Source organism: Microcebus murinus, chromosome 20 (genome assembly GCF_040939455.1).
Source record: "Microcebus murinus isolate Inina chromosome 20, M.murinus_Inina_mat1.0, whole genome shotgun sequence".
Classification (NCBI taxonomy): domain Eukaryota; kingdom Metazoa; phylum Chordata; class Mammalia; order Primates; family Cheirogaleidae; genus Microcebus; species Microcebus murinus.
Genome location: NC_134123.1, coordinates 21,574,212 through 21,646,300, shown reverse-complemented (window position 1 = coordinate 21,646,300; position 72,089 = coordinate 21,574,212). Strand labels below are relative to the sequence as shown.

Here is a 72,089-nt window from a genome sequence, read left to right as displayed (position 1 = left end):
TAGAGGTAGGAGCTTAGTTAGATTGATTGGAGAGTTTTCCTCTTTTCTAATATAAGCATTTCATGCTCTGGTTTTCCCCCTCAGCACTGTGCTACAAGTTTTGATATGCTGTACTTTTAATTTAATTCAATTCCGTGTATTTTTATTTTCCTTGATAATTCCTCTTTGACCCATAGATTATTTAGAAATATGCTTATCAGTTTCCAAGTGTTTGGAGATTTTCCTGTTACCATTTTGTCACTGATTTCTAGTATGATTCCACTGTGGTCAGAGAATACACTCTTATTTCAATCCTTTTAAACTTGAGGTTTGTTTTATGACTCAAGATATAGCCTATCTTGACATATAGCTCATGAGTACTTTCAAAGAATAAGTATTCTGCTATTATTGGGTGGAGTGTTCTATAATGTCAATTAGATCCTGTTTGTTGATGGTATTATTATATTCTTCAATATCCTTGCTGATCTTCTAGTTGCTCTATAATTGTTGAGAGAGGGGTCTTTAGGTCTCCAACTATAATTGTGGACGTTTCCATTTCTCCTTTTAGTTCTAGTAGCTTTTGCTTCATAGTTGGCAGCTATGTTGTTTGGTACATACACTTTTAGGATCACCGTCTTCTTGGTAGATTGATCCTTTTATCATTATGTAATGTGCCTTTCTGTCATTTTGTTTGCCTTACAGTCTACTTTATCTGACATTAATTTAGCCACTGTTGCTATCTTTTGATTAATGTTTGCATGGTGTGACATTTTCCAACCTTATACCTTCACCCTACCTATACTATATCTGAGTTTCTTTTAGACAGCATATAGTTGGGTAATTTTTTTTTCAAATCAACTCTGCTCATTTCTGTTTATTGTATCATCACACTATTTACACATAATGTAATTATTGATATGTTAGGACTTAAATCTGCCATTTTATTTCTTATTTTCTGTTTGTTTTCCCTAGATTATTTTTCTTTTTTTGTTTCTGTTTCCTTTTACCTGACTTCCTGTGAGTTACCTGAACAATTTTTAGAATTTGTTTTTCATTTTAGTTTTTCTTGGTTTTTTTTTCTTGAGAGTGTCTCCTTGTATAGCTTTTCAGTGTATGCTCTAGGTATTAAATTACACATACATAATTTATCACAGTCTACTGATGTTGACATTTTACCAGCTCATGATATTTAGAAAACTTCTGTTGTTTTACATCCCTTTAGCCTCATTTGAAAAAAATACCTATATACATTGAGAAATACATCCAACAGTGTATAACTTTGGTTTTATTTCAATCATAAAACTTATTTTTAAAAAATCAAGAGGTTAAGGAAAGTCTATGCATACTCATATTTTTGTTCTGTATGATGTTTTTCCTTCCTGATGTTTCAAGTTTATTTATTTTCCATTTGCTTTCTGTTCAGAAAATTTCTTAGCCATTATTTTAGGATAGATCTGCTGGCAACAACTTTTCTTAGTTTTTTCTTTATCTGAGATTATTTTGATTTTCTTCATTTCCTGAAGGATATTGTCACCAGAAAGAGAATGTGGGTTGACTGTTTTTTTCTTTCGGGACTTGGAAAATCTCATGCCACTTCATCCTGGGCTCTGTATTGTTTCTGATGAAAAATACTTTACTTTGAATCGTTTCTTTCTAAAGATAATTCATTATTCCTTTCTGGCTGCCTTCAAGTTTTCTTCTTTGTCTTTAGTTTTCAAAAGTTAAAGTTCAACTATGATGTATCCTAATGTGGATGTACATGGGTTTCTACTGTCCAGGGTTCAGTAGCTTCTTGGGTGCATAGGTTCATGTCTTTTGGCAAATCTGGGGAATTTTCAGCTATTATTGCTTTGAATACATTTTGATCCCCATACCGTCCCCTCTCCTTCTGAAATTTCAGTGACCTGAGTATTTGATCTTTTGCTATAATACCATACATCCTTGGGGCTTTATTTTCTTCATCTCTTCTTTCTCTGTTGTTCAGATTCAGTAATTTCTATTGTTCTATTCTCAAATGTACTGATTTTTTCCCTCTCTCCTCTCCATTCTGCTATTGGGCCTTCTCATTGAGTTTTTTATTTCAATTATTATATTTTTTAGTTTAAAAATTTTTATTTTTCTTTATACCTTTTATTTCTTGGCTGAGACTTTCTATTTCTTCGCTGAGACTTTCTCCATTTTTAGCATGTTCCTAATTGCTTGTTGAAGCATTTTTAGGATGGGTACTATAAAATCCTCATCAGATACTTCTAACTTCTGTGTCATCTCAGTGGTGGTGTCTGTTTGAGTATCTTTTCTCATTTGAGTTGATATATTCCTGGCTCTTAGTGTAAGTAATTTTTTGTAGATACATGAACATTTTGGATATTATTATACTCTGGATCTTATTTAAACCTTCTGTCTTAGCAGATCTCTTCTGACACCACTCCAGCAAGGGAAGGGAGGATATAATCTCATTAATGCCACATGAGGGTAGAAGACCAGGTTCTCATTCAGCCTCCATTAACATCCAGAGAGTTTCTTTTTACTTCTGGATATGGGAGTTAAGGTTTCCCATGAGGCTTTCACTCACACCATCCTGCCTGGGAAGGGGAGGGGAGCCTCATTCCTTCCCACATGGCTTCCACTGACACCTTGTTACCATTGAGCACTGGTGTAAATCCTGACTCTCTCTGCTATGCCTTCTCTGACACTGCCACAGTTGAGGGGGAGGGTTCAGGCTCTGCACATGGCCTTCAATGCTGGGAACGGAGGAGAAGGAAAGACTGGGGATACCTCGCTAGAGCCTGGCAGGGATGGAAGTATAAGCTTTCTACTTGCCCTTTGCTGGTGGGATATGGAGTAAGACTAGGGTTTTTTCTGTGATGTTTGACCACAGTAGAGAAGTTACTATCTGTAATAGGTTAAATCATGTCATTCCAAAACTCTTATGTTAAAGTCCTAACCCGCAGTACCCTACAACGTGGTCTTATTTCTAGATAGGGTGTTTACAGTTAAAATGCGGTCATGAAGACAGGCTCTATTCCGAAATGACTGGTGTCCTTATAAAAACAGGAAATTTGGACAGAGACATGTATAAAGGAAAGACAGTGTTAAAGAGATATAAATAGAAGATGAACATCTACAAGCCAAGAAGAGACCCAGAACAGATATTTTCCTCACAGCACTGATAAGGAACCAACCCTGTCAACACATCTATTTTAAACTTGTGGCCTCTAAAACCAGCCCACAGTTCTCACATGATAAATCCCTGGTATGTAAGTTACCCAGTGTATAGTACTTTGTTATAGCAGCTCTCGGAAACTAATACACTGTCTTTCATTTTTCTGTCTTGCGAGGCTGCCCTTTTCCTGGCCCTTTGGCCCAAGAGATTAGGATTTTTCTTGGGTCCTTTTTTTGTCTGTGCCCACTGGCACTTCCAGGTTGCCAGCTTCTCTAGTACCCAGTCTGGAATACATGAAGAGAAGAAAGATCCAGGAAATTTATCGTTCTGTGCTTCCTTCGATCTCAAAGGCCCTAACCCAGTCTACCTTCTTCTCTCCACCTTTCAGAGTCTTCTCATGTTTGTTTTATATATAACACGCAGGGATTTGAGCTGTACTTAGTGGGATGAATAAATTAAAATATGTCTATTTCATCTTTCCAGAAGTGGAAGTTCACAATGTTTTTTTAATGCCTGGTTAGTGTGAAAAAATATTCTAAAAATGTAAAGATTTGGAGAAACAAGAATCTCCTGATCAATAAAAGAGCCCTTCATGGATACTAAAGCTATGTGAGCTTTTACCTTGGTGAAAATAGCAAGAAATACATGCATCCCATATCACCAGATGAGAACAGGTGTGATTTAGGGTAAGTTATTAATTGGATCAACTATATATTTTCTTTATTCCTTCAATCCTATTACTGAAAAATGTCTCATATTTATATAAGTGCTATTTTACAGGTTGCACAGCTACCTCTCTGTCTCAGCTGAGCTCACAGGTCTGTAGAGTAGAGGGGATGATTATTCCCAATTTACAGTCAAGACTCAGCGAGGTTGCAGCGTTGTCTGAAGTCACACGGCCAGTGTGAAAAGGAAACAGGTCGCAAACCCGTGTCTTTAGACAAAGCCAGAACATTTTCCATTCTACCTCATTAAAACCACGCCAGCTTGTAATAGTGGTCCAAAGTCCCCTCACCATCAATCACAACAGGCTTTGACAACAATCTCCTAAAGCTTTCTAAAACCTTCATAATCACTGTGGGAAGGGTTACGGCATCTTTCTCCTCTGGTTTCACGTTTTTTTCTATTTCAGTAAAAACCCATGATAGCTATTGGTTGCCCAAATGATTCTAGATAATCCAAAGTAATGGTTTTCAAAGTGTTTTTTACAGAGTGCTAAGGTGCCTCAGCATCTGCCGTAAGGATCAGATATTGGGCTCGAGTTCTCTCTCTCCTGCTCAGCCACCAAGTCTCTGCTTTTATCTGTTGCATATATTGGATTTCCTCCTAGGATTTGAAAAACTATGACTAAAACAATATAGAGAGTTCAGGAGCTGATCAAAGGGGCAGAACTACTCACGTAAGGGTGGTCCTTTCTGGAATGGAAGGCATCCTAGTCTGTGCTTGGCAAGTTTTATGAAGATAGCAACATTGTAAATAATCAGCAAAGTCATCTACTATTGGCTCTTCTGGTTTTCCCTATAAGAGATGCCCAAAGTATTTATCTCATCCAATACATATTTATTGAACTCAAACTCCTGGAAGGCTTTTAGGATAGGGTATAGAGCATCACAGGTTAGAATTCATCTTGTCAGGAGGCTTAAAATCTAATGGGCAGATAGGGAGGAGACATCCAAACAGCAACACAAGGCAGAATAGGACATGTCTTAAGAAATGCAAAGCATGCACTGTCAGATATCATATCAAACTGGGAAAATAATTTCAAAAGTAATAAATATTATTTATCGAAAATCTACTCTGACCCAGTTGTTTTACACCCATTGGCTCAAATCTTCATTAGAACTTGGCAAAGTATAAGTCACTGTCCCCATTTTATAGGTGCAGAAACTGAGGTTTAGAGGGGGATTAAGTAACTTGCTTGGGGTCACATAGCTAACATGCAGTTCAATAAGCATTTAAGTACAGGTAAATTAGGAAAGGCCTTATAAGGCCTAGAGAATGAAGGAAATAAACATCATAAAAACATGGGGGTATCTCATGGAACCCAAAGATTATAGGGCAGCTAGGTTCAGAAAAGAACCAGAATGAGAAAGAAGAATGCTGTCAATAACTCTGGCAGCTCTTTGTTCCCATCACTCACCTCAACCTCTCTCTCTCTGAATTCTTCTCTCTCCTCTACATAATCATCTTCTCCCATAGTGGGTACACATGGCCTGGCTACAGCTACCGAATTGACATGGCTCAAGTTCATGTGCTTAAAGACAAAATTTCTGGCTTTATCTGGATTCCACTTCCTAATTTACAGGAAAAGAAATATTTAGGCCAGTGCCAATCCTCATCCAATCAGCAAGTGGTGGGGAGAAGGGGGTTGACAGCATGAAGAAGCACATGGTAGCTTGTCACAGGAGGGAAGTATGTTCTAGAACAAAGATAGTTGAGAGCTAAGCAAATAACACAGATTTCCTAGAGAGTATCTCTCGGGCTCACAGAATGCAAGAGCTAATGAGATTCTAAATTGTGCCAAAGGCTAGAACGTCTCCCTTCCTGATCAGGATAACTCAGAAAAAAGAAGAAACATTGCTAAAAGAAAATACAATTTAATAAACCATGTCCCATCACTACTTCTCTCTGAAAGACCCTAACTTCATGAATGTTTAAATTCTACTACACTACTAATTTTGCCTGAGATTAAAAGTACACACACAGAAAGGTTATGCATATATCACTTACAAAGGAAGCTAGAAAACAAAAATTACAGGTTGAGCTTTGTAATGCTTTGGTATACACATGCACGAAGGATATGCAAATACAAGACCAAAAATGTTATCAACCCTTCTAATCTTTTTTTCATTAACTAATACAATCTAGTAGTATGAGTCACATGGCTATGACATATCTCAACCTACTCAATTTTCAGGATCAAATTTAAATCTTACAAAGCTCTCTCCGACTTCTCCAGTAGGAATTGTTTTACACACACACACACACACATACACTCTGCAGCAGGCATTATATGTAGTGGTGAAACAGTGAAAGCATTCCTTTGAATTTCAAGAATAAGACAAATATGCCTACTATCACATATTCCATTCATCAATATATTGTACAGTAAGAAAATAAAATGAATTAGAAGCTATAAGGACTTTGTCATTATTAGGAAGATACATGACTGTGTACAGAGAAATTCCAAAAGAATTTAGAGATGTAATAGTTGAATTCAAAGAAATTGTATGCATTTCTTTACACTAGCAACAATTAGTTTTTGAAAGTAATGTTTAAAAAGAAACTTTATAACTTCTCCTTCTAGCATTATGGCTATCGAAAAGCCCCGAATGGGCACATAATCCAAAACAACTATATTCTGAATGGGACACATTCTTTAGGCTTCACTAATCTAACAAGTCATAGGGAAGGTCTCAAAGGATCCAGGACTTCACACTTTCTACCAAAAATTAGCTGAGACCAGAGAAATAGATAGCAGGGAGGGAAAATGGTACCCTGGAAGCAATGCTAGCTGAGGGACTCCAAATAAGAAAGATAGTGAGACTTGGGCCAGCAAGGAAAGAAACTGAGCTTGAGATTTCTGCACTAAACTAAGAACTCCCAGATTGGTCCCAGATTAGGGGCATGTCTTGCCTATAGAAATAAGAATACCTTTTATTTAAGTATATCCACAAATTAGGTCTGAAGGCCTCCCACTTACTAAGATCAAGAATTGGAGCTCAAAATAACAGATGAATAACCACACTGGAAGGCAAGAACTATGAATAAGAGCCACACAAACAAAAAATGTGAGTTAGATTCTCAAAGAATGTACACTGGTTCTTTCAAACACAGAATAGAGAGCACTTATGGACAAAAATGTTTAAAAAATATTTAAGAGCACAGTTATAATGAAAAAAAGCAACAAGAGAGTATCAGGAATTAGCAGATACATTTGAAAAAAAAAACAAATGGAACTCTTGACCTTAAAATATAGCTGCTGAAATAAAATAATTAATTGGGTTGGATAGAAGATTCAGTATCGCTGAAGACAGAATTCATGAAAAAGAAAATGAATATGAAGAAATTACCAAGAATTTAAAGACACAGAGATGAAAAATATAGAAGAGGTGTTAAGAGGTATGCAGGTGAAAATAATGGGGTCTAAAATATAAGTGGAATACCAGCAAGAGAACAGAGAAAATGGAAGAGAGGAAATTTAAAGAGATAATGGTTGTGAATTTTTAAGAAGTGATGAAAAGCACGATTCCAATGATCCAAGAATTATAACACATTCCAAGCCAGATAAAAAAAAAAAGGGGGCGGGGGGGCCAACCTAGACACACTAAAGTAAAATTACATAATACCAAAAAGACAGTATCTTAAGAGAAGCTATCAAGAAAGGACTAGAAAATTTACAAAGGAACAATTAGAATTCACAGACTTTTCAATATTCATAATGGATACAAGAAAGACAACAGAATGTTTCAAAGTGATGCCAAAATTGTGTTCAATCTAGAATTGTATATTCAACAAAATTATCTTTCAAGAATAGTAGTGAGGCAAATATATTTTTGAATCTACAAGGTATACTAAGGAACTTCTAAGAGTATGTCAAGATGAAAGAAAATAATCCCCCAATGGAGGCCTGAGATGCAGAAGTAAATGGTAAGCAAATATACATGTGTGTAAATGCAAACAGATATTGTCTATGAAAATAATCATGCAAATACTATGATGATGATGATGTAGGATTTGTGGTACTAAAAACAAAAATACAGAGCTAAAAACTACCAAACACTGATAGTACTTGATTCTTGAGAGGCAAGATTTCTAAGAACCTTGACTTGCTGGAGAGTTCATAGCAATGTTATGTACAACAGTTAAAACATGGAAGCGCCCATGTGTCAAAAGTAGATGTATGAATGGATAAATAAAATATGGCATACACAGATAATGGAATATTATGCAGCCTTAAAAGGATGGAAATTCTGACACATGCTATAATATGAATTTTCCTTATAAATAGTCACAAAAAAGACAAATACTGCATGATTCCACTTAGATGAGATATCTAGCATAATCAAATTCATTGAAACAGAAAGTAGAATGATGGTTGCCAAATGTAAGGGGGGAGGAGAAAGGGAGAGTTATTGTTTTACAGGTATAGACTTTCATTTTTGCAAGATGAAAAACTTCTAGAGATTTGTTGTACAACAATGTGAATATACTTAACACTACTGAACTGGACTTTCATGTTATGTGTATTTCACCACAATTAAATTGAAAAAAAAAACAACAACAAAGAACATTATGGAACTGTCTTATACTGTTAGTATAAATGTTAATACAACCTCTTCAGAAAAATAAAAGTCTGGCATTACCTAGTAAAGTTGAAGGTGTTCATACTCTATGGCTTAGGAATTCATGTCTAGATACACCTTAGAAAAACTCTTTCATGGGTAACTGAAAGACAAGTAGAAGAATATTTTTGTATAAATAACAAACGATCCAAATACCTATTAACAATAGAAAGGATAAATTGTACTCTATTAACAAAATAACATGCAGCAATTAACTTGAATGAATTATTAGCTGCATGCAACATCAACAAATCTCAAAAATATACTGTTAAACCAAAAAAGTGAAGCATTTCACAGAAGAATACATGCTACATAATTCTATTTATATATAGTATAAAAACAATGCAAACAAAAATCATACATTATGGATAAATTATAAAAATGTATATAAAAGTAAAATGAATTAACAGACGATATTGGCTACCTCCAGGGAACAGGGCAGAACATACGTATATCAAAAATATATACATGGGTGTTCACTGTATTATTCATGTTTAAATTGCACATACATTTAATTTTATATTCTTTTAATGCATGGCATGTTTCATAACTGTAAGTTAGAATTAATTGCTCCAATAGTACTTTATAGCCCTGGTATAGAAAGTTGTATTCCCGATATTTCCCAAAGATCATGAACTTCTTGAGATTAGATGAATAATTATTTAATACATAATCCCTACCCTCAAGGAGTTCATGATGGGTAACAAATAGGTGCTCCAAAGTATCATACAGCATGAGAATTATAGCAAACAAAAGGAGTAGCATAGTGACTAGTAATTAACAGCAGATGCCGAACAAATATATAAGTGATTTATTGGGGAAAGCGACTTTGAGGAGGTGTATTTCGTATGGTTTTTAAATGTTGGTAAAATTTTCATGATGATTTTAATAAATGCATGCATAAGTGGCATGTTATAGGTTTGCTAGAGCCTTGCTATTCAAAATGTGATCTGAGGGGCAGTTACATTAGCATCATTTGGCAATTTGTTAGAAACACAGAATCTTAGGTTCTAACCCAGACTCACTGAATCAGATTCTGCATTTTAATAAGATCCCCAGGTGATCCATATGCACTTTAAGTTTGCAAAGCACTGCACTATGGTATATTTATATAGTACCTTTATATGGCATATTTATACTGTATTTATTTAAACAGAAATAGTCACCTAAAATTTTTCTTTAAAATGTCTAAAATCTTGATTTGGGCTGTCTTTGCATCTGTGACTGATTACATTTTGTATTTTATATATACACATACATATGCATTGTATAATGTATGTTATTATATATACACATATACATATATATTATGGAAATGTGCCATAGTTCAATTTTGGCCCCCAGATTCAAACCTGTCCTCCCTACCCTTTGTATAGCCTGGATAACTGTGGAATGCACTCCCTAATGTTCAAAAAGAATATGGCCTGTAAGTCTGTATAGTCATGCATCACTTCAAGATGAGAACACATTCTGAGAAATGTATCAGGCAATGTAATCATTGTGCAAACATCACAGAGTGTACTTACACAAACCTAGATAGTGTAGCCTACTACACACCTAGGCTATATGGCAGGCGTCCTCAAACTATGGCCCACGGGCCACAAGCCGCCCTCCGAGGACATTTATCCGGCCCACCGGGTGTTTTTGCCGCTGCTGCCTGTCCTGCTTAGCAGCCGACTCGTCACGGGCCCACAGCGCGCATGTGTGGAATGCGCGCCGCATTCTCCAATGGCCCTCCAAGGTCTGAGGGACAGTGAACTGGCCCCCTGTTTAAAAAGCTTGAGGACCCCTGCTATATGGTGTAGCCTATTGCTTCTAGGCTGCAAACCTGTACACCATGTTACTGTACTGAACACCATAGGCAATTATAACATCATGTTAATTATTTGTGTATCTAGACATATCCAAACACAGAAAAAGTAATGCGTAGGCTGCAATGTTAGGATAATTAGACATCACTAGCCAATAGGAGTTTTTCAGCTCCATTATAATCTTACGGAACCACGATCATTTACATACATGATTTATGTGGCATGTGACTATATACGAAGATGTTCTTGTCGGAGAATTTATACAGAAGAGACTTCCATATAAGATCCAATCATCCATCCATCCATTAATTGATTCACTTATTAGATGTGAATTCTATACTCTGGGGAAGCAATAATGAACAAGATAAACAATGTCCCTGCTCTCCTGGAGCTAGTATTTGAATGGTGATGAAATGCAAGATAGAGTATTACTATCATACTAATGCTTCATTCTGTGTGAAAGAACTATTTCGAAACTTAAATTGGCTGAGTTTTCAAAACTTCAAGTTACCAAGTTTGTAGATTTCTGTCTGGCATTAACTCATAGGATCACAGAATCCTGGAGCCAAAAGGTACCTTAGAGAGTATCAAATCCAACAGCTTACTTACGCCTGATGGGTAGAGATGTTCAAAAGCTAGACTGAGGTCCAAAAATGGTAAAATGACTATGAAGTCCATTTATTTATATTATTCACTGTATATATGAAAAGTCACATTTAGTGGAATTTCAAATCAGAGTGTTAGTAACATTCCAAGAGAATGCTTCTTTCTTCTTTTCTCTCAAGGAAATCGATTATACTAACTTTCAGTTACTTATATTCTCAGCTAGCACCAAACAAATTTAATGAATAAAATGTAGATTTGGAAACAAAACCAAAAGTCAAATTTTAAAGGAACAAATAACATAGAAGGGCTCCTTTGAATTCTCAAATCATAAAGAGAAAATGTTGTTTCTTAAGTAACAATTTGGCTCTTAAGTAAGCTGAACTGTTTTGCCCTGGTTGGAGCACCTCTGTGTTTTTATTAGGAAACTAATGACTCCTTGCTTTAGAGGATCACACCTTAATGGGGAGAAAAACAGCCTTGAAATACAAACTATGTAAGATTTCCTGGGTCACAGGTTAAATTTGTCAGATGAAAGTTCAAGTTCTGTGGGTAAGATTCATGTAAAATATTGGATGGCATTTTGACACCATAAAAATCTGAATTTCTACCCAATAACACAAGTTAGTCCCAGCACCTGTCTATTCATAACTTACTACATAATACATTCCATTCTTTTCCCTATGGTGAAATCACTTAGGAGGAACAAAGGAAGAAAATATAAGCCACTACTACAAGTTCTGCTCCAACATTACTTTTCTTCATTAAACCCCAAAATGTGAAGGTCACAATATGGTGATGCAAAGTTTTCTGTTAACCAGAATCTTACATTTTAGCTTGTGACTTATCATGTGAAACACAGAAAATATTGAAATAATATAAGCTTCCCATGTTCAAAATAACAGGTTTTTATATCAATTTGGAGACATTTTGGCAATTATTAGGTTTCCCAGGAATAGTGATCTATCCTATTTTTCTGTGGTTTCTGAAAATATTTATTGCCCTAGTTGGGTTGCACTCAACCCTTTCCATTTTTCTTGGGAAGAACCCATTATATAATAAGGTATTTCACTTTCCTTCGGAGCTGGCCTCCCAAGAAATAAAGTAAACATGCAGAACACTTTGAAATGATAGTGGAGCACATTTTTAAGAGGAGAAAAAAACAGATTCTGAGAACATTAGTCTGACCCCAAAAGAGAAAAACACTTGTAATCAATTTTCTTTTCATTAATGCAATAAATGCTGTCTGCACTTTGTGTGCCTAAAGAGAACCATTCTGAGATAAAGGATGTCTCCCCAACCTTTTATACTGAACCAGTGGTTTCCCAAATTTAATATGCAGGAAGAGTGCATGTGAGCCCTCTTAAATCCAAGAACCAAACCCTGTCTGTGTAATAAATCTCACCACTACTCCACTATTAGACAGGGGATTAAAACTAATCTAGCAATCCCCAAACCAAGCACCGAGTGGATTAAAATGCAAAACGCATGGGAGTAGGAAGATGCTTAACGCTAAATAACAAACATTTCAATCATAGAAATCATTTTTATCTTCTTGTTTATGCTAAGTAGATACTATTAGACTTAATATCTGCATTAACACAAGTGGAGGAAAGCAACAGTATGATGAAGGCCCAAGTACTTGAACGCCTTAGCCTAGCTGGCCAAAAAACAAAAGCAAACAAAAATGAGCCTCATAAAAGGACGACACTGTGATCTTTAGATTAATTGTTTACTCCTTTCAAGGTCAACTCAATGATACTTGACCTTTTTAATTTTCCTTTAAGCCCATGCAGTACACACTATAAAGATCCAATCAAGAGAGACAAAAGATTTTCCAGAGATCCAAGCCTAAAACAAGAGCAGGATCTCTGTGGGTAACAGGCATGTAATATTTAAATAAGCAAATGTTTTAAGCAACCACATCGTCTTTGCCAAAATTATCATCACAGCACACCACAGGGGAGCCCCTGGGGCAATGAACCTGGAAGATGCCCTTCTGAGGCCTGGGCCCCCAAAAGCTGTAGCTGATTGCAAATGTAGGGAAGTGAACACGTGCAGGCTCTCATTAGCACTGTCTCTCCAAAGAACACAATACATACACACATCTGGCATCTCCTAACGGCTGTGGAACACATTATACACAAAACCTACAGCTTGGCTCCAACTGCAACCCATATAGCGCTGGAAGGAATCCCTAAAGTTTTTATCTGAAATACTGTTGTACCTTTCAACTCTGTCATCTTCCTCAATTTTCCACTTCTGGGTTCTGTTAGACCCTTTCTCAGACATCTGCAATTCAACTTGAATTCCTCTGTGGACCCTTCCCCAGCCTTCCCTCCCTCCCTCTATAAAACACTCTCCAAGTCTCTCCTCCTGTACTATTCTGTGTAATCCCTACCTAGTTAGGCCTGGACCTTCTTATGGAAAACAATTGCTATGCTTATAATATTAACATAGAACTTGGTTCTGGGACACTTATCTCAAAAATCTAGGTGAAAAATTAGACTATTAGATGTAGGTGAGGTACAAAATAGAAGATATATATATGACTAGCCTAGGCACTCCCAACTGGTTTTCAATCCTCTGGTATTGGTGTTCATTTCATCTCAACCAAGGCGTCTTGGTTCAGAAAGCTTGACACATCATACAGTAGTAAGAGGAGTTAAGAGTTCTAAGAGTTATAATAATAGTAATAGGACAACCTCTGATTTCAAGCATTAAGATGCGTAAGTTTCTGCAGTGGAATTGCTAAGTCATCTCATGCTTCTAACGGTGGAAAACAGAGGAGAGTTTAGATTAGAAGGTATGTGACCTCCCCATAAAAGGTTTTGTAGCTTTCTATATTTTAAAGGGCCAAAGAATCCCTAAATCTTGGGGAAACAAAAAGCTGGGTACTGAGAAATTCTTCAAGCATGGCTCAGTAAAAATAACATGAGCTTTCATTGAGGAGAATGTTTTTATCAAAATATTGCAATGCTTCTAATTTCGATGGCCTGTCTCATCAGTGCAGGTTACCAATAGCCAGTGTCCAAGGGACCTTCAGAAGTGACCCCGGCCCCTCAAGCAGATGGACTTTTAAACAAACAGCTGTTTTTTTGCCAAAGTAGTTCTCAAATCCCAATCAGTTGGCCAGGGCTGGTCCATGATGACACTGTCACTGGTCCCCACCAAGTAACCATAATCCTTTTTTCTAAGATTACCTCCTTCTGATACTTGTAGCATTCAAATGTCTTCTCTTTCATGAAATGATTGTTAAAATAAATGATGATTAATTTGTTTTCTATTTGGACGATTTTGTTTTTTAATTTAGACACATCTTTCCTGGAAAAGTTTTGATTGGCAAAATTTTGGTATTAAATGATCCATGAAGTCCAAATTGCTGCGACTTTGTGGAATAAGAAAAATGTTCTAGGGACAAAATTTTCATCTCTTTTCTTTCCAAATACTTATCAATCTCACTGGCCTAGTAATCCGACAAGCTGATGAGAATAAATTGTCGTGTTGGCTTAGCTTTAGCTAACTTGGATTTAATAACTAAAAACAATCACCACCACAGAATACAGTTTTCTCATCCAGATCCTGCCTGATTGATTGGTCAGCTCATTGTGAGGTCGATTCTGCGATGGGAATAGAAACTATAGAGAAAAGTATGGAATCCAGGTACCATAAATCTCCCCATGCAACGATCTTGAAAACTTAGGCCTGTGGTTGCCAACTATCCATTTTCCCATCTTCTTTTTTCCACCTTCCTCATTCTTGCTTTCAAAGGCTAGGAGTTTGCTTACCTTCATGATACTGGAGTTATCTGGCTCCCAGAGGTCTGTAGAATTTCTTCACATTCCTATCTGCCTGCTGTGAATTTCATTGAACATACACTGCTGCTGATCCCATATGTAATAGACCTAGAAAATAGTCACCAGAAACTCAAATGTCCATTTCTCTTCTTTATGTGATTGTGTGTGTGTGTGTGTACGTGCGCGCGTGTGTGATCTTATGATGCTGTTTATAAGAAGATATCATTCATCACTTAGAAGGCACACAGTATTTTATTTTCAGGATCCTTCCAAAAGCTTGGCAAGTTTAATCTTCATTATTTTTAGGCACTGTCACGTTCTCTGAAGACATAGATTTTAATATAGTATAACGTCAAAAGTGATAGCAGTGTAGCAATTTTGGACCAACATATGGACATCCTTATCGTTGCTTCGTGCGCCAAACCATTCAAAGTGAGGTCAATTTCCCTAGGCATCCCTAGCTGAAATTCCAATTAGAAAGGAAAATAAAGGACAATTGTATAGACTATTAAAAGTTGGAAGATTACAAATAATACTGAAAGAAAGAATATCTGATGGCTCTTTAGATCCCTTGAGTATTCCAGATGATACTCCACTTACGATATGTTTAAACCCCTAGGAAAGACCGTTTCTATTATCATTGAAGGTGTAGGTGAAAATCATCCCCAAAAAAGAGACATTACATGAAACTGGTCTTAACAAATGCTTACTGGCCCCCCCACCATGCCAAAAATGACATCCCAGTATCAATCAGGATGATCAGAAAGGATCTCTGGAATATGTGGCTCTTTGACATGGTTTTTAATCAGATGTCCCCAGAATTCAGCTCTCATGAATCACAGCACTGAAAATGATCTCCAGCCATTGCAGAATTCATTCGCCTCCCTCTGAGAGGAGCTGTATAGAAAGCATTGAAATAAAACCACCTGCCCTTTTCTTTCAAATGCCCTGAGAATGTGCAACAACTCTGCTTTCATCCTGTGTCCCAATGTCTCCCTGCTCTTACTGGCAGAAGAGAATTTTCCCCGAATGTGGATGTCTAACCTCAATCCCTCATGCTGCAATTTACATCCATTCCCTTTATTCGAAATGACTGTGTTTCTTCTTACACCTGCTCCCCATTAGATGACTATTACACACTTCTGGGTAATCATATTCTGGGGGGGGAGGGGAGAAAGGCATGAACTACTGCAGCTGAGGGTAGTAGCGTGTGTTTCCACACAGATGTGTGTGAGTCATCACCAAATTGTGAAATCCGTGTGAGCAGCAGCACATGGGAAAGATTGGCTTTTGCCAGCTCTGCTTTGATTACATGTTATAAGGAAATAGACAACAGCAGTGCAGTGAGAAACAGGGCAACATTGGCTCTACAAACACAAACACACACGTGCACACACACAGGATTTATGGGCTTTAGTTGGAAGGAAACAAAACTTTATAAGCTGGCAATACCTTCTGTTCTAAGCACTACTGAGTTTCTGATGCTTGGATGCCATTGCTTCTGCCTCCGTTATCTAAGGCGGACTATGGTCATGGCTGCGTGAAACCAGTTTAACCAGCTAATTCTGCTGCAACCCAAATCTGTCTAGCTGGTTGTTTTGTGCCATATGGTCAGAACAACCAATAAATGATAATGCTTCCTATTTTAACCGTTTTGAAATAATTTAGATACAGCCTTGATTAGAAGACTGTTCCATCTCGCTTCCTGAGGAAGTAGGCAAGTAACATCACGATGCATTGCTCACTAACTCACCACGCCTAGGTAATTGACATCTTCCCAAGTCCACGTGTGGATCACAGATCAATAGCGTCAGTATCACCACGGCTGTGTTAGAAATACAGAGTCTCAGGTCTCCCCTCCAGACTACTCAATCAGTAGCTACATTTTGTAAAAGATCCCCTAGGCACTTCCCAAATACTTTTAAGTCTGAGAAGCGCTGACCTACTTCACTTCTCCAGCCTCTATTTCTTCATCTATAAAATGGATGTTAACCGACACTTGCTACTTACTTGCTTCAGTGCAAAGGAGGATTAATGTCATAGGGTTTTTGTTGTTTTTTTTTTTCTTTTTATTTCCTCCCCCAGAAATAGTCTCTACATAAACAGAACATGGGGGAGTAGTTTCACTTATTGGCACAGGCAATGACTGAACATTTTTTGGAAGAAGAACCAGGATTCCTTCCTGGATAAATACATCTGTCCTTCATCCAAACTTCACTTCATGGCTTGATGGTTCCAGAAAGCAGCAGAACGGTTCAACCAACTGCTTTTGGAGAAACAACTGAGGCTGATCCCAATGAAAACAGCTTTCCTGCTCCCTGTCTTGGCTGTCAAACACAAACACAAACACTTGGTGGGTTAAATCGGCCCAGCTGGATGTCTGCTGCAGAGCCATCTGCAGAACAACTTGCAGGCCGGTAGCTTGACACTGGCTGAGACAAAAGGCAGGAGGGAGCCTGGGGGGAAAAGGGGCCAGAGCCCAGCTCTAGGGACTCTCACTCTCACTCTTTCCTTGTCTGATTCCTTCCCTCAGAAGGGACAAGAATGCAAGAAACAGAGGAGACCTTCATGGTCTCCTGGCTCTCCGGAGTCCCCAGGGGCTCTGCAGAGATTCACATCATCCCCTTGAGCCATGGCAATGGACAGCCCCAACACCCTACAGTTTCAGAAATCAACAGAGCATCGAATCCCTCCATCGGTTGCTGCCCAACCAGGTTCACTTGCCCACTGCCCAAAAAGAAGCCTGAAGTCCTCAGGGTTTACAGCAGAGAACAAGTTTATTCCTCATAGTGCTAAATGGGGAGACAGGAGAAATTTCTCAAATCTGCCTCCCTGAGAATTTGGAAGACAGTTCCGCATAGGCAATTGAATCTGCTAATTGGCTGCGTTTGAAGAGGAACCACAGGGTTGTAGAAATTATCTTCCTTGCTGGGTGGCTCGGCCATTCCACTGAATGTGGGACCTGGAAGCTGTCTCAGAAACTACCCCTGGGTTTCAAATAGGTGACATTATCTATGGAGAAAGCTTATCTTTATGACCACCAGCTGGGTGGCTCTGGAGTGGCAATTACAGAGAAGTAAATAGGGAGACAGTGGCCAATTAGCATCATTATTTTTAGCAAGGCCTGTGCCTTATTTTGAGGCAGGCCCTTACTATGGTCCTCGCCTTGCACCCCTTTTTATTAATTTGTAAAGGCAGTTTCACTTCGACTCAGGAGCCTGACCCCCTCAAGGTTTGTCCAGGCACTAGACAAAAACCTTGGAGACTTATGAAAAGAACAAAATCAGATTCAGTCCTTGCCCTCCCAGTTACCTGTTCTCTTATCTCAAAAGCCCTGGGTGAGAGGGTCAGAGAGAGAGAGGAAGAGAGAGCGAGCACATTATTACTCTGCCAGAGAAGCAGTGGCGGACTAGTTTTCTTTGGGTTGAAATCACCTGAATAACAATGTCAAAAATGTAAGATTAGTCCCATTGACTTTGGAACCAGGTAGACGAGATACTGTGAATGTGTCATTTTATTCCACCAGTCAGTAACAAAGGCAACCCTAAATACAGGCAAGGTAGGAAATGGCTCACGTTGGAGTGTGCGCATGTAACACACACGAAACTTAACACGCAGAGGGATCAGGCTCACGGAGGTCCCACAGCCACCTGCCTCCAACATCTCCATTCAAGCCACTAAAGAGCCCTCAGCCTGCTGACCTGCAGAACCTTCCAGGTCCCTTCCCCAGGCTGATCCCACTTCACTGACCCTCTTGGCCTCCTTATCTCTGTTTCCTTTTCCCTCCTTCATCTTATCCTGTCAGATTTCAAGACTCAAAGAGAGACCAACTTGGAGACAATGATTTCAACAATCAACAACAAAAACAAAAGGCTGACGATCAAATGAAAACATTCTCAGACATAATGACCTGAAGAATCTGAAAGGAACCATTTCCGATGCAATGGTTTTTTGCAATTGACGTGTAAAAAAAAAACTGTATATATTTATTATGTGCATGTTGTCTTGAAGTATGTATTCACTGTGGAATGGTTTGATCAAGCTAATTAACATATGCATTAACTCCCGTATCATTTTTTGTTGTGAGAACACTTAAAATCGACTGTCCACAATTTTCAAAATACACTAGCTATAGTCACCACGTTGTACAACGGATCTCTTGAACTTATTACTTCAATGTAACTGAAATTTTGTGTCCTTTGACCGACATCTTCCCAGCCCTGGGTAACTCCCATGTCTTGGCTGTTAGGAATGGTGCTGCAATGCGCGTGGGCATGCACGTCTTCCTCACACATACTGATTTCATTCCCTTTGGATACCCACCCAATAGTCGGATCGCTGGATCATATAATAATTCTGTTTTTAAATTTTTGAGGAACCTCTATATTGTTTTCCATAATGGCCGTACTCATTGAAATTTCAGAACAATGTTTGCTCTCTCCCCATCTCTCTGTTTTCCCCACAACAGGACAGAAATTTAAAAAAGCAAGGAAGAGCAACCTGGATGGAAGAGATGCTTGTCTGCCACCTCCCCAGTGAAACCACAGCTGTCTCCATAAATGGGAGGCAGTAGGACTGGTTTTGAGAGTTCGTTGCTATTTCAGACACTCACGAGAAAGGACACAGCTAAAATGAATATCAGAGTTGACGTCACCATCTTTGCCTAAAGATTACCCAGAAAGTAGCTCTGGGCAAAGGGTTATCTATTTAGGGTTCAGAGGTAGGTTTGATGTCCTACTATTTGTTACCCTTAAGTCAGGAATTTCCATGTGGGTTAGAAGCCTTAAGGTTCTTCTAACAGGCCGGGTGCAGTGGCTCTCGCCTGTAATCCTAGCACTCTGGGAGGCCGACGTGGGCGGATTGCTCCAGATCAGGAGTTCGAAACCAGCCTGAGCAAGAGCAAAACCCCATGTCTACTATAAATAGAAAGAAATTAATTGGCCAACTAAAAATATATGTAGAAATTTTAGCCAAGCATGGTGGCGCATGCCTGCAGTCCCAACTACTCGGGAGGCTGCAGCACAAGGATCACTTGAGCCCAGGAGTTTGAGGTTGCTGTGAGCTAGGCTGATGCCACGGCACTCTAGCCTGGGCAACACAGTGAGACTGTGTCTCAAAAAAAAAAAAAAAAAAAACAAGAATACTCTTCTAATATAAGACTCGAGAAGCTTCTTCTCAGGACTTCCTCTGCCTTCTTCCTGGTGCCAAATACCATCCTAATCCCAACCTCCCACCCATCTCGGGACAGACCTCCATGCCTGTATCTGTCATCCAACAGTCACCGGGCCATCTTCCCTCGGGACCCCAACAACCTGGAGGCTTTATTAAGGAGACAGATACAGAGGCTCATAGAGATTAATAATGTGCTCACGGTCACAAAAACAACACAGGGAAGAGTCAGGATGCATGCACACAGGTCTGGCCAGCTGCAAGGCCTGTGGTCTTCCAAGTTGTCCATGCTGCCTCCTAAAAGGTACAGAGGTTCTCCCCTCAACCTCAGTTCATTCATTTTTTCCAAGTGCTTCCCAGGGCCAGCCTGATGCTGGACATGCCACCTAATCTCACTTGGATCGCCTGGAGGCAACGTTTCCCCCTTGCCTTCTGCCACGAGGCAGAGGACCATGGTGTTTACAAGCAAGCGCTTTGGAGAGGGGGATAGAAGCTTGGATTTGAATCTTAAGTTATCTACCTATCAGTTGTAGGACCTTGCACTTCACCTTGTACCTATTTCCACAACCATAAAATTCTACTTCCTGAGGCTAAGATATGAAAACATATATAATCTAAACATGCTTTGCAAAGCATAAACTTTTTTCTGAGACAGAGTCTTGCTCTGTTGTCCCAGCTAGAGTGCAGTGGCATCATCACAGCGCCCTGTAACCTCAAACTCCTGGGCTCAAGTAATTCTCCTGCCTCAGCCTCCCGAGTAGCTAGGAATACAGGCGTGCACCACTACATCCAGCTAATTTTTTCTATTTTTGTGTATAGATAGGGTCTTGTTCTTGCTCAGGCTGGTCTCGAACTCCTGGCCTCACGCTATCCTCCAGCCTTGGCCTCCCAGAGTGCTAGGATTACAGGCATGAGCCACCGCACCCAGCCCAAAGAACGTATCTGATAAATAACAACTATCTTCCGCCTCTCCTCCTCCTCCAAGATGTGGTATTAGGAATTTACAGTCAGGAAGCAAAAGCCCCCAATAGAGTTGAAGATGCCACTCAAAGCACAACACACAGGCCACCATCTATTCGGTTCATACATTGGATCAATCCCCAGCCGCCACCACGTTTAGCTTGTGCTGCACTAAAGACAAAGGGGGTCTAATGCATTCCTGGCGCTTTTTCAAAGCATGGCAGAAGTGAGTCGGGTTTATAAGATTAATTCTTTTCTCTCCAGGCAGTGGGTCAAATCAGAACCTTCACTCAACCAACCCAGTGGATAATCTCCTTTTATTACTTTCAATCAAACTAAGTGTCTGCAATCTGTACAATGGCCACTAATTTAGTGGGAAAAAAAAATAATTTGGAGAGCATGATTATAAAAAGATGAGACAGAACACAAGGTCCAGACTGGATAAGCAACCCCTAAGTTTGCTCCTGTCTCATTGCACAGAAAGCTTCTATGGCCTGAACCACTTTGGGGACATACAGCTGTTCTGCTAAGCTTAAAAAAATAAAAAAATAAAAAATCAAAGAAAGAAATGGACATTGTTCACAGATCAGTTTCCTATTTAAATAAGGGAAATAGCCTATCAGTTAAATTCATATCCTTTGTCACACTCACATGGAGCGATCCATTGCTCATACAAGTTTAACATGAAAAGGTTTCATTGTGTAAAAAGCAGAACCTTTTTTAAAAAAAAAAAAAAGATAATAAAATTCTAGTTACACAACTGGACAACATCACAAAGCTGTCTGAATTGTGGAAGCCACTCTCTTCCTGTGATAGATAATAAGGCATGGGGTTTTGCTTGCTTTGATTAATTTCAGAATATTGCAGAGAACCTGCATAATCCCTGAGATAGCAGAGGAGAGAAGGAGAGGTGAGAAGCAATGATAAAAGCGCAGTAATGGAGCAGAGGCTGTGTTCTCTCTGCTGTAGAAAAGCCTCCCCCCCCCACCAAAACCAATTTCACTTTGGCAAGTACTAACCACAAAAAGGGTCAACATACAAAAATGTCCTTTGGCTCTGGGGCTTAAATTATATGCACAGAGGCTGAGCAACGCACAACAAAAACTATGAGATGTCGCCATGACTGTGATCAGATATATAACATAGCTGCAAAATGCACGCTTCCCTTTTTTCAAATCACAGCAGCCATTATTTATACAAGTACTGAATATGGAAAAGGCTCTGACAAATTTACAGTGGTGTTTGGATGGATGAGGATGGCGGATGATGGATGAGGGAGACAGAGGATTCCCTTATTAAAGCATCAAATTCTTCCCTAAATATCAAATAGACATCTTAGCCACAACCGTGCTGCTTCAGACTCAAAATCACATACACCAAACATGTTAAATGTTTTTCTTTAATAGGAAAAGGCAGGGTTTTCTCCTAATAAATATTGTTAATTTGGACTATGGCATTAAGTACCTTTCCTTTTCTGCATAATGTGGACTTCAAAGTGTATGCCTGTCAAACAAGAATAAATGTGACAATTCACAAATATAAATGAATGCCAGCCAAACCTGGGTAGCAATCCCAGGCATACTATTCGGTTCTAAAATTTTAGTAAATAATTTCAGTAGATATAATCTTCCAAATGTATTTTTTGGTGTCTTTTTTGACAAGTGAGTAGCTCTAAATGGAAGGAAACTTACCATTCACTATATGATTTTTTTTTTATAATGTAATGTGCCCAGATATAAAATATACAGAATGTTGAAAGCCCTGCAGTGCCCACTAGTGGACACATTAGAATCACAGCTGCATCCTGTCTTCAATGAAAACCAGTCCAAGGGCATTCGACATAGTAGGGTGAAAAACAGGAAGAAAGAGTATAAAATAAAAAGCATCTGCTTTAAAACCCATTTACGTGACCATTCACTTCTCATTTTATCTCTGCAATGATAACAGAGGCCTGCACAAAGAGAAAAACTTTCTTCTGTGAGGCTCAACTTCTTCATTTGATTCTATTGTAAAGTTGTCTGTACGCAGGGAAATGAATTTGGCAGCATTCGAGATACTTTTGGAATTAATAAAATGTTCTGTGTCTAATGAATCTTGCCACAGAGTAAAAACATAGCATTTGAAAGCCTTTCTCAATAAAAAGAAATGCCTCTTCACCAATTCTAGCCAATCCTACTCTAGTGCTTTGGTCTGTTGCAAATTGTTAGCAAAGCACCCTTTAGTAGTAATAGATCCTGTCTACTCATAGCCTGTAATGACATCACTGGAAAAAGGTCTTTTAGCATTAGCACAGTGTAATATGTAATCCAATAGCAATCTCCCTGTAATTTACCAGGCAACAATGTTTACATACTGCAAGTATTACTGGTTCCTTTCTCTATTTTTTTTTTTAAATGAAAAACAAGCTTCCTGTGTATTTTAATGTTTCTGTTTAAATACAATGGTGATTAAGTTCCATAAAAAAAATATTTGACAAATAAGCCAAAAGTTACTAATTTAACTCAATTTCTAAGTAATTCATAGGTTTGTAAGTAGGGATATGAAGTTTGTTTTAAAAGAAATAGGAGCTACAACATTCACAAAACTTCATCCCTAAAAACCGTAAAACAACAAAAAACGTTCCCAAGACATCTTATTTAGCATGAGTGCGTTACAAGAACACGTAAGCCACGGAAACCAAGGCTATAAAGTAACTATTTTTAAGATTCTGGAAGTGCACAGAACTAAAATGGGAAATTTTATTCTAACACATGTAAACTGGAGATATTACAGTTTAACCTGGGTTTTATTGCTTACTTTATCTGATAAAACACTTTAATGGGCATCATCTGCTTTCTGGAGAAATGAGGAGTCCTTGTAATGACAAATGTCCTTCCCCACAGAGTTTATCCCCCGCTCTGTGACACCCTTGCACCAGGTCCCTGCCCCAGCAACTCTCAAATTCATCAGGGACCCACAGTGAGGTCCCATCTTACTGCAATAAACAGTGTCATGGGGGACAAAAATAAAGGGGTAAAAAAGGGATTGGAGAAGCAATCCCAAGATAAGACCTTTCGAGAAATGAAAAGAAAGAAAAGGAGATGTTGTTTACAATTGGTTTTGCTTACTTTTCTCTATACAGAGCTAATGATCATGGTAAAAACCAGGATCACCCATTTCTCCCCTTGGCTCAGTTAGAGTGGGGAGGGCAGTAATAGCTTCGGGAAAGTTCAAAGGCAACAGGTGGGCAGCATGTAGCCTTCTCTGCTTTGCTTTGCCTTTGCATTTGGTTCTGGGTTCGGAGCAATTAACTAGTCATGGATTTTTATGGGCTGTTTTTGGTAGGGAATATGGCTATGGAAATAACAAAATACATATGAGGGGTAAAGCTACAGGGAAAAGTCAGCACGCATCTCAACGGCATTCCCCAGATTCCCAAAATACCATTCCCAATTGGAGTTATTTGAAGAAACAAAAGCAGGCAGTAAATGAACTATGATAAATACCAAAAATCCAGCCTTCCTGCCTTCAGGAAAAAGTCCAACAGGGCTTCTATAAAGCGAATCCAATTCTACCTTGGCACCAGGCTGCAATATGGACACCGAAAATTTATGCAAACACTTTTACTTTAGAAAAAAACAAAAAATGGCATTTTTTCAAAGGCTTAAGTTCCCTGAATGTGTTTGCAGTTGGTAGCAGCTGTTTGACTAATGTGTGTGTGTGTGTATATATATATATATTTTTTTTTTTCCATATATACTTAAGGGAATTTTGACTGATCAGAGACTTCCCACCCATGTCAGTCTCTATGCCTTAGCTAACCTCTGTTTTCAAACTCTCCGGTAAGAATGTATTTTCTTGGGAAGTCTTTCTGTACTAAATATAATTCTTCCTGTACTGTAATTTTTACAATGATGATTCCTCAAATTGTCTTTTATGCAATACTAATTACACTGACTTTACTAGGTATGCTTTGGGAAAAGAGGGAGTAGTATGGACGGGTAACTTTGGAAATCATTGGCCTAAACAAGATTCAACAGTTTCTTTACTACAGGCGAGTTAATAGTCTTGAATACACTACTGGATGTTGTCTCAACCTCCAACAGGTTAGACAGAGTATGTCCCTGGAAGCTTATTTCAAGAGAAGGCACAGACAGAAAAATATCAAGTTGAATCCATATAGTTCGGCACAATAGTAATGATTACTAAACTAATGGAGCAGCAAGTAACCCCCGACGAGCACAGAGTTGTTCTTGGCACTTTAGGGATATTCCTTGTTTTAGAACACCACGTGAGGTTCCCCACAAATGAAGAAACTAAGGTACAAGTAAGTTAAGCAATTTTCCCTAGCTACTAAGAGGCGGAGATGGCACCTGAATGCTAGCAAGTCTGGGGACCATGTTCCAAAACGCAGATATAGAGAACACAGGGAGAAACTGGGCTGGGGAAACCACTGTGCACTCACAACAGCTGGATTTCCCGACTTCCAAAGTCTCTTCTGCAGACCTGCTGCCCAGGTCCTGATCTTCAGTTCCTAGCCCGCTACCCTGCTCCCATCCTAGCAGCCAGACTCCGGCAGAGAAGCCCAAAGCAATGGCTGACCCAGGCGGGTCACACAGTGCCTTCATCCACGGTGCCCCAAACAGACCGGAGACTAGGAGAATCTCTACTGGGCTCAGGAGACAGGTGGGTGTGGGAGGAGCCAGCGTGCAAGTCTAGAAAAGCGTATCTGACTGATCCCCACACAAAGTTGCAGAAGAGAGAATCTTCAAGACTCAACGAAAGACCAGAATGCATGGAGAACTACACTTTGTTCGTGGAAGGCAAGATGGAAATTCTTCTTTTGATAAGCTACGAATTAAATACAATACCAGTCAAAATCCAACAGGGCAATTCTTAGCAATTGACAAGGTAATCCTAACAAAGACTCAAGAATAGTCAAGAAAATTTTTAAGAAGAATAAGGGGAGGGTCTCATCTCACTAGGTATTAAGATTTATTAGAAAGCTATAGTAATCACAATCACCTAATATCAATATTAGCACAGAGATAGACACACAAAGCTTAGAACAGTTCCCTAGGCATATGGCAACCTGCTGTGTGACAGAGCAACACTGCAAGTCAATGGAGAAATGAATGACTGCACAACCAAACACCCCTTTAGAAAAGCAGAAAATTAGGCCACTTTCTCCCAAAATGCAAAAAAAATTAAATTGTACATAGATGAAAATTTAAACATGAGAAAGCAAAATCATCCAAGGTGAAGACTAGAACTCAAGAGAATAGCCTTAGGATATCCCACTAGGGAAGAATGTCTTAAACAAGACACCAAAATCACAAATCATAGGGAAAAGGCTAATTTTGGTTGTGCTAAAATATAACCTTCTGTATGAGAAAATATACCATAAACAAAGTGTAAAGATGAGCTACAGAGCAGAAGAAGATATATGCCACACACAGGGTTAGCACACTATTGGAATCCAGAATGCATAAAGAATGCCTACTCGTTTGTAAGGAAAAAAATATGTGATAGAAAAAAATGGGCAAAGCAAATGAACAGGCAATTAACAGAAGTCCACATGAGCAGCAAATTCATGAAAAGATGCAAATTCATTAGTAGTCACAGAAACAAGTCACTTTTTAAAATTTAAATATGTTTACTAAAATTAATCTTTACAAAAAGGTTTTAGGCTGGGTGTGGTAGCTCATTCCTATAACTACATTGCTTTAGTAGACCAAGACAGGAGAATCATTTGAGGCCAGGCGTTTCAGGTCAGCCTGGACAACACAGCAAGACCCCATGTCTATACAAAATTAAAAAAAAAAAAATTAGCCAGGCATGGCAGCACATGCCTATAGTCTTAGCTACTCGGGAAGCTGAGGCAGGAGGATCACTTGAGCCCAGTAGTTCAAGGTTATAGTGAGCTATGATGGGGCCACTCTAATCCAGCCTGGGTAACAGAGTGAGACCAAATCTCAAGAAAAAAAGAAAAAGAAAAGTTTTAATGTCAATTATAGCCTTCTAATATTTATTTTATTAAATACTATTAACTATTAAATTTTTTATTTCAATAGCTGTATTTTAATACATTAAAACTAATATGATGTATTAAACCAAATATGCAATGGTTAAAATTTAAAGTAATGTTTGGCTGTGCCCCCAAATCATCTTGAATCGCTGTGGTGTGCCAGACTAGATGACCATCAAAGTATGGGCTCATTCACCTTCAAAATTCTATAGACCATATCCTGATTGAATCCTCTTTTCTCTGTTATAACCTTCCCATGTGTAAATGTTTTATTTTTGAAAACTGCTTTTAATCTGGAAACATAACTTTCTGGGGGTGACAATGCAGTCGATGACAGTGAGGCTGTGAAGGAGGAGGATGATTTTGGAGGTGGCCTCAAGGTCAGAAGTGAGTTATAATTACTAATCACCTGGTACCTACGCCAGGAGCTAGCCCAGCAACTAGAGGGGGTGAAGTTTTCTCCCCAGGCATAATCAGGGGTTTTCAACAGCAGTACTACTCACATTTCGGACCAGCTAACTCTCTGCTGAGGAGTCGGTGGGTGCTGTCCAGTAGAATATAGGATGTTTAGCAGCATCCCTGGCCTCTACCTAATAGGTACAAGTTGCATTCTCCCCTCCTCCAGTTGTGAAAACCATAATCTTCCTGGTGGAAAAGCAAAAATCATTCCTCCTGAAGAATAACTGACTTAGAATACAGGTGGAAGGGTGATCCCAGACATCCACACCTTGCTCTGCCCTCAGTAGGCACAGGTAAAATTTAGGATGATGATTTTTTTCATTTATTCCCTCCTCCTTCAAGAACAAATTCAGCCTTTTATTCTAAATAAGTCAAAGATAGTGTCTAACCTGTATCTTGTGCTTTTAGTTTCCCCCTCCACTTAGCCTATGGCTAATAAACAGAGCGGCAAGAAAATAACCAATGGAGTATAGGCAGATCTTTTCACAACTGCACACAAAACATGCATGAGAATCATGTCCACCATCAGCGATTCACTGCAGATTGAAGAAAGCGCAACAAGGCACACAGGTTCCTTGCGGTCCTTATCTTAATTTCCCATACGTTGGCTCTGTTGTTTGATGGAACTTTTGATGGGGAATGGGGTTTCATGGCTACAATTAAGTAATATCTTTCAAAGGAGACTGGAATAATCACTTCCAAAGGTACAGGCACCTCCTTGAAATTGTGTATTCAAGGGGAAAATTGGAAATGACATTTAATAAGAGAGGATCATGGCTCCAAAAAAAAAAAAATGTCTGGTTCAGAATTGACAGACTCAGGGTCTGTGCTATCCAGAGTCCTGAATATTGTCATCCCAGGGGGCTGAAATAGGCCTGGTAGCAAAATCTACTGACCTCAACGTCCCACAGCTCAGTAGCAACAAAACGCTTGGAGGATGTCAACGGTCACTGGGTATTAACTTGTGCCAGGCACAATACCAAGCACCTCATTTGCACTGTCTTCTAGAATTACCACCACCCCATGAGTAGGTACCGCTCTCAAACCCTTTCAACAGATTAGGAGACTGAGGCTTACAGACCTTAAGAGCTTACAGAGCTTATATATATATATACACATGCACACATATACATACATATACACATACAGATATGTATACATGCACACATCATGTTGACCTACATCAACAAGTTAAAAAAAATCTCTTTTTCTAGACCGGGGATCAACAAATTTTCCTATAAAGTGCAAGATAGTAAATATTTTAACACATCGTGGGCCATGTGGTCCCCATTGTAACTATTCAACTCCACCATCTATGTACTTACCATGTAGGGTAAGAGTAGGCAAAGACGACACAAAAACAAAGGAGGATGTTTAAATAAAACTTTATTTACAAAAACAGGCAATGGGCAAGATTTGGCCCAGAGGCAGTGGTTTACACACCTTTTCTAGACCCCAAATGTGGCCACAGGTCAGGATCACTTGGGCTACAGGTATAAATTAGATTCCTGGGCTGCACTGCAGACCTACTGCATCACAATCCATTGCTTTTTTCTTTTTTTAACAAGTCCCTTGAGGGATTTATGGATGTACAAACCTTTGAGGACCTCTGTTCTAGACCCAGGTTTTTCCCCAGTCCCCATAAAAGTTATCATTCCAGCTATCTAAGCCAGGACACCTCTCCATGGAAAGGCAAGACAAGTGAAACAAACTGAGAAAGAAAAACTGGCTGCTCGCTGCAGCTCACCACCTTTATCAAGATGTCAAAATGGTGACCCGTGACCACCATTCTCCTGGCTGGAAGATGTCCTTTAGTTTTACTGATAGAAAAATCTCATAAACCAGAACAAAAAAGAAAAAAAAAAAAAAAAACTTTTGGTCTCAGTGGAGTCACACTGATCTTTTAATCAACTTTTTGCACACAAACACACACACACAATGGGCGTTTTTGAACTGCGGATACCTAGTTTTAAATCTGAAAAAAAAAAAAATCAGTTGTGCTAAAATGGCTTTTATGTGATTGAGGGGAAATGAGCGCAGGGTCTTCAGAAATAAGAGGGTTGGAACAATGCACGAATTTGTACAGAATTCACCGGTACACATGCAGCCTGCTTCATGAATACATGAATGCAACCTGTTTCATCTTTTCTTGTTTCAGAACTAAAGGTATTCACATACATCCGGACCTCCTTTTCTTTGGGGAATTAAGGCTGGCACCATCACTGTCTGCCTTTACCCGTAGCAGCATGGGAGAGAAAAGGCCGACCCGTCACTGTCTTTTGACAAAGCACTGAAAAAAGTGAACAGGAGTGGAGAGGCATGAATACTAAGGCACACACTGGAATAGAGCTGACCAGGTCGCCGTCCACCTGGGATAACACCCCTCTCCAGCTGGCAGGCACCAGTGATCTGGTTTCAGTCACCAGCACCCCAAACTTATTAGCTGACTCTGATCTTCTCTCTGTCTAATGCCAGGAGCCTCCCCCACCCCACCTTGCATCATAAGACTTTAGTTTATAGACCCCTTTGCTTCATCTCACTTTTTTATACCTTTCCTCTGATCCTACTCTACCAATGACCCAAATGCCTCCAAGGCACAACCCTGCCAGTGGTGATGGCAGTCCCCCTCTGAATGCTGTGCACAGCTGGGATGTCCAGGCTTGGTTGTATAAAGCCTGACTCAATCCCACCACCAGGGTCCCAGTGGACTCAAACGTGTCTACATATCAAACAGAAGTTGGCTTCTACTGCTTCCTTTTTTTCCTCCCAATACTTTGTATCCCATGGCCACCACGGTTATTTTGAAAGCATATTTTAGAGCTGGGTGATGACATTTAAATAAAGTAATCTCAATGAGGAGTTAGGGATTAATAAAAATGTAGCAGAGGGCCCACAAGGTAGCACAATTGTAACAATTGGGGTTAAACCAGCACGGAGCTCAGGATGCATTTTTATGTTAAGTGACTCACATCTTGCGTCTACACTGGCAAGTAAAGTGGGCCCTTCAGAGTGGAATTGGACCTGATCTTGGCTGTGTGTAATTGTGAGTCAGTTAATTAACCTCTGTAGTACCAGACCATTTGAGCTCGAAGGTTCCTTTCAACTCTAAAATTCTAAGTTCAGGTCAAATCTATTTGAGTAGGCACACTTGTCTTACAATGGGCTTTTCTGGTGAATTTCCAAAAACACTTTTTTTTAAGAAAAGAAGTGCTAAAATGGATATGGATCAAGATATTCGGCGGAATATTTTAAGAGGAGGAGCTAAATTATTCTCAGATCTTTTTTCAAAAGTGGATCTTTAAAGTTATCCAAAACTGCAGCCTCTCTTACATACTTAATTTTCATTGATAATGATTTTTTTTAAATAGGCACTAATTTTTACCAAATGTTCAGGATAAAATGGAATAGTTTCTCTAAGATTAAAAAGTATACCAGTAAAAGAAGTGACTATCTTTAAAGAGCTGTTACAGGCAATGCTGACGTCCTGAGTAATCTGATTTTTCTAAACTCAGGGTTCCACAGCTGTCAAAGTCCTTAGGATACAGCAGCAAAATCACCAGAGGTTTTGAGAGTGTAAATAAATGCAGAATCATTGTCACAGAGGGCCTTACGTGTATTCACAAGTATCACAACTGCATAATAAAATCTGGTGTTATTTTCAAAAAAAGGCAAGACAGAAAAATCCATAGTAAGTCAACAAGTATTTATAGAATACCTACCTACCAGCATTGTGTTGGCTGTGGGGTGAGGATACAACCCTGGGCTTTGTCTGCAAGAAGCTTATGATTTAATTGGAAAAGCAGAACAAACTCACACAAAACAACACAAGAGAGTGTACAGTCAAACGCGAAGTGGAATTTTAAAGAAGCTGCTCCAAACTAATTCTGCAAGTAACAACATCAAAAGCAGTTCTACTTATTTTGCAGATTTGGCAAAAACCCTTTATTTTAGCACCACAGAGACTCTCTTCCACCATCACACAGCTTCAAGGAGATGATTTAGAAAGAGAGGATTCTGTTTTTTCCCCCAAAACTTGTGGCTATAGACAAAAATAAGCAATAATACTCCCAGATTAAAGTATCGAATAACAGAAAGTAACTCAGCTAACCCAATGGCTATTTTTAAAACATCCAATTTGGCCTGGGTATTAATGTCAACACATAAAATTAAAGGGACAAAAGAAATAATCACCCTCTCACTAGTCTTCTGAACTAATACTTTTCACAGAATTCCAACTTACTGAAGCATTTAAACCAAAAAAATATTGTTCTATTTTGTCCCTTATGATTTCATAATGCCTTGTTGTTTCCTATTTATAACTTTTCTGTTTTTCCATAAGCCTTATATTTCCAAATAAATTTAATGCATAACAAAATATTAACTAATAATATTTAGTGGTTTTGTGAACATTCTCTCATATAAACCTCAAAACAACCCTGTGATGTTGCATCATTCACTTTTGGGGCAGAGCAGTGGAAGAGCCAATAAAAATAAAAGCTAATGTTTACTGAGCAACTGCTTTGCTCTGAACCTGTAACTGTCCAGGACAGCAGCCACCAGCTCCATGTGGGTATTTAAATTTTATTTTTATTTAAGTAAAAGTAAACAGAATTAGAACTTTAGTTTCTCAATTACATCAGACACATGTCAAGGGCTCAAAAGTCACATCCAGCCAATGACAATGATATTGGACAACGGAGATACAAAACACTTTCAACACTATGGAAACTTCTACTGGACAGCGGTATTGCATGCATTCTACTAAATGCTCTTCATTACCTCGTTTAATTAATGCAACAATCACCTTAAGAAGTAGATATTACTTTTATTATTTCCATTTCACAGATGAATAAAATTAAGGTGCAGTGCCTTGGCCAAGGTGAGAATAGAGCTGAGACTCCAGGTTTAACTAACTCAGGGCTACCTAATAGCATTTTCTGCAATGATGGAAATGTCCCAAACTTGCCACTAGCCCCATGTGGTTATTAATCACTTGCAACGTAGGAGGTATGACTGATGGATTTAAAGTTTAATATACTTTTAATTCATTTAAATATCAATAGCCACATGGGGCTAATGCCAACTATCTTGGACAGCTCAGATCTAGCCCTGTCCTCTAACCCTTAACCCCAAAGGTATCTAATGCACATGCCATCTTACCATTGCTACTAGCAACATCAGAGAAAAGATGATCCAACAGAGGAAGAACAAGGGTGGGCCCTATTCAAACAGTAGCTTGACAAAACGTTCCTTCTCTTTGGTTTCAGTCCCCAAAGTTATGCTTGCCGGGGGTTGGGGGGGAGTTGGATTCAGTCTAGCACGAAATCTATTTTCAACATTTCCTTGATATTCTGGAATTGCCTCTTTGCATGAGAGCCAATAAAAGTGTACGTGGCATATGTTTTCCACAGGATGCAATTGTTATAGAGCAACCAGATGAATTACAACCCGGGTCAGGCTGCCATTCTTTAGTGTGCTTGGAGGATCAGGTCGGGGGAGCCGCAGACCAAACACTTAACTCAATGGCGGTTCCAGCAAGGAAGGCAAGATGGACTGGCCTCCCCCTAGCTTGAAATCTTTGCCTTCTTATGTTTTAAGGTACCTAGAGCAGCCTGTTGGGCTTCCCCTTGGGTTGTATGTTTTGATACCAGCTTTTTATCTGCTTGGCTTTTCATGCGGTTCTACCATGAAGTGTTGCCATGGAGTATTTAACAAGAGGAGGCAAGCTCAGAAATTTCCATTTACACCAAAAAATTATTTCACATTTCCAGAGGCCCGAGAGGGTTTCTTCCTCCCAATTTTATGAAGGGGACTGTGAACTATCCCTCCAAACAGATATGCTGTCTGTGTTTATCAAATGCCGCTCTACAAACCTGTACGGAACTCTACTGATAGCTTATGCTCTTCAAGGCCAAGAAAGCAGGACAATGACCAGCAGAACCGAGCGACACAAGTAGTTCTGGAATGTCAAAGGGAATCTTCTGCATTCTTCCCAGTTTCCTCTTCATTCCCCTCCGCAGAAACAAGAGTGTCAGAAGTGAAAATCAGCCATCATTTCTACTTTCGAGCACGGTAAGGTTTAAACAATCCAAGAGCTCCTTCTGGACATCGGCAATATTACCTTGTTGCTACGATGGGCCCAATCTTTGGAGGAACAGGTAAGGCTTTTGCCTCATAACCTTGGCCATAAACTCCATTCTAATTCAGCCAATTCTAAAGAACAAACACAGCAACATCTCTTACAGACCTGCCCCACTTCTAAATCAAAGATACCTTCTGAAAGCCAAGATTAGAGCCGTTAAATACACTGACCTATCTTGTACAGCGTATGTCTAAGTTGACCAGATCAGGAGTGAAAAAAAAAATACATCGAACGGCTTCTTCTCCAATCCTACCAGCCTGTTAGTTTTCCATAGATGCACATATGCACAAAGGGTTTTCTGAATGTAGGAAAACAAGTTTATAATTACATAATTATGCAGACACACCACAATTTTTCTTTTATGTTACCTTTATCTTTAAAAGGCAACAGACAGGGCTGTGCTAAAAAGCAATAAAGCATGGGTAATTTAATACCAAATTACATCCATATTGAAAAGTTTACATGCAGTTGAGAGCAGACAGAGGTCAGGTTTTCAACAGGACTGCCTTTAATTGTGGCCATCAGTTTTAGCAATCCCGATCTCCGGATCAAAGACAGATATAATGGGCTTCCTTAACACTGAATAGTGAAAGCAGCCAGCAGGAACGGCGCTATCTGGCACCCAAAGGTCATAAAAAAAGAACTGCCAGAAAGGGAATGCGCCTCATTGTAAAATTATATATCTAAGATAAAATACATTTTTTTAAAAAAAAAATCATTCTCCCTTACCCAGTTTCCAATGAGCTACTTAAAGATACATTTTTTTTTTTTTTTGGTCACTTCATCACAGGTGCAATGGTTTCCCTGGTTTTCCTCTAATACATGTGCAACCTTTGCATAAATCTTTATTAATTTTTTTTTCAGTTGCTTTCCGTCATGATTTTCTCCAATCTGCACAGCAATCCCTCTTTCCTTGAGGGAGGACTATGCGAGCTGAGACAGGTTTTTTTGTTTTTCTTTCTTTCTTTCCCCACCTCTCTCTTTTCCCCCCCTCCCTCCTGAATCAAATGAGGAGTAAATTATCAGCAAATCAGATAGAAACAAGTTTCCTGGATCTGCAGATCCATTCTACAAATGAAACAATTTCATCTCTGCTGGCTCTGGGGTGGGGGGCTGGCATGGGAGCGGGGTGGGGGAGGGGACTTTAAGTAGCCATGGGGGAGCAGAACAGAGATGCGAGCTGGCGAAGCATCCCGGCGATTGCGTGCGCAGACCACTCCAATCTGCACCAGGAGACTACTTGCAAGAATCCATCTTTTTTCACTTAACAAGATACAAAATATAAAACACATTTGCCTCTTATTAAACCTCTCCCGTAAGTGGTTCCAGGTCCACCATTTTTAAGGGGAGGATTGGGGAGCCAGGACCCCCTTGGGAATTTCAGCAGAGTGACTGGAGATGAGGTACAGGCTGTGAGCCTTTATTACTTTAATTTTATTTTTTTTTCTAAAAGCACAGAAGGAATAACATTTTAAATCATTAGCATTTGCTTTAAGTAGTTATTTCTTCCAACTGTAAGAATCGCTGCTCCCAGCCCCCCCTTCCCCATTACCGCCACTCCCAGAGCCTGCACAGATCTGCCCAGATGGAATTTCCCCTCCGCCGCTCAAATCTGGAAGGTGCTTTTAAAGAATTTCAGGTTCTAAACCGAGACAGCCGTGGAAGAAACCATAATCACGGTTTTTCCTTACAGCACTTGGAGAATAAGGCTCTTGTATTTGTGGCACCTGAGACGGAAAGGTAACTATGTCATCTTGAAATTACTTTAGTGGCAGCAGTTACTGTTATGATAGGACACGATCTTCAACGTTCAAAAACAGAGTCCTTAGTAGCTCCCATTCAACTCAGAAGGCTTTGTGTGAGTGACACGCCGAGCACCTTTAAATGGTAGAGTGCAGAACCTAAATTTTTTTTTTTTTTTTTTAGAAATGGAAGGAAATCAGCCACCTTATTTAATTTAAGACGATTTATAGTTTCTATCAAGGGAGCAGCAAAAGGTGAGGAAATTTGCAAAACCAGGAAAAGAAACTCAATCCCGTGCTCCACGAGTTCAAAATGGCAGGAGCCATATTCAGGCACAGAAATGGTTTTTTGGTTTGTTTGGGTTTGTTTTTTTAATGGTTAAGTATCCTCTTTTATGGGTTGATCACTGGTTTGCTGTTCCTAGACCGCAAGATATAAAATTAATCTTTGAGTATTTCTGCATTTCAACTTTGTTGTGCCAGGAGAGAGGTCCTACTTGAGGCAAGTAGGACCTCTACGAAGAGCATGCACCCAAAGTGGCATGGGACCAGGAAGGCCTTCAGCTACGCTACATAGTGAACATGTCCCCCTAGCTAACCACCTTTTCTGTGATCTATAAAGCACCAACAGACCAAGCTGGAATTCTAGAACAGATCAGCAGCACAGTTGAGCTGTGTTCTTTTGGCCAGTAATAATAAGATGCAATAATCAAAGTGGGGTGCAGTGATACGTTACTCTCAGCAAGATTTCAGTAACACAGTGCATGCCTGCCGCACTGCCCAGACCTCCTCCATACCGATGGCACATGTTTGCCTCCTGTAGCACTGTCCCCCTGCTTCAACACTGTAGGACAGAGGGAGGCATTGGATGGCTCTTCCTTTGCCTCTCATTCCCATTAGCATTAGAGCTCCTTTGTTGGGCACCAAGAGATTACCCAGCATCATCCAACAGACCGCCACAGTCACCAGGCCCGAAGCGAGGCAAACCTTCCACCTACCTCCAAGAGAATTAAGGGCCTCCCTGTTGGAAGCACAGTAGGAGTGAGTAAAAAAGCACCAACGATGTGTACAAATCCAAGACCTCATGCTTGTGCAATGTGTTAAAATAAAGAATTGTAATGATCGAAAGGGCCCCAAAGGGAAAAGGGAAATAGTTTCTTACAATAGAAAGAAGAGTGACTTTGTTACAACTGAATGGAATTGAAGGGAAATGGAATTCGAGAACAAAGAGCCAAGAAAGCTGCCCTGGGACAAAGCAGCAGGTGCCACCAGTGTGGAGGACTGGGATCCACAGCCTGCCTCTGCCCCAGGGACCCCCCAGTTCCTGACTGGATAGGACAGACACGGGCGATGGCCAAAGCACATCCACTGAAATGAGTTACTTTTTTTTTTTTTTAAGCATTCATTTCATGTTTTAAATGACTTGGACAATTTTCAGGAGAAATTAACTCTTAAAAAGATTAAGCAATAACACAAAATACACACATAATGCCATGTGATTACTGACTCTGTGAACCCTTCCATTTCCTCACAGCCTGAACAGAAAGAGACCTCGGTGAACCACTGCACGGTGATGTAAATGGACAGGAGCTAACGGATGTGATGAGGACAGGGTTTAACTATAAAACACAAACAACATAATGAACCAAGAGCAGATGAGTTTCACAAGCCTGGGGTAGTTAGAGATGCATTTCAGTGAATTCAACACTGAGCCTTCGATTTCCAATTTGGCAGGAAGCCCTGCCAGGCCAACCATGGTCTTCAACAAAAATTTCCATTCTGGGACCTGCACTACATCTAATAATAATTATTATTATTATAGCTAACACTTACTATGCATGCCAAATGCTTTATACATATTATCTCATTTAATTATCAAAAAATCCTATCAGGCCAGCACTACGGTTATGCCCACATCATAGACAGATAGCTAAAGCTGTCATACCATGTGGAAATTTAAAAGACCCGTGCTAAACTTGAACTGACACACGTGAGGTCAACCCATCTTGGATATTTAGAGCAAAGGAAAAGCCAATCTAAACGCATCCCAAAACTTGGGAGTCGTTCATGACACTCTGACTCCTTCACTCCCCAAATCCCATCCACCACCAAATCTTTGTAATGCACCTCGAAAGCAAGGTCGCTCAGCTTCTTTAAAACACTGAAAGTAAATTAGATGAGCATCCAGTTCAAGAAGGTAGAAAAACAAGACGCCAAAGAGTAGAGGGAAGCAAACAATACAGATAAACGCAGAACTAGGTTATATAAAACAAGTAATAGAGATCAACAAAACCAAAAGGTGGTTCTTCGGATATTCTGTGGGTCAGCCAGGTGGTGCAGCTACCCTGGGCCAGCTTGGCAGACCTTTGAGGCGACTGTTCAATGGGCTGAGGCCAAATGGCATCACTCACATGTCTGGTGGTTGCAGTGTTGGGACCTCACACCTGGGGCTCCTGGTCTCTGCCCCATGAGGTCTCTCATACTCCCTCCTGGGCTTATGCACATGGCAGCCCAGAGTTCCAAAGAGCAACAAGAGAGAGAAGAGCTCAATAGCACAAACATTTTTCCAGCCTCTGAGTCATGTCAACTATTGTACCATTGGTCAAAGCAAGTAACACAGGAAAATCCAGAGCCCACAGGAGCATGGCTAGAGGAGGCATGAGAATTACTGCAACAACCTGCCACAGGAGGTAACCATCCCACTGGCTCTTCCCCCACTGAGAGCTATTCCGGTTGGTCTCTGCCCCAGATCACAACTTCTGCTCGAGTTTAGCCATGTTAGGATGAGTCACGGTAGGTACTTGGTAAGGAAGAGTATGAAAGAAACAACCAGCAAGAACTAGAAGGTTTTTTAACTTGCTGCAGTTTCAAAGGGAAGGATGCTGAGCAATAGTTCACAGACAACTGGACAAGAGAAATTGGGCCCAAAAGTGGAAAAATTCAGAGGATCATGGTTGCAACTCATGAGATTGTAAGCCTGATGCTTCTTTTTGAGGAAAACTATAGGAGATTTTCAGAAATGGATCCAAATACAATTATTTGTCCTCGACAGTTCAGGTGTTCATTCACCTCAGTGTCAAAGGGCTAAGCAAAATACTTTCTCCTTGACCTTCAATCACATAGCAAAAGGAACCCTAAGCTCTTTGGGTAGAAATAAGTACAACTACTAAGTCAACCATGTCAACTGCAGTATCAAAAGGATGCTTTTGTTTACCCTACATATTACCTAGACCCTCTATCTCCAATTTCAGCTGGATAGTAGCATGTTGATGAAAACTATGTGCACAGCTATGTGATCTGGAAAAACAAAATAGATGCCTCCTTATCAACTAAGATGGAACCTAAGGTTAAAGAAACCAAGTTACCTGTGTAGGCAGAGGGTTCACAGCCCTGCTATGTCAAATTTCTAAACTCCTAAGCTACAAGAAAAACCACACCCTTCCTAAACTCCCTAACAATGAGAGCTCTCAGTCTCATTTTCCACTCGGACCACTGCTACTTTGATTGGACAGAGAGCTAGTCTTACAACCATGCTTTTCTGATGAGCTATTTCAGACCTTCAGCCAGTTTCAGCCAGTTTATAGAGGCTCCACACAAACTGACTTTGTGTTCTGTAGTTTACCTTTTGAAAGGGCCAAATTCCACCTCATTGTAATGTTAAAATCCCATCTCAAAGTGAACATAGAATGTATGTTACGTATACGTTTACCCACTCAGCATGCATTTACCTTCCCTGAAAAATACTTCTAGTTTCTCCCCCAAAACCTGCTTAATATATATGATACAGGCCCCGCAAGGCATAAAACCCAACCTTGTCTTTGCCCTCTTCAAAGTGAGAGCCCTTTCAGCACCTACCCCTAGATTGTCTCTTCCTGGCTTGCAAACTGATACTAGGCAGTAAAACTCTTTTTGTCCTACTATGCAGCCATCCTGGTGGCTGAACAACAGCTAACACAAAAACTTTTACATTTATTCAAAGGAGGCTGCTGAGGATATGATTTCCTCTTACAAATACCAGTGTTTAAGGTAAAGTGCACAGAGCTAAGAGATATTGGTATTTATTGATGACAATGTCCAATGAGGTCAATTTGTAAGGTGAATTTGAGAGATTTTATCAGAACTTCTTTTATTCAACCTAAATAATTCAATCTTTATTACACTGATTATCAACTACTTTAAATGTTTTGTTTTGGGGGGATGCTACTGCTGTCAAATACTCTATTAATGGCATTTATATGGAACAACTGTGACATCAAGTGGCCAGCCAATAACGGCACACATCTGTGTCTCTGGGCAGTCCCACCAAAGTGGAGTTCAGGCTTCATTTTCTGTAAGTAGAAGACTAGACAGATCCTTGAGTCACCATCAATGGTTTTCTCAACCAAGAAAAAAGGATAACATGATGTTAGGAATTTTTTCCCAAAAACTATTTCAATGGTAAAAAAAAAAAAAAAAAAAAAGTCTGCTGTGCTCTAGGAAGAACCTAATTTGGAACATACATTTTCTTGGCAGATTTTACATTGGAGAGCTTTGAATTTAAATAGGAAAAGCCAGGATTTGCTTTCTAGACAGAATGCAATTCTAAAATGTCATGCAAATTTCTTTTTGGAAGAACAAATGCAAACATTTTGAGAAGAGCTCTCAATATGCACAGGGCTTTTGGGAAACCATGTGTAAAATACTATTTTGCCTGAGGCAAACTATCTCCCACATTTGTTGAGGAAGAAAATAATAGCCAATATTCTGTATGACTGTTGATGGTATGAATGGTTTTTAACGGCATGATTCTCGCGCAATGCACGAGACAATACTTTGTCAGCTTTTCTGGGACTTCTGAAAAATCATGGGATCCACAAACTTGCACTAGACCGTATCTATTTTTAATATGCACCCTCAAGCACCTAGTATAGAACCAAGCCTCCTAAGGACACTCATTCACTAATTACTGTGTTTTCCAACACAACCTCCAACTACTTTCCGTATGTTGAGATGAAGGGGTCTTTACTTTTTATCTTCTTCCCTACTGTACCCACATTCAAAAATCATTTGTTCCAGCCCCCACATAAACAAGCAACGGATTCATTGGTATCACTTTCTGTTCTGCTACTTTTTTCTTTTTTTTTTTTTGAGACAGAGTCTCATTCTGTTGCCCAAGCTAGAGTGCCATGGCATCAGCCTAGCTCACAGCAACTTCAAACTCCTGGGCTCAAGCGATCCTTCTGTCTCAGCCTCCCAAGTAACTGGGAATACAGGCATGCGCCAACTATGCCCGGTTATGTTTTCTACATATATATTTTTTAGTTGGTCAATTAATTTCTTTCAATTTTTAGTAGAGATGGAGTCTCGCTCTTGCTCAGGCTGGTCTCGAACTCCTGAGCTCAAACCATCCACATGCCTGAGCCTCCCACAGAGCTAGGATTATAGGCGTGAGCCACCACGCCCGGCCTGCTACTTTGTTTTCGTAATTCCACCTCTTCTCATTCTTTGGAATGTGCACACATAGCAAAGGTATCAGACCTTTAACACAGGCTTTCTAACTGCCCTATTCAACAGAACTTCTGCAGTAATGGAAACCACAGCTCTACTGTCCAGTATGGCCACCACTAGCCACAGGTGGCTCTTGAGCACCTGAAATGTGGCGAATGTGACTGAGGAAATGATCTTTGAGTTTTAGTTCATTTTAATCAAATTTAAATTTTCACCAGTGGCTAATGGGACACCTTATTAGACAGCACAGATTGATGGTTTCAGATCAAGAAATTCTAGAAGTCAACCTTGATGGGAGAAAGAGAATTAGATTTGAGCCACTGCTCTGTTTTTTGTATAACCCTGGGCTAGTCCCTTAGCCCCTGTGACACCAGTCTCCTCAGCTATAAAACCACTATAATAGTAGTATCTGTTTACATGATTTTTGTTATAACTAAATGGGATCAATTGTATAAAGTGATCAGTGCACAGCAACTGATCGATGAAAAGTAGTGCCTTTTTTTAAATATAGAAAATGGGATTTGGAAAAAAATGTTTTTCAGAGTATTTGATTATTATAATCAAATAAGATGATGAATATATTTATAAACCACAAAGCAGTAAATCCATAATATCCTGAAATAAATGAAAATATGAATTTTATGAATATTAACTTCCTTAGCTGAAAAAAAAGTTTAATGTACACTTCTCTTTATTCAATCACCATTATTGTCATCTTTCTGTGCTTTCTAGAATTTTGGCATCATCTCTACGCCCAAACATCGTGTTTCCTTTGAAATGAGGTGTATCACCTTTGCTAAAGACTGTTGAATCCTGTGTTTCCATCACTCCTGCGCACTTTTATTCATTTGCATCTCTTTAGATTCTATCGCCTCTGACTTTCTCTGCAGTTTTAAGCACCTACAAAATACTAGAACTTTCCCAGTCATGTAAAGAGATACCATCTCACAGGAATTCTTTAAATATCACAGATGATGGCAGCAAGATCTCTTGGAATTCAAGTGTTAGTGGAAGAAAAATGAGCTTAACTTCTCAAAAAGAATGACCATCACACTCTCATGCTCCTTTTTTAAGGTTAATCTTTCCCATCTGCTGACTTACATGTTCCCACCATTCTTTCCCACACCTCGGTTTTCCCACATGAAAGATGGAGCTCCAGAGGTGTACCTCTTAGAAAAAGGTTGGTATTTTTTTAAAGCAACTTGGGAAATGCAGCAAGACTTATTTGGAAATGGGTCTGCCTACATAGCAAGAAAAGCTTCATGCAGGATACCGAACATGTCCTCGAATACAAACAAAAACATAAAATAGGAATTTTAAGGAAACAAACAGATCATGATGGGAAGAGTTCTTGCTCGGGCCCTGGAGAGTAAACACTAAAAAAATCACGTCATCCGGCTTATAGAGAGATAACCCCTGACAAGACAGAAAGCCTACCAGGGGAAAGAAAACTATGCAAAGATAAAACATGAAACAAATATAGCAAAGCAACAGGCTCTCATAAATCTGATTATAAAACATAGGAGTTCATGTTCCTCATACATTTCTGTATATAAGAAATATTTCGCAACTAAAAAGTGGACATATACACATAGCTTCTCCCTATTCTCTCAAAGGATTTGACCTATGTAAGCAAATTCTACATCAAGTAAAAGGAATCTTCATTCATCCCCTGGCAGTGGTAAAGGATTTTTAAAGGAATTAAAAGTGGACTGGACACTTCATACCCATCAGGATGGCTACTATCAAAAGAACAGAAAATAACAAATGCTCGTGATGACGTAAAGAGATCGGCCCCCTTGGGCATTGCTGGTGGAAAATGGTGCAGCCACTATGGAAAACCATAGTTGCTCAAAAAGCTAAACATACAGTTACCAAATAACCCAGTAATTCTACTTCTAGGTATATACCCAAAATAATTGAAAGCAGGAACTCAAAGAGGGAGCCATACACCAATGTTCGCAGCAGCATTGTTTACAGCAGCCAAAAGGTAGCAACAACCCAAACATCCATCACCAGATAAATAAACAGGATGTGGCCTATACATACAGCAGAATGTTATTCAGCCTGAAAAGGAATGAAATTCTGATACATGCTACAACATAAACCATGCAAACATCACTCTAAGTGAAAGAGCCAGACACAAAAATACCGACACTGTATGATTCCACTTGAATGAGATACCTAGAATAGCCAAATTCAGAGAGATGGAAGTTGTAACCATAGTTACCAGGAGCTGAGGATGGGGGGAATGAAAAATAGTTTAATGGGCACAGAGTTTTTGTTTGGGATGGTGGAAAATTTGGATGCTGGAGATGGACACCGCTGATAACTGTCTAACACTGTGAATGTCCTCACTGTCACAGAATTGTACACTTGAAAATGATTAACATAGGAAATTTTGTGTTATGTATATTTTACCACAAGAAAAAAAATCAACACTCAGGAAGGGAAAAAAAGTGACAGGCAGGGTTTGGTAACCCTGGAATGGATAAAAGAAAAAAATATTGATGAAGCAATCAGAAGAGAGAGAGTGAACAGCGGCAAGCTAGTCACATGGCTGGGCTTAAGGGGACAAACAGCCAGTGAGAAACCCCCAGGTGACCAAGGAACGTTTATAAAGAGAGTTAGTGTATAAATTCCAGCTATCCTCCACTGTGCGATGTCATCACTCTCCTTGACCCTCACGCCTTTGCTAAAAGTCTGCCACATTCCAGGGCCACAGTTCTCTGCTGACACGGAAAGAGCAACATCCAGCAACAAGCAAAGGGCAGGTAGAAAAAGGATAGAAACATGACTGAGGTGCCAAAGGCATTTTGAGAATTCACTTTCAATATTAGACCTCGAAAATCCTCAGGAAACTTGAATAGACACAGGACTTAAAACAGACACAAAGACTTAAGTACAATGCCAGGATCCAAGAAGATCACAGGACAATAGGACAGAGCAAGGCAGGTGTCTGGGAGGCCCAGGCAAAAGGACCAGACGCCAAAAACATCCATGAAAGGTGAACGAGTGGGATAGAGCAAGGAGAGAAGCAGATTCAAGGAGAGATATGAGACAGAGGGGCACAGAAAAGATATTCAAAGAAATAAGAGCTGAAAACTTTATGATTTTTTTTATCTGACATGAAATAATTACACATATTTTTGGGATAAAGAGTGATAGTGTGACATATGTATACACTGTGTAAAGACCAAATCAGGGTAATTAGTATATCCATCACCTGAAACATTTATCATTTGTGTTACAAACATTCAAAATCCTCTCTTTTGGCTTTCTGAAAATATACACTAAATTATTTTTAACCATATCACCCTACAGTGCCACAAAAGCACTTGAACTTACTCTTCCTATTTAGCTGTAACTTGTATTCATTAATGTTTCTCTATCCTCCTTTCCCCTCACCCTTCCCAGCCTCCAGTAACTATAATTGTACTCTCTACTTCTATAATCTCAGTATTTGAAGCTCCGACTTATAAGTGAGAACACATAGTATTTACTCTTCTGTGCCTGACTTACTTTGCTTAACATGATATCCTCCAGGTTCATAATGCCCTCTAGGTTACTGCAAATAACAGGATTTTCTCTTTATGGCTGAATAGTATTCCACTGTGTATATGTAACACATTTTATTTATTCATCTATAGGTGAACAATTACATTGATTCCATACCTTAGCTGTTGTCAATAGAGCTACAATAAACACAGGGGTGTAGGTATGCTCTTCTACATACTGATTCTCTTTCATTTGGATAAATATTCATTAGTGGAATTTCTAGATCATGTGATAGTGACATTTTTAGTTTTTTGAGAAATCTCCATACTGTGTTCTGTAATGGCTAGTTTACATTCCCAAAAACAGTGTATAAGAGTTTCCTTTTCTCTGCATCCACCAGCATTTGTTATTTTTTGTCTTTTTAATGATAGTCATTTTTACTGGGGTAAGATATTATTTCACTGTGGTTTTGATTTGCATTTTCCTGATGACTGACATTGAGCATTTTTTCACATATTTGGCCTTCTTTTGAGAAATGTCTGTTCAGATCCTTTGCTCATTTTTAATCAGATTATTTGGAAAAATTCCAAAAGTTGATGGAAAACATTAATCCACACACAAAGAAACTCAACCATCTCTACCCAGGATACATTTGAAGAAGTCCACAGTCAGACACTTCAGAATTAAATATTGAAATCCAAAATAGAGAAAAAACCTTGAAGCCAGCAAGAGAAAAACAATTCCTTGTGTATAAGGGAATTCTAATATGATTAAGATCTGACTTCTCATTAGAAACACTAAAGGCCAAAGTCAATAAGATGACATATTCAAAGTATTAAAAGTAAAAAAAAGTCAACCAACAATCTTATATCCTGCAAAACTATACTTTAAAAATAAAGGTGAAAAAGTTATTTCGAGATGAACAAAATCTGAGATAATCCGGCTTAAACCAACTACAGATCAAAAATATTCAGAAAAAAATGAAAAAATCAGAATATAACCACAAAAAAACAATATAATAACTATTAATATACCATTTACATTGTTTTAGGTATCATAAGTAATCTAGAGATGATTGGAAGAATACAGAGAGGACATGTGTGGGTTATACACAAATACTATACTATTTTATATAAGGGACTTGAGCATCTGCAGATTTTGGTATCAATGGTGGTGGGGGGGATCCTATAACAAAACCAATCCCACACAGATACCGAGGGATAACTGTACTCACACACCAAATTGAGCAACATATAAAATGGAATATATACCATGATCAAGTGAGGTTTATCGTAGGAACACAAGATTGGTTTAACATCTAAAAATCAAGTAATGTAGTACATTACATTATCAGAATAAAGGGAAAAAAACATATATTCATCTCAGTAGATGAAGAAAAAGCATTTGACAAAATCCAACATCTTTCACGATAAGAAAATTCAACAAACTAGAAATAGAAGGAGTTTGTTCAACCCAATAAAAGGCATCTATACACAATCCACAGGTAACATCGGGCTTAACAGTGAAAAACTGAATGTTTTCTCCCTAAGATCAGAAAAACAACAAGGATGTCTTCTCTCATTACTTCTATTCAGTATTGTACTGGAAGTGCCAGCCAGTGCAATTAGGCAAAAAAAAAAAAAAAAAAAAAAAAAATTCATAAAAGGCATGTAGATTAAAAAAGAAGTAAAACTTCCTCTATTTGCAGATAATATAATCTTGTATATAAAAAGTCCTAAGAAATCTACTGAAAAATATTAGCACTAATACACAAGTTTAACAAGGCTGCAGGATACAAGATCAATATTTTAAAATATCACTAGTATTTCCATACACTTGAAATGAATGTTGTAAAAATGAAATTAAGAAAATAACTCCATTTACAATAGCATCAAAAAGAATAAAATACTCAGGAATCAATTTAACAAATGAAATGCAAAACTCAGACTGAAAACTACAAAAATTGCTAGAAGAAATTTTAAAAAACCTAATGTAAAGATATTCCATGTCCATGGATTGAACAATATTGTTAGGATGGCAATACTCTCCAAATTAATCCACAGATTCAATACAATCCTTATCAAAATCCCAGCTGACTTTGTGCAGAAATTGGTAAATTAATCCCAACATTCCTATGGAAAAGCAAGGAATCAAAAACAGCCAAAACATTCTTGAAAGAAAAACATTGGGGGATTCTTGCTTCCTGATTTCAAAACTTATCACAAGGCCATAGTAATCAAGAAATTGTGATTTGGACATAAAGACAGATATACAGATCAATGGAATAAAATTGAAAGCCTAAAATATGATCAATTGTTTTTTGACAAGAGCATGAAAATAATTCAATGGGGAAAGAATGATCCTTTCAACAAATGGTGCTAGGACAACTGGATAGCCATACAAAAAACTCTAAATGTAAGAGCTAAAACCTTAAAACTCTTAGAAGAAAATATAGGAGTAAATTTTCATGACCTTGGATTGAGCACAATTTTCTTGGATACAAGACCAAAAGCACAAGTGACAAAAGAAAACATTAGACAAATGGAATGCCAAAATTTAAAACCTTTGTTTTACAAATAATACTATCAAGAAAGTATAAAAACAACCTACAAAATGGGAGAAAATAGTAGCAAATAAAATATGTGATCAGGGCTTGTACCTAGACTATTTAAAGAACTGTTACAACTCAATAATAAAAATACAACCCAATTTAAAAAATGAGCAAGGAGGTGAATGGACATTTCTCTAGTGAATATATATAAATGGCTAAGAAATACATTAAATGATGCTCACCAGCATTCGTCACTAGGGAAATGCTAACCAAAACACAATTAGAGACCATTTTAGCATTGATTATAGCTAGGATGGCTATAATCAAAAAGACAATAATAAAATAATAAATGTTGGTAAGCATGTGGAAAAATTGGGACCCTCATACAGTGCTAAGGAGAATATAAAATGATGCAGTCACTGTGGAAAATACCTTTGCAGTTCCTCAAAGGTTATACCAGAGTCACCAAATAACTTGCACTTCTACTCGTAGGTATATAATCAAGAGAAACAAAAACATCTCTATGATTCTCTCTAACTTTGCCTCATACCTTGTTATTCCATGGTCACAAGATGGTGGCCTCATTTCTAGGACCACCTCCATGTTCCAGAACAAAAGTAGGTAAGAGTAAAAGAATAAAGTTCAAAATATGCTTGCTACTTAGGTCTGTCACTTTTTATCCGAAAAATAAAAGCTTTGCCCAAAACCTCTCCATGGTTCATTGAGGAGAATGTCAGCCCTATGGCCACCATTAAATGAAGATGACTACAAGAAAGAAGTATGTGGATTCTGGTTGGGGCAACCATCCATCATTGTCTGCCACCATAACTCACTTGTTTAGGAAGTGCTTTAGTTAGCGCTACCTAGTACAGACTACTTCCCCACTGGACCTTACAAATTTACATGTAGTTAGGCTTTGGTGACAACCATACATGGGGTAGGGTTTTAGAGTTCTTCAAGTCCCACACTTCCCAACTCATTTAGAGAGAGACATCATTCAGATTCCACTTGAACAATTTCACAAATCACCATTTCACCAGGTAGTCCTTTCTGGCCATTAACAGCTACGATAAGAGTTCATCTTCAACCAAGCTGTATCTACCTCCACATGGGTTTATTTGTCAAAAGTACTAGCAGTTACAGGGCCATAGTAATTAAGATAATACTGCCTTATTTAAATCTTAGAACAGCTATTTAAATGGATGAAGCAGGCATTATTAATCTCATGTAACTAACTGAGAATTTGAGAATCAGAAAATTGAAGGAACTTTAATCCAGATTGTCCAATACTGATTCTCGGTCACTTTGTCTTGCATAAGGCAGACCTTCACATATTTAAAAGAAGGGTTCTTAAGCTAGGGTCTGCGAACAACGTATAGATCAGCTTTAGATGGTCCATAAAGCTCTTTAAAATTATATCCTATATGATATGTTTGAGCCTGGTTTTATAGAGAGGGTTCTTGGCTATCACCAGATTCTAAAATCGGGGACTCCTCAGGTAGTTAAGAACCACTGATTTAAGGATGAGTATGAAGCGCTTCTTCCTGGAGTTTTCACCCAGGCCAAACATCTGGTTTCTCCAGTCCTGCCTCTGGATTTTTCCCTACTCTATTCCTTAGATAAGTTCCTTCCCAATGTATCAAATGTCAGTCACCTAAAAGTCATGTTTGATTCATCACCAATTCTTGCCTCTACCAGCAATTTAACACAAGAACTGCTGATTTTTATTTTCAATGTACATGAATCCATACACAGTTTTTTTTTGTCCATCACAGCTGTCATAATCATTTCCAGCTCTGGCTTATGCAGTCTCTTACCTGCCTCCTTCCTGGCTCCCCTCTCTTTAGCCATTCTTCTCCTAGGGAGCCAAGAACAATCTTTCTAAAATTTCCAGGAGACCATGTCACTCCCTTGCCTGGAACCCTCAACGGCTTCCCAAGACACTGAGTAAGTTTCAGCCTCCTATCCATGAACCCTCAAGCCTTGGATAATCTGATCCAAGCCTTCCTCTCTGATGCTACCTCCTTTCAGTCCCCAGCACATGCCCTATTTCCTCCCATCTCCAGAATGTTCTTCAACCTGCTCTACCCATCCTTCCAACCTTGTTTTAAATATTATTTATTAGTGTCTGTGACACTTTCTAAATTAGGGCCCACTAATGGCTACCTATTTATGATAGCTCCCTCATAAGTTTGAACTAGCTAGCTAGCTTATGTGTGTTTATTTAACTATTCCATGTTTCTCTGGAGACTGTTAATTTCCATGAAGGTAGTTTCCATTTTTCTTTTACCAATGTATGGTATTATGGCTAGTATAGTGTTTGATGCAGGATAAATACTCAACACTTCACTGAGTGAACAGATACCCATTTTCAAAGTCCTCTTACCATACTGGACATTCTAATTTGCAATATACCTCTTAAACTGTGGTCCCCAAAATTAAACTCATTTCCAAGTGTGTTCTAACTGTCTCAGAGAGGTGTAAGCATGCCACATTTATCTAATTCTTCTCTCTTTTCAAGTAACAAAACAGCCTACTTCACAGGCCCCTTTAAGAAAATGGTCTAAGAAACTCTGTACCCGTGTGTCTCTGCCACTGATAAATGGGACCATTCACGTACCCAGCTGCTATGGTCTGAATGTTTGTGTCCTCCCCCAAATTCCTATGTTGAAACCCTAACCCACAAGTCTATTAGGAGGTGGGGCCTTTGGGAGGTGACGAGGTCATGAGGGTGAAGCCCTCATAATGGAATTAGTGCCCTTATGAAAGAAGCCTGGGAAAGACACCTTGCCCCTTCCACCAGGTGAGGGCACTGCAAGACGATACCATCTATGAAGAAGTAGTATCTCACCAGACACCCCTTGATGTAGACTCCCCAGCTTCCAAAACTGTAAGAAATAAATTTCTATAGTTTTAAAGCTACCTAGTTTACAGTATCTTTTTAACAGCAACCCAAATAGGCTAAGACATCAGCATGTCCCAAATTAAAGAGAAATTGTGAATATGGACTCATATCAGCATGAGAATGCCAATCTCTGGCTCACAATTCAACACTCTCTGTACTGCCTCCTTGGAGTCAGGCAAAGATGCCCCCAATTAAACTTTGGTCCCTAATTTTAAAATATTTCAATATCTTGGCCATGGTTGTATGTACAACAAACTCTATTTCTATTATCTGCCTCCAGAGTCCACGGGTGTCTCATGCCATCCACGTTTCCCCTTCTCTCTTTGTGCTGCAAAGCACAAAGGCACCAGGAGTCCCTGGCGTCCAAGGATTGCCTTGGACAGAACAGATTCAGCTTATTTTCTGAGTGACAGGGGAAAATTCAAAAGATGTTCTATCACTCCGATGCACAAACAAGCTAGAGCTGGAAGAGGTGGCTGAGAGATCGGCTTGGCATCTCAGCTTTGTTAGATAAGCAGAACACAAAATCGAACCAGTCTGCTAACATTAACTACCATCCCCATACTTACCAACAATGACGCAGTGGAGGGAGGGAGTATCAATCACCTGAAAATATCTAATCAAAGTAGCGACCTTTCATATCACCATTAAAATTCTCAAGTGCCCCCCAGCCCGATTTCTTTTAAGCAAAGGCCCACAGGCCTTACACATTTCATGGTTATTTTCTCTGGTTATGAAGCCTGTATTTTTTTTTTCCAAGTGTCTCATTTTTTGTCCCCCTCCTCCTTTCATTCTTTTCATTTCAAATGGACACAACCTGGTTCCTATCACCTAGAGATGAATTAACCTTTCCAAATATCCTGACATTGCCTTCCTAGAAAAGTTCCCTGGAGCTCTGCAGCCGTCGGAGAAGAGAGGCAGCTTGGCTTTGACTTTAATGTACATTTCGAAATACCTTTTGCAGGACGGCTGGAAATAAGGAACTAATAACAAAGCACTTCTAAAATTACCGGTAAATCTGAAGCATTCCGCCTGGTGCACGGCCTCTGAAAGTCTTTAATTCATCAATTAAGTGATCAAAGATCTTGTTCAAGATACGATTACATTTCTTTTGTTCTCTTTACGCAATCGTCCTAAAATTGATAGCATTCCGAAAATCAAACGGGTTCCAAGGCTAAAAATAAAAACAGACCGAAATGACACCCGAACATTCATCACTTTCCAAAAAGCAAGGCTATGATTAGTTCTCAACTATCCTGGGATACGAAGCCTAGGACACACCATTCCACAACGATGATGTCAAACGAGGAACTTGAAGCTTCCACGCTCCTTAGTGCAGCTACTATGCATTCAGGGTGTAGCCAGGCCCCTTCTGAACCAGGATGTGGGCAAGGGTCTATACAGACAAGTTCTGGCTACGTGCCAAAGCCAACCCCCTGAGCAAATAATTTCAGTAATACAGAATGCAGGTCTTTGAATGGCTGCTGATGACCTTGGTCACGTACACAGGATTAGTCTTCCTTACACCACTAAAAACAAAACAATGTCATGGCCCGAGAATTAGGAGGAAATGTTTCTTAAGTTACCACCATTCTTCTTAATCCTTACTCCCCAGGAGCCAGTTATTATGACTGCATTTTGTCTGAATACCCTCGATCATCTAAAAGAAGGGTTAAGTAAACTATGTCTGTGAAAGGTCACATTAATACATATTTTAGGCTTTGTGGGCCACTCTAGGTCTCTTTCACAAGCACTCAGTTCTGCAATGGGACCATAAAAGCAGCTATAGACAACATGGAAATGAATGGACATGGCTGTGTTCCAATAAAACTTTATTCACAAAACAGGCATTGGTCCAAAGGTGGCCTGCAGTTGGTAGTTTGCAGATCTCTGCTCTAAAACGTGGTTGTGACCATAACCCACGCTTGGGAAGCTTAGTCTGCAGCACTAAGTTTGGGGAGCTTGCAGAAGCATCCTTGCTGAGCATTATAGCCCCAGGACAGAAAGACACAATTGAGGTCTGATAGGGAAAAAAAGTCATTGAGCCATGAGTGTAACTTCATATGGTTTCCTCTTCAAAAAGTTCATTCCACTCTCCAGATTAAATGTTTAGGCACCATTCATGGTTTCTTTTAAGGAACGTTATATTTCACATTGCATGCCAGTTATTTATTACCTGAGTTTTGGTCTTAACAAATATGATTTCTGTTATTTTCTGTCATCAATGGAGCAAGCACATGTGGTTTTGATTGATAAAATTGTGATAAAATCCACTGTATCCTTTAAAAAAAAAAAAAGTGATTGAAAAGTTTTCAGACTGGTAGGGGGGGAGGAGAGAGGGGATTGAATTTCAACAAAAGACATGCCAGGGTTTTTTTCTTGCTCTTATTCAACATTCTCCCACTACTCGGTATCCAATTAGATACCAGAGCAATCCAGGAATCATGTGTTTCTCTTTAAACTTCTGGCACAGCCCATCACACTATGGTTAACATTGGGCACACTGAGATTCCTCTCCAGGACCAGGACTGGGTGACATCACGAGCTATGTCACAAGCAATGGCATACAAATAACTACACATGCTCTGAGACGTGCGAAACACTTTGAGTCATTTTCGTTTTCCCTCTTCTCGTTTACTTCAAATCCACATTCATTTTGGTGCTTGGCAACCCTTCCTTTGTCTTCTTTATTTTTCCAGAAACATTTACCCCTTGACTAGCCAGAATCTTTTCCGTTTCCCAGAAGAATCACAATTAAAAAAAAAAAAAAATCTTATAAGCCACATAGTAGTTCCATCTGCATTGTCAAGCTCTGTTGAAATGACTTGCTTAACTTAAGACTAACAAAACGCAGTGTATTCATGGATAATATCGAGGCAAGCCACCATGGTCCTATTTCTCTTTATATATAGGTAGCCCACTGAGCGAGAAAGAAATCTAGAATTGGTATCAAAGCTGTCTGCCAGGTGGTGGCTTCCCTTGTGGACTGACATTCATATCTGAGAACCACCATCAGATCTTCACGCCACACCCTTCCCAATATGTAAGTGGAGAAGAAAATGATGTAACTTATCAGCTACTGTGGAAATGATTGAGAATGCCAAAAAATAAGTACATAGACATAGATTTTTTTTAAAACTTAGAAATGTGTGTTGTTTGCGAAGGAGCGTAAATAGGCTAAAACTCTCCTCCGTAGGCCTGCTCTCCGCCCAGTTGACTAGGTTCCAAAGAAGTTGAAGTAGTTCCAAATTTAGCTTCTATGTTTTTCTCTAGTATGTGGAAAACTATTGCTGAGCAGGCTTTATCAATGGTTTTCATCACAATGATTAACGTAAAAACACTCCATATAGTTTTAATGAACACGATGGTTTTTAAATTTTTTTATTAATACATAATATATGTATGCATTTATGGGGTACATGTGATGTGTTGAAACATCACACCACGTGTAATGACCAAATCAGGATATTTAGGATATATGTCACCTCCAACATTTATCGTTTACATTGGGAATATTTCAAATTTTCTAGCTACTTTGAAATATATAAGATATATAATATATTGTTATTAACTATGGTCACCCTTTCATTCTATTGAATGCTAGATCTTATTATGTCTGTCTAACTGTGTATTTGTACCCATTAGCCACCTCTCTTCATCCCCACCCCACACCCTTCCTAGCCCCTGGTAACTATCACTCGAGTCTCTATATCCCTGAGAACAACCTTTTTAGCTCACACATATGGGTAAGAACATGACATATTTGTCTTTCTGCCCCCAGCTAATTTTACTTAACATAAGGACTTTTAGTTCCATGCATGTTGCTAGAAATGACAGAATTTCATTCTTTTTTATGGCTGAAGGGTATTTTATCATGAGGTCTACACATCCCACATTTTCTGTATCCATTCATCCATTGATGGACACCTGGTTGATTTTCTATCTTGGCTATTGTGAATAGTGCTGCAATGAACATAGGAGTGCAGATATCCCTTTCAGATACTGATTTCCTTTCCCTTAGATAAATACCAGTAGTGGGATTGTTCTATTTTCAGTTTTTTGTGAAACTTCCATACTGTTTTCTGTAATGGCTGTACTAATTTACATCCCCACTGACAATGTTTAAGAGTCCCTTTTTTTATATATCCTCACCAGCATTTGTTATTAATTTTTGCCTTTTTGATGACATTCTAACTGCCACAAGATAATATCTCATTGCAATTTTGATTTGCATTTTCTTAATGATTAGTGACATTGAGCACTTTTTCATATGCCTTTTGGCCATTTGTAGATCTTTTGAAAAATGTCTATTCAGATCCTCTGCCCACATTTACTGGGATTATTGTTTTTTAACTGTTGAGTTGAGTTCCTTATATATTCTAAGTATCAGTCCCTTTTCAGATGAGTAGTTTGCAAATATTTTCTTTCGTTTACCAGGTTCTCTACTCTGTTGTTTCCTTTGCTGTACAGAAGTTTTTTAGTTTAATTTAATCCCATTTGTCTATTCTTGATTTTGTTGCCTGTGCCTTTGAAGTCTTGGCCATAAAATCCTTGCATAGGCCAATGTCCTGGGGCACTACATCCATGTTTTCTTTTAGTAATTTTATAGTCTTGGGTCTTACACTTAAGTCCATAATCCATTTTGAGTTGATTGTTGTATATAGTGAGAGATGGTGGTTTAGTTCATCCTTCTGCATGTGGATTTCCATTTTTCCCAGCATCATTTATCAAAGATAAATGTCCTATCCCCAATGTATGTTCTTGGTACCTTTGTCAAAATCGTTTGGCTGTAAATGTGTGATTTGTGGGTTCTCTATTCTGTTCCATTGGTCTTCATGTCAGTTTTCCTACCAATACCATACTGTTTTGGTTATTAGCTTGGTAGTATATTTTTAAGTACAGTAGTGTGATTCCTCCAACTTTGTTTCTTTTTGCTCATTATTGCTTTTTGCTCAGTATTCAGGCTCTTTTTTGGTTCCATACAAATTTTAGGATTGTTTTTGCTATTTCTGTAAAGAATGTCATTGGTAATTTGATAGGGAGTGCAGTGACTCTGTGGATTACTACTTTGGGTAGTATGCTCATTTTAACAATAGTAATTCTCCCAAGCCATGATTATGGATGCCTTCCCATTTGTTGACATTTTCTTCAATTTCTTTCATCAATGTTTTGTAGTTTTCCTCAAGAGGTCTTTCTCTGCCTTGGTTAAATTTATTCCTAGGTATTTTTTCATGGCTATTTTAAATGGGATTGCCTTCTTGCTTTCTTTCTTCGCTAGTTCATTATTGCTATATAGAAATGCTACTGATGTTTATTCCCTGCAACTATACTGAATTTATTAGTTCTTTATAAGTTTTCCAGTGGAGTCTCTAGTTTGTCAATGTTATCAATAAAGAGGAACAATGACTTTTTTCCCCCAGATTTGTTTCTCTTTTATTTACTTCTCTTGCCTGATTGTTCTGGATAGGACTTCCGGTACTAAGTCCCAAGAGGTGACAATCACCTGTAGGGTCCCCCACAACAAACCACACTGAATTGTCCAACAATTCTACTGCTAGCTAATCAATTCTCCATTTATCATCTACTTTTCAGCGTATATTTAACGCATACAGTATACTCTTCAAGAAGCCCATCTGCCAGCCTGTCATACCCAACGTCTACAGTCACAAAGGAACCACTTAATGATCAGCTGCCACCTATTGTTTGTGGATGGGGAAAGTAAGACCTACCTGTAATGCACTTCTGATATGCTGCGAGAATACTCTAATAAGAAAAATTGAATAGAAAAAGACTACCACTGCAGCCAGTATGAGCCTATACTAGCTATAAATACTAAACAACCTGGATCAAAGCTTCCAAAACACTAAGTAGTGTCAAAGTATTGGACACTTATTCTAAAAAGTAACAATCCTAGGTCTTACCTAGAATTTTCAAATCAGAATCTTCAGAGGTAGGACATAGAGATCTGTATTTTTAATAAAGCCTTTTGTTGAGTTTAAGTCATAGTCATTTTTGGAAACCACTAGATACAGATCTTAATTTGTAAGTATCAGGCAATGAGGAAAAATTACCTAATGACAGTGTAGGAAAGAATAATCTTTAACTTGTGGTCTCAGTGAGATTACAGAGGCTATTTCATCATTGAAAAAATCAGAATAGAAAAAATGAAAAAGAGGAGGAATGGCCAAAAGGAATGGCCACCATCTGAAAGCAAGAATGAATTCACTGCAATTAAGAAAAGGATAGAGAGTGTTTAATATAATGGCAGTGAAGAGCAGAATAGAAACTAGTGAAAACCAAATGAGTGAATCAGAGAATAGCAATAATTCTTTATGTAATAAAAATTTTATAAAAGCAAATAGAGTCTGGGCAAATTGGCTCACACCTGTAATCCTAGCACTCTGGGAGGCTGAGGTGGGAGGATCACCTGAGCTCAGTAATTTCAGACCAGCCTGAGCAAAGGAGAGACCCCATCTGTACAAAAAACATAAAAAATCAGCAGAGCATGGTGGTGTGTGCCTGTAGTTCCAACTACTTGGGAGGCTGAGACAGGAGGATTGCTTGAGCCCAGGAGTTTGAGGTTGCAGTGAGCTAGGCTGATGCCATAGCACTCTACCCAAGGTGACAGAGTGAAACTCTGTCTCAAAAAAAAAAAAAAAAGACTGTAGAAGAATGTGATGGCTTTGTAATTTGTCAATTTGGTGAGGCTGAACTACATTTCCCACAATTCCATTTCTCGTATGGAATGAAATATATGCACCACTGTTCTAAGTAGTTGCCCACCTAACCCTCAGAGGTTACGAGCCTTATTCTGTAACTATCCACATTTTGTAGGTAAGGAAACTGAAGCACAAAGGGATTATGTGGTTTGCTCAAGACTACACAGCTAGTTAAGTGTTGGCGATGGTTTGAAACCACATTCACTGGCTTTAGGGTCTGCCTTTTTAATTTCTACAAATTGCAGAGTAATTAAACTGGAAAAACTATTCAATGTTTAAATACTTGTTGCTAGCATGCTTCTGAAACTTAATGTATTTATATACAGTCATGAGCTGCACAATGACATTTTGATCAAGGACAAACAGCATGTATGACGATGGTTCCTTAAGATTTTAATGGAGCTGAAAAATTCCTATTACCTAGTGATTTTGTAGGGCAGCCCATTACCTTAATATTATCATTTTGTTATAGTCGCCTACAGTATTCGTAAAGTAACAAGTTATACAAGTTTGTAACCTAGAAGCAATAGGCTATACCATAAGCCTCAGTGTGTAGCAGGCTACACCATCTAGGTTTGTGTAAAGTATATTCTACGATGTTCACAAAACAATGAAATCACCTAATGATTCATTTCTCAGAATAAATCCACATTGTTAAAGCAACACATGACTATATCAAGTCTACTGTATTTATATTTTCTAAATTCATTAATTTATATTGTTGTAATACAATTAATATGCTTGGTCTTTTTCTTTTTTAAATGTATTATTTTTCATAAATGGAAAAATGTATACACTTAGAAAAATTCAAACTTAACAGAAATGAAGAAAATTAAAATACCTCATGATTCCTGCCTCTGCTACACTTTGTTGTACATAATTCCTGGCATTTTTTATGCATCTATTGCTGGAAGGGAGGAATGGAAAAGGCTTCAGGGAGAGTTACACAAGAGGCTTTAGTTGAATGATGAGTATATAGGTATTTGTTTAATTATTATTTATACTTTCTTATATAACATTCCTTTGTAAGAATAATCTGATTGAAAAAATAAACAGGCTGCCTTTCACCACAAATGGCATACTTATTAATATAGTCACCAGGTTTATGAAATTTTCTAACAGCAATCAGATATAAAAGCACATATTGCTTCTCCACAATTCCCAGGATTACCCTTAGAAATTTGAACTATATGCTATGGAAGCGCTTAAACAACACGTAAAGAACACTTGCATTCAGAATTACCAACTGCAACTCCATAACTCCATGCACTCTCAGAAACAAGTGAGACAACATATTCTTTTCCAGGACATTTTAATAAAAGTAATATTAAACATAGCCATATACTATAATAACAGCATGGTTATTCTGTGCTCAAACACTAAATAGTCCCTCTGTACTGCTAGTTTAAAACAGAAACAACAAGAAAAAGATGTGACAGGCACAGGCCTGAGAATGTTCGTACATGTTAGCTCCTTCAATCTTGATGCTAAATAGTTGAGGTGGGAAATTTTATTCCCATTTGACAGATAAGGAAGCTGTGACTCAGAGAGGTTAAATAATATGCCTCAGGTCACATGGCCTCTAAGTGGCAGCTCTTATTTCCAACCTAGGCCCTTGTCTACAAGTCCAGCATTCTTTCCATTGTATCATTAAATAGGTTGATTTTCCTCGTGGGAAGCAAGATAAAACCAACCACAGATGATGAAAAAAGGAAAAAGGGTGGTCGGTAATATACAGAACTTTCAGGAAGGCTCAAGAGCCAGATTTGGGGCAACACAGAGAAAGGCTCCCCAAATCATGGCACAGACCCAGTGGATGGGGGACACTACTCCTGTCACTGATGAGCACTAGAGAACACAAGCTGGAAATGTGGGACGTCCCGACTAATGCACCAGCACTGCTGTCCCAGGAATGCAATCTGTCTGCAGCCACTGTGCCAACCAAGGAAATGACCTTGAGGTTGTGCCTTCCTGTGACCCTAGGAGTCATCCCTGGAGTCTGGATGATGTGCTTGCAATGTGATAGGAAAGCAACTACATGGCCTTTTCAGCGTTTTCAGCAAGAGGTAGAGACTGCCTGCAACAAGATTCATAAGACAAGGGAGTATGTCTGGAAGGACGTCCAGATACTGGGTCATCACAAAGGATGACCAATGTTCACCGCAACACCACCCTTTGCTCCACATCAACATGTATTTTTCTTCCTCATACTTTTTCTCTCCTACCCTCCTAAGAAAGCTAGTGCCTAACATAAACACAAACATCCTCTTCTCATCTAAAAGCATTCAATCCTTCCCTCCTCCAATGGTGGAAACCCCAAACACCTTTTAATTCATGGATCCAGCTGTAAGTCCAAAAGCTATTGTCCTTCAATATTCTGTATTCTGTAAAGTGAGCAGTCATTAACATATACAATGTAAGGTAGTAGGGAAGAGAAAGAGGAAAAGAGAAGAAAATTTGTTAAGATATATAGGTATACATGAGATCATAAGAAAATATGGGCAGATGGACCTGATGCTATAAGTGGGTATTTTTCCCTCCTTTGCTCCTTCCAGGTTCTCTTCAATTTCACTCTGCTACTCACCTGACCAAGTTTCTTTATCCAATATGATGACCTAAACCTTCATTCCTGAGGGATCTGAGATATTGATGTATTCTTTCATTACATTTTATCACTGGAGCAGTACAAGAAGGCACCCCCAAGCATCCCCTGGGCTCCATATTCTTTCTTGTTGCTATTAGATAGTGATATTTATTGACAGAAACAATCTGCCATGCCAACCTCAAACACCATCTTTCGTACAGTTGTTGAATGGCACAAGAATTCTGACATGGCTAGGTGGGCTGGCTCACCCTCCAATTCAGTGCCTTCCTGTGGGTGCTAAGCCTCTATAGCAGGAGATTCCAGAATTTCTGAGATGGGAAGTGTCCCAAATACGACTGATAGATATTCACCATTCCAAACATGTCTTCGCCTACGTGATTCCAGAATTGTACCTGCATGGAGTTTTCCTGACTTAATTGTTCTTGAAATGACTCCTGATTCTAACTCCTCTAGCCTTCCAATGATTTCATAAGCACCTAATTACCTGTATTAAACCCCTTTCTGCTAAAATACCTGGAGTGATTTTTGTTTTCTGCCCTGAACCCTGAGCGATACAGAAAGTAAATCTTTTATGAGGTCATCGGCTATACCCGTAAGAGAAACCATTCCCTTTTCTTTCCCCCTTGATGGCCAAAACGCATATATTCTGTACATGACAGACATAGAATCACACATTGTTCAAAGCATATGTCACATTCCACCTGACAGCACCTCAACTTTACAAGGTAGTTTCTGATCTGAAGCTGTAACAGAGTCTTTCATAGGCCATTCTACCATTTTGGGTGACTGTATATGCTGCAAAAAATAATTTATTGGCCCTTAGCATTCATTTCTATTTTTTCTATATGCTTTCCTGATCAACAGAGGCTGGAAAATTTAAATCACATTTCACAACTCCACTGTCATTTGTAAGAGACCACGTGAATCTCAGCTGCTTCAACCATTGCTTTGGTTTTTTGGATGCAAAATAGGCTCCCAGTCAAAAACTATGTCATGCAGGACACCACTATGGTAAATAAAGCCTACAGCGAATCTATGAATGGTGAGGCAGGCTAAAGCATGGCAGGCAAGGAAGGCAAATTTAAAGCTACTTTTGTTCCCTGATTATAATATATTGGTATACTTAGGTTCTGGATAATTCCTACTGGGTCTGGTACTATACTGGGGGCTGCAACTAGCAGGTTGGGCATTCAGTCATGGTAGCTGACAATGGCAGTTAAGGTGAAGTTTACAAGTTGAGGTACCCCAAGTGTACTGGGTATACTGAAACAGTCCACTTCAGGTTAGTGCTAATTTATCATGCAGAGCCAGTGGTAGTTAGTGTCCATTTCTTCTCCCCATCCCCCAATCAATGGGTCATAGGAACCTGCCCTGGAGACCATGAGTGAGTTGAGAAAAATCCACTTGAGCTACATCCCACATAAACCACCCCCACTTGAAAGTGTATTACAGTTTAGTACACCCAAAAATATGGCTGGGTGAATCACACAGCATGTACCATGAGCAGTTCAGAGTGAATAGTTCTCTCTCATGTCATGGTCAAACATTTACTCTCTTTAAAGCAAGTTTAGAGCTACTTCTCAATAGACTACTTAACCAAGAACATGACTTTCAGCCCAAGCCTCAGGAGCTTTTGGTATGTTTTTCCTAATGACACTTAATATAGTCTTCATACAGCATCACAGTATGTCAAGATGCTTTGTGTAATGGTCAAAGAAGTATCCTCTGGCAGGCAGACAAATCCCTCAAGAAAAAGAATGCAAGTTCTGGCTGTTCCAAGTTTTCTTGAATTGGTGATAAGGTAAGGGTAAGAGGCTATCAATGAAGCCCTGACAGCTTCTGGTACACACAGTAAGTGGCTTCAAGCAGCACAGCCAAATGTGGTATAGGCTGCTTTCTAAATAAAAACAGACCCACTAAATGCTGTGTTTCTTTCTTAATGGTAGAACATTCAAACTGTAGTAAATAACCTAAAATGTTCCCAACCAATGAATCCTCCAGAAACTTCACTAGCAATTAGACCCTTGTATTTTCATGAATGTGTCTCCCATTCTCTGGCGTGTGTCTTGCCAAAATATGTAGAGCGGCTGCTACTTCATGTTCTCCAGATAACATCAGCATGAAGTCATTAATGTCATGACTACCTTGGTGTCTTTGGGGTTAATGAGATGATGACGTTCCCTAGAGATGAAACTGTGGCTTAAAGAGTTTTCATAACTCTGAGGCAAAGTAGCGAAAGTATACTGTTATCCTTGCCAAGTAAAGTGCTGTTCTGTATCTGAGATAGAGGCAGCAAGAACTGCAAGATCAATAGTTGAGACTCTGTTCATTTGCTTCATTAAAGACACCACATCTGGAAAACGTGATTTAACTGAAGTCACTGCCTATTAAGTTTATGATAATCCACCAGCATTCTCCAAGACCTATGCACATTAGAGAGTTATTTCAGGAAATGATAGGAATCAACATCTCGCCAGTTTCAAGTGGCTTATAATGACAAGTGGCTTATAATGACATCTCTCTCTAAAGTTCCCCCAGGGATGTGGTATTGCTTTTTACTAATTCCCCTGGTATTGAGAGGAATTCCAGTGGTTTCCACTTCATTGTTTCCAATATAATAGGTCAGGATGCATTACAGGGTTTTGCTATTGCTGATGATATATATTCCAAGAATACATTCATGAATTAAAAGAAATAAATGAAGGATGCATTCAATGTCCCACTGGGCCTACTAGGAGGCAGGTTTGGGTTTTATCTCCATCACCTGAATTTCATAAAACCCATATTCTGACAGAAGAACCACAGTATGTTCTGAGTCACCAGGACTTAGTGTTAGCTCAGAACTAATGTCTAGGCATTTTTCCTTTCCCCCAAATCCCCAGTGACCCAGGTAAAGGGTTCAGGTTCCTTTGAAAGGATAAGAAGATTTATAGACACTAAAAGATGTTATTGTAGATTTCTCCCTCTCTAGGGTATCTGGTCTCCCCTTTATTTAAAGAATTCTGAAACGGTAAACTTGAATAGGTATGCAATTGTTCTCCATTGCTCATATTAAGTAGAACCTATTGGGCCATTTTTTAAATCCTAGCTACCCACAAATATCAAAGCTGGTCAAGCCATTATCACACTAGCTCTGATGCATATTACGATGACCCTACCTACCTTGTCACTAGTGGTTCTGAGTTGCCACCCTGGGATCCACATTACTTCACTGAAATCATGGAACCTCATATCTCACACTAGCATCCTTGGCTTACAGAGAATGACCACTTTGATACTCTTCCAAGACTGGAATATTCTCATTAATGTACATCTGAATGCCTGAAAGGATTACCTTCTGAATCCTCTTAGAGGACATGGTAGAGTTAGGCAAACATGATAAATGCATTCCAAAATTTCTAACTTTCTGATCAGTTAGCTGCCAAGCACGGCACTGAGCACACTCACTCGAGCTACCATGCTAAATACCAAGTAAGTGGTAAGTCAGTCCATATCAATAAATTCAGCCCAATTTAAAAGTATACTCCTTTTTCCTCACTCTTTTGCTGGCAGGATCCATCCATACACGTATTATCAGATTTTTGCAAATAAAAATTAGCAAAATTTTGCAGTTTTGACTTTGTAATTGGTATTCCAGGACATGCTGGGATGTGTGTTTAGATAAAGGTCTGGGGATGGTGCATGATGTTGAGAACAGGCCACAAGGGGGGTTGGATTCCCTTAGCAAGGAGGTCATTGCAGTTTTCAAGTAGGACAGGGCAAGAAGGCTGCTTTGACCAACAAATGAGACTCACAGTTGGGATCTCACTGTACTCTGACCCTTCCCCGTGTTTCTACCCCAATGCTGAGGTTTCACCTTTCACACATGACAGTGAATTCAAACGACTTAGTAATTCAGCAACCTTGGCGATCAAACCTCAAGTTTACGTTGCATTTCTTCTGCTCCGTGGCTTCGAGAGAGAAGGTATTCTTTTGGTGCTATAACAGACAGTTCCCACCTAGGCCAGGAATTGACAACTTTGAGCTTATACAGTCTTCAACCATCCAGGTAATATTAGAAGCAAGCAGGATTGGTACTCATTTATTTAACAATTAATATTGAGTCACAAGTAATAGAAACCTATGTTGGCTTATTGGAGCAAACAGGATGCTTATTAAAGAATCCTGTCTAGGTCGCAGAATTGTCACAGAAGCTGAAGGTCCAGGTTTGGAGGTACAAAGCTAGGAGTACTATCTACAGTCACAGCAGAGACCTGTTCCAGTGAGGACATCTCTACTGTACTGCTGCTTCCTGGATAAGGCAGCCCATTTTGTAGACATATGCATCAATACACACTAGACAGCATGACACCAGTCACACTACCGCTTCTGCTCCCCGAGAACCCAATCTTTCCACAACTGTCATCTTAGCTCTGAACTGGGGGCATCTTATGAGCAGAACCCAGGAACCTCACCATAGGGCAGCTTTGGAACGATTATTTCTCTAAAGGGAGGGAGGTTGCCACTACAATGAACGTTGCAGAATTCCCCCAACACGCGATAGAGATTCTGATAACAGGGACTGATCAAAATACCAACTATTATCCCACAGAATAAATGCAAACAGAAGTCAGGAGATAAGTGGTTTTCTAGAATTGAAGATACATAAAAATACCTTGCCCATAAAATTAACGTATTTAAAAAATTAAAACACCTGATGTTGGTAAGATGTGGGGAACAGGCATTCTTATACCTCACAGAAGTAGCAGCTTTCTGGAGAGTAACAAAGCGGCACAGATCTCAAAACCTTTTCATTTCTTCTTTTGTACCTATTGGTAGTTTTCACAAATTTTTTGTATTACTTATTATTCAAAAAAGTATTATGTGAAATTTCAGGTAACATTACCAAGCATTCAGGCAAAACAAAGCTCACATTCTAACTTCTTTTTTGGAGATCACTACACCAAATACCATTTCCCCCATATTCATGTATTTGCTCAGCAAGTATTCATTGAGCATTGGCACATCCACCTTATATTAGCAGTTGCTGGCTGTGGTGGTGATATTTGTATTTCTTTTGGCGACTGCATTTTTTGAGAAACGAAGATGCCAAGTTGGTTTCTTCAAGTTGTCAGGTTGAAGTTGAGCCAGCATCTCAAGTCCTAAATGCTTTTAATATTCCCCAATTGCCTTGCTACAAATTAAACTGACAATGGGCATTGGACATTTGCATAGCATAGATTCCCCCAAGCATTCAGGGCTGAAACCCCAAGGATCTAAAAGCCCCAAATTCACTACCAACTGCAAATTCTACTCAAGTTCTATCTAATTACAGATCTAGAGTTCCAGTTGTTCACAGACGACACAAAGGGTCAGTTGCGTGTAAATACTGCATTTTAATAGAGGCTGACTTCACCTCTAGCCACTGCCCTCCAGGTATTTGGTTTACCGGTGTCAGGCACCGAAAGAATAACCCAGCATCAAAGAGCTATGTAAGGAATGCCAAGAGTGCTCTCACCTGGTTGGGGACTTCAATATTTTTTGTGACATTGTGGAGTTCTTGATCATTGTTTTTGTTATATTAAATTCTTTTTGGACAATCCCAAATTTAGCAATGATGTCAAGGAGGCTTCCTGGCATGTGTTCTAGATGGGTCTGCCCATGAAGCCGGTAAATCAAGAGATTTATTTCCTCAATATGTCCAAATCATCATTACCTTCCTCCTCTTGCCTTTTGGAGGGGAAGAACTTCATCCTTCTATGTGATTTATTCTTTTCATGGGCATCCATTCAGCGCCGAGCTATTGTTTCAGAACAGGGAAAATGTATTCCTTTTACAGGTTTATTCCTTCGACTGGAATTTGTTTAAGTAGGTTCCACTGCACAAACACAAAAAGCCCTAATACATGCAGACTGGGTCGGCCTCATGCCATCAGATGTCACCGCTGACGGGTGATGGCACTTATATAGATTTACACAACAAAAACTACATTAAAAATGTTAAGGTGGTGAGACAAAGGCACAAAGGCCTAGAAATTCACAGCTCAGGATTTAAACATACTATATCTAAGAGGAATGGAGTGCATTAGGGTAAAAGGAAGGTGACAGCGTCCCTATTGTACCTACAGTACTAGACACTTAATCCCTAACTGAATTTCCTGGTGGTGCTCGCTTTGTCTCATTCTTGGGGGCTTATGTTTTTTAATGATATTATTGTTGTGTAAATGTTCTTGTTTTAGAAAGTAATTTCGGGTTGATTATCGTCTGTTTATGCAATTAGTGCAATTATACCTAATTACAGAGTAGGAATAACATATATAATTAGTTTATTAGAGGTATAACTGTGATACAGAACCATTTTAAAATCTTTTTCAACTTTGTTAACAAATATTCCATGAATGTGAAAGCAAAATATTTAGATGCCAGCTCTCTTATATATATATTTTTTTTCATATGCTCAGTAATAATGAGATTTACTACCTGTCAAATTTAGTGTTAAAAATCATAGTGCTGTATTAGAGGGAATACAGATCTAAAAATTGTGCTTAAGAAAATTAGAAACACTCTCTGGTGTTTTCTTTAAGGCTTGGTTTTGTAAATCTCTCTTCCATTAAGATTTCTTACCTATGGAGCGTCACCCTCAGGTGAATTTTGACAGTAAAGTTATAAACCCAGTGAAGAGATTTATATATAACACCATGACATATAATACCTGCTTGTGTTATATGACATTCCTAACAAACTAATAATATTGCCCCCTTTACCCTCATGTTTGATTTCTTCATTTGATTCAGAACCAAAGGAGAACTAAAAGATGAACTAAAAGTGCTTTGACATTTAAAAAAAAAAAAAGAAAAGATGATAGAAATAAGATATATGATTATATGCTTCTAAAAATCAGCCAAGAGGGTTATGAAGATTTGCAGTAATACAGTTGCTGAAAGAAAACAAACCAAATTCAAATGTAAGGATTGCCTATTAATGTAGGTTATTCACATTTATTTCCTCATTAAATTTATTTCTCTGTTATTGGTCACTTAAGAGAATATGATTAACCATTCCTTCCCTTCACAAAATATAAAAACTAAAAGATGCAATATAAATAAACTGAATGCAGAGATTTGCTGCTTCTGAATTATGCGGAACATTCTCCCATGTGGATAAAAAGCATCAAATATCCTCAATTATTGCTCACTGCTGAGGCAAGGATTAGAAGGTCTAATTTACACCATTGGAAATTTAAGCAATAATATCAGAGAAGCAACACTTTAAACATTAGCAACACATTACAGTAAAAAGCTATTCTTCCCCTTTTGGATATATCACTAGTTTATAAACAGTGAACTCCATCTTTATCAGAAGGCCATGTGTTCTCTACATTTGGTCTACAAACTTGTAGCAAAGTGGACCCTGGGCTTCAATTATTAAAGCAAAATATCACTTACGATTTTAGTCTTTTAGCTAAAGAAACTATTCTTTTAGAATCACTCTAAGCATCTTCAACACATAAATTTGTTGAATGAAACAAAAATTTTCTTTAAAGTTCAAGGTCCAAAGGGTTTTTTCACCTTAATATTAACAGGAACTGTCATCACTCAAAAAAAAAAAAAAATGAAAAAGAAGGCATATATATTTTCATTTGTTTTTTGACTTTTCTATAAATAAAATCTTGATCTAGAAAATTTAGTTATTAACATTTATGAAAATTACAACACAGCCCTGTAAATTATGCATATTAGGGCATGTATTTTCTGAGTATACAGAGTATGCCTTGTAGTTCTTTATTCCCCTAGGATACCATGAACATCTTACGTAAAGGAGTTACCCAGTATATAGTAAGTCAATGAATGAATGGAAGATCAAAAGATGCAACTAATTTTTTTTTTCACAGAATAAACAAATTGACAATCAGCTTATCCCCCTCTCCTTTATTTTCTTCCTACTTTTCTTTTTAGAAGGACTTACTAACTTGCTATCTTGAAAGTCAAATATTCAGACTTTCCTACCCTACAACATATTAAATCGTATAAAGCAAGGCAACCTTCTAATGTGTCAGGCTCAAAACAGTCATCAAGAAATGTTAGACTATGAAAGTTCAGAAAAAGATACTGATTCCCTGGAAAAGTCTTACAGCAGTCCACAAAAACTCCTTCAAACACAGACAAAATCACAGTGATTCAAAAAAAATTTTTAAATGACACCATCTGGCAAATATTATTTATTATTATTTGTTTCCCTCCCATCTTCTTCTTGCTTGACAACAGGAGACAGAGCCTGTGTTTTGAGAAGAAGCTACTGGGGTAAAGGAGGATGAGTGGGTCTATAAGAGCCCCTCAGTGGTCCTTCTGGGCCCTCTTGCTTTGTGCTTCCCTCTGGACCAGGGTGTGCCAAGGAGCCAAACCAGGCAGGGAGAAAGGAAGAATCTCCGTCCAGCATCAGGAGGAGGCAGCAATGTGAGATAAGCTTGGGGAAAAGGGAAGAACATGAGTATGGAACAGTTAGCCCCAAACATACTTGTTTTCACTTTCCTGCTATACCTATGAATGTTTGCAAATATAATGAACAATCGACTTGCAGTTGGCATTCAGACCAAAGCTGACCATTCTGTCAAAGCTGATAGAGACCAGGAAGCATCTGCGGGAACCCCAGGAAGCATCTGCAGGAGGATGAAGACCTTGGAGGTGGAAGCCAGGAGACAGTGGGAGTGAGGAACGCGCTAGCTAAGGCAGGCAGACGGAGCAGAGCAGGGGAGGAGGCCCAGCTAGCAGGTTTACTGGCAGAAGTCACACACATGATTGCTAGGCAATGGTCAATTTCCAGACAATAATGGCAGCATTGCTGCAAAGCAGTAAAGATGAGAGAATGTGAAGAGTGCATCTTCACACAGAAAAATGACAGAAAAATGACAAAAAGAAAAATGTCTATTTTTTTTGACAATTTAACTATAGTTTTATTCATTTTTTTATATTTATTTTTTTCAGCATATTATGGGGGTACAACTGTTAAGGTTAGGTATATTGCCCTTGCCTCCCTCCCCCCTCAAGTCAGAGCTTCAAGGGTGTCCATCCCCCAGTTGGTGCACATCACACTCATGATGTATGTATATACCCATCCTCTCTTCCCCCACCTGCCGGACACCCGATAAATGTTATTCCTATATGTCCACTTAGGTGTTGATCAGTTAATGCCAATCTGGACTTTAGCATCTGAGGACAAAGTAAGCAGATTAAGGAATGGGCTGTGCAAAACCAACTCTGATTTCTTCACCTGGGAAGCCTGTCTTCCACTGTTGTGTCTGGGCCCAGCATGCAATGTGCTTCCCTTCCACCCTGTGGCCTAGACATGAACCCTACTGTGCAGATAAAGGAGCCTGTGAATGCACGCTTTTCAGACAAAAGTAATACAGCCCTAAGTTTGCTGACTTGTTTTTAGCTGTGCCCCACTCCTGGGGAGCTGGGTTACCCTACCTAAAATTTTGCAAAAGACCTAAGCCAGATGGGATGGAATTCACAGATAGTACTGACAGCCAAATGATTGAACAGAAGCACCCATGATTCCCAACATAAAAACTGCATTCAGAGTGTGTCTGACCAGTGCAGTGTTAAAAAAAAAAAAATACCTTGCATGATGTCCAAAAAGGAGAAACGATAAAAGGCCAATAATCACTGGATCCCATTAGGCGCTTTTATGCACATCACATGAGGAATGGATTGCTTATCTCTGCTCTTTGAATTAGATCCATAAGTGTGAAAAATCTAACAACTTCTGGAAAGTTTGCTAGCCTCTCTCTCTCTGGTTCTGAAACTGCTATACCTTGCTGTCTTACTCCGTCATTACTTTTTGAAAGAAGTCCATCGCCCATGACAGCGAGATATTAAACTTTGAAAAATGCCTTTCCATATTTTCTCCCATAAACCATCGGCTTTAAAAAAAAATTGGAGATTAAAAATGGAAACATTTCCCTGGCTTTATACTAATGTGGCATTTACACATTCTTCCACACCGTTTGAATGCACTCACCAGACTGGCATCCATTCTAAGCACAGTGTAAAGCCTAGAAAGGCATTTATGCTTTCCAGGTGTGCTTGACTGGTTTATTTATGGTCTGACTTCCTTTCATAGTGTGAGAAACCCTAGCCTTCTGCCAGCTGCAAAGGATTGTTAAGAAGAAGCATTTTTTGAGTTAAAAAATACAGAGCAACACTTCTTTTTCTTCCCCCACTCCTTACAACCCCCCACCCCACCCTAACCCCCCGCCACACTTCACGCACCTTCTTGCATTGGTTAGTCCATGACATGTCTAAATAGGCATTTAACTGTACTCGCCATCAAAGAAGGTGCCCCGTGCAGGCAACAGTATATTAACTTAATGAATGCCAGAAAGGACAAGAAGGAGGGTAGGGGGAGCTGTTAACTCCAGCCCGAGTTATCCTTCCGGAGAGCACTCATCACATTCCGTGGAAACATACATACACACACACACACACACACACACACACACACACACACGCACGCACTTTTCTCTCTATCTTTGGTTCTGCCAAAGCTGGAGGTCATCATGACAAAACACAACAGAAAGGCACATTCTGATTTGCAAAGAGGCCATGCAATGAGCTTATGTTTTGTGCACATCAAAAAGTTACATACACCAAGTTTAAATGTTTTCGCATTCATGACAAATATCAGAAGGTCCCCGGCAGCATCGCCTTGTCTGACTATTTAACTCATTCCAATTAAAGGCCACTATTTGCCTCTTTGGTGGCCACAGTACACTCCAAATAGTAAGCTATAAAAAGATAAAATAATCTTGAAGGATATTCCTTTATTCCATAAAACAAAATATATTCTAATTTAAATAATATATAATTTTTCACTTATATACAGATGTAATTTGGGCTGAAATAACCAGCTTTACATCCCCCCCACCCCCTGCAAAAGTGGCACTCACTATGGACAACTTTTTAAATGTTTCTGCAACTACTAGGGCTTTAAAAAAATTATTTGACAGAGTCCTTTATAACAACTAGGACTCAAGAAAGGAGGCAGCATGTGAATGACAGCAAAGATGTGATATAATTGACTATCAGCAATAAAAAGGTCAACAGGACTTAAAAATTTTAAATTAAAAAAAAAAATGATTGAATCCAAACAACACAGATCCCAGGAAAATCTGAGTGCTTAAATAATAAGATCACAGAGTAGGTATGTTTCTTGGAAAAGAAAACTCACTTTTATTGGGCAGGCGTGGTTCTTAAAAAAAAAAACTGCCACATAATTTAGAGATCCGCGGGAATCTCTGGCATTTCAAAACTTGAGTGGAGCCCTTTGGAAAAAGCTCATCACAGCTTTTTTTCAATCTTTGAGGAAGCTGGCACTCCTGGATGGAGTTGTTAAACAGCCGGGCCATGCCAAAATTCATCATAGCACTGCCCCAGGGAGGCTGCTAGCTGCCTGACCCGAGCAGCGCAGAGTGGGGCTGGAACAAAAGGCTAGCATCCATTTCAAAAAGAACCCCAGGAAGCATCTGCGGGAGGATGAAGAGCTTGGAGGTGGAAGCCAGGAGACAGTGGGAGTGAGGAACGCACTAGCTAAGGCAGGCAGACGGAGCAGAGCAGGGGAGGAGGCCCAGCCAGCAGGTTTACTGGCAGAAGTCACACACATGATTGCTAGGCAATGGTCAATTTCCAGACAATAATGGCAGCATTGCTGCAAAGCAGTAAAGATGAGAGAATGTGAAGAATGCATCTTCACACAGAAAAATGACAGACAGGAAAAGGGAAGAGGGAGGAAAGGAAGGGAAGGAGGAAAAGGAGGAGAGGGCAAGGAAAGGAAAGAAAAAAAGGAAGATGAGCAAGAGAAGAGAGGAAGGAAGAAAAAGAATATAAAAGTTGCGGGGAGACGCTTATCAAAATGAATTACCAGGAATCTATTTACAGACTGTGGAGGCTATCTTAGGCTGGCTGATGGCATGCTATTCCTTTTCTGTGTGGGTGTTGTCAAGAAGTGTCACCAACTGCTAATAGCATTACAATTTTTTATCACTTAATTTTATTAATCCCATTCAGATTTAACATTACCAGCACATGACTGTAAATAGCAATGATGCTACCATCCGGGTTGACATCAATGCTATTAAAGGGCATTATGTAAAATCCAACCTACCAGCAGCAAGGAAGGTTCTTACAAACCTTTACATGGTGTCAAGGAAAAGCCTTGCACAGATTCACAAAACTGTGATTTCCTATAATATAGTATCCCCTGGCCTCTGACGTCCCTCTAGAATGACTTGTTTTTTAAATCCTGGAGGATAACAAGTCTCAACATCCAGGGAGCAACTCAAGGGTTAATGTACATTTAAATAACGCATGATCTTTAACCTTTTCTTTCTATTTCTGCTCTTCTTCCAAAGTTAGAACAATTCTTTCACACAAAACTTTATCAATATGTTTTTACAACAGCAATGCTAATGTATAATGGGGTTGTTGCTTCAGATAATTTTTTAAATTACTCTCTCCAGTAAGTGCTTCGGAGTTATGTAAGTTCACATCACTGAGGACTTGCACTGTCTTGGGTGGGCTGAATTCAATCACTAGCAAAATGAGTGGGGTGCCACCACCTTCCAGGGGAGGTCATCCCACTCCACTCTGTCAAACTTGTGGAGTTCCTCCAGGATTTATACATTTTTATCCATAGATGAAAACTGTAAGTAAAAGCCACTCTGGTGGCTCTAAGAGCTCTAACAGGTTACATCACTCAAAGCACCCAACTGCCTCCCATTCTATTTTCAAGGTGGGGAGGGAGGGTGACTCTAATAAGATGAGTGAATTGGATCTTGAGAATGAACACATCAGTAAGATTGCGAAGAATCATCTTGACAACTGAAAGTCTCTAGGCCGGGTACAGCGGCTCACACCTGTATTCCTAGCACTCTGGGAGGCCAAGGCAGGATTCGTTTGAGCTCAGTAGTTTGACACCAACCTAAGCAAGAGCAAGACTCCATCTCTACTAAAAATAGAAAGAATTTAATTGGCCAACTAAAAATATATAGAAAAAATTAGCCATGCATGGTGGTGCATGCCTGTAGTCCCAGCTACTCGGGAGGCTGAGGCAGGAGGATTGCTTGAGCCCAGGAGTTTGAGGTTGCTGTGAGCTAGGATGACACCACGGCA

General features: G+C 39.1%; 1 long non-coding RNA gene across 1 annotated transcript; it reads left to right on the top strand.

Annotated features, from left to right (window-relative positions):
* The first annotated feature begins 33,363 nt into the window (after nucleotides 1-33,363).
* Nucleotides 33,364-55,299, top strand: LOC105858952 (uncharacterized). The gene is made up of 4 exons (XR_001148330.3): nucleotides 33,364-33,451; nucleotides 35,362-35,432; nucleotides 52,531-52,661; nucleotides 55,211-55,299. It is a non-coding gene; the product is annotated as an uncharacterized LOC105858952 (long non-coding RNA).
* Nucleotides 55,300-72,089: the final 16,790 nt, after the last annotated feature.